At 37.7% G+C, this 71558-nt stretch overlaps 5 protein-coding genes, 3 long non-coding RNA genes and 1 pseudogene across 9 annotated transcripts; 4 read left to right on the forward strand and 5 right to left on the reverse strand.

The window, feature by feature from the left end:
• Positions 1 to 13029: 13029 nt before the first annotated feature.
• On the forward strand, positions 13030 to 14705 carry LOC145220587 (uncharacterized). Of its 2 annotated transcripts, none has more exons than XM_080087795.1 (7): positions 13030 to 13224; positions 13297 to 13359; positions 13617 to 13686; positions 13753 to 13934; positions 13977 to 14136; positions 14233 to 14339; positions 14560 to 14705. In XM_080087795.1, exons 1-7 carry the CDS (start codon positions 13201 to 13203, stop codon positions 14665 to 14667), a joined length of 714 nt encoding a protein of 237 aa, XP_079943921.1. In that variant the 5' UTR covers positions 13030 to 13200; the 3' UTR covers positions 14668 to 14705. The 2 variants fall into 2 exon arrangements, with proteins under 2 accessions (XP_079943921.1, XP_079943922.1); XM_080087796.1 differs by having other exon boundaries at positions 13774 to 13934.
• Positions 14706 to 15448: 743 nt separating this feature from the next.
• LOC145220592 (uncharacterized) lies at positions 15449 to 16181 on the reverse strand. The gene is made up of 2 exons (XR_013858223.1): positions 15878 to 16181; positions 15449 to 15604 (listed from the first exon to the last, which is right to left on the reverse strand). It is a non-coding gene; the product is annotated as an uncharacterized LOC145220592 (long non-coding RNA).
• Positions 16182 to 21542: 5361 nt separating this feature from the next.
• Positions 21543 to 28524, reverse strand: LOC145220607 (uncharacterized). The gene is made up of 2 exons (XR_013858236.1): positions 21868 to 28524; positions 21543 to 21784 (listed from the first exon to the last, which is right to left on the reverse strand). It is a non-coding gene; the product is annotated as an uncharacterized LOC145220607 (long non-coding RNA).
• Positions 28525 to 36096: 7572 nt separating this feature from the next.
• Positions 36097 to 38342, reverse strand: LOC145220603 (uncharacterized). Its single transcript, XR_013858232.1, has 2 exons — positions 37265 to 38342; positions 36097 to 37196 (listed from the first exon to the last, which is right to left on the reverse strand). It is a non-coding gene; the product is annotated as an uncharacterized LOC145220603 (long non-coding RNA).
• A 93-nt stretch (positions 38343 to 38435) lies between these two features.
• On the forward strand, positions 38436 to 45445 carry LOC145219747 (uncharacterized). The gene has a single exon (XM_080087066.1). The coding sequence runs from the start codon at positions 44465 to 44467 to the stop codon at positions 45443 to 45445; it is 981 nt and encodes a 326-aa protein (XP_079943192.1). The 5' UTR covers positions 38436 to 44464.
• Positions 45446 to 49429: 3984 nt separating this feature from the next.
• LOC145220583 (uncharacterized) lies at positions 49430 to 52452 on the reverse strand. The gene has a single exon (XM_080087793.1). It carries the CDS (start codon positions 51737 to 51739, stop codon positions 50933 to 50935), a length of 807 nt encoding a protein of 268 aa, XP_079943919.1. The 5' UTR covers positions 51740 to 52452; the 3' UTR covers positions 49430 to 50932.
• A 115-nt stretch (positions 52453 to 52567) lies between these two features.
• On the reverse strand, positions 52568 to 62072 carry LOC145220579 (uncharacterized; annotated as a pseudogene).
• Positions 61526 to 63966, forward strand: LOC145219748 (uncharacterized). Its single transcript, XM_080087068.1, has 10 exons — positions 61526 to 61709; positions 61782 to 61860; positions 62067 to 62224; positions 62446 to 62546; positions 62624 to 62850; positions 62909 to 63021; positions 63084 to 63182; positions 63239 to 63537; positions 63609 to 63785; positions 63847 to 63966. Exons 1-10 carry the CDS (start codon positions 61526 to 61528, stop codon positions 63964 to 63966), a joined length of 1557 nt encoding a protein of 518 aa, XP_079943194.1.
• Positions 63967 to 64059: 93 nt separating this feature from the next.
• On the forward strand, positions 64060 to 64699 carry LOC145220596 (uncharacterized). The gene is made up of 3 exons (XM_080087803.1): positions 64060 to 64118; positions 64177 to 64350; positions 64408 to 64699. Exons 2-3 carry the CDS (start codon positions 64177 to 64179, stop codon positions 64594 to 64596), a joined length of 363 nt encoding a protein of 120 aa, XP_079943929.1. The 5' UTR covers positions 64060 to 64118; the 3' UTR covers positions 64597 to 64699.
• The last annotated feature ends 6859 nt before the right edge of the window (positions 64700 to 71558 follow it).

Here is a 71558-nt window from a genome sequence, read left to right on the forward strand (position 1 = left end):
AATCGAGAAAAAAAGAGTCCAACTTTCCACATTTTTAAAACATTTCTAAAAAACGTCAACCCAACATTTCAATGCCCAAAAAATTACGTTTTGTGAACGTAAAATTGTTAGCTGGGAAGACACAATCGACTCTTGTCAACAAAGTCCCTACGCTGTTGGTATTCCATTTCCCTAAACATTTTGTACTGATTCAGGTAATGATTTTGTTTACAAAGAAGACAAACAGACTGAGGTTTTTAAGGAAACTGATTTTGAACTTGTGTTGCAAATGTAACACCCTTTGGCTTGGTTTACTCATAGATAACTCAATTCACTAGATGCGCAACTCGTCTGCCGACTAAATATTTAAAAAATTCTCTCGGGTAAATTACTGCATCAAATAAGATGTAACTTTTAATGAGTATTTATGTGTTGTTGATGTATTTTTTAAACATTTTTATTTTATCAAATCTTTTTTAATTACCACGAACGCGAATATATTGGTTTTGCCTTCCCTCAGACGTTGCACGCTTGAATGAACCAGTACACATGTCGTGTGCATTGGTAACAACATACACATATTTTGTCGTCTTGTCGATAGTTTTTTTGAGCTGCGACGTTTAGTTTGATAAAATTGTTTTAGTTTTTATAATTTCCCGTATAATATCATAACAAAATGGCAATTAACTTCACTTATGTGGCAAGTTTGGACTTCGAGTTCGCTGAATTGGATAATATGCCAATGTACATTTGTGAGGAAGAATTGTGTGGCAAGGTGTTTGGCTCACTTCAAGATTTAAAGGTTCATTTTGATTCCCACCTTTCTTCTAAATTAGACGATGATGTTTTAAAAGATATCTTCACCACAGCTGTGTGTGAGTCGCAGAAGGTGAACAAAAAAATTGCGACCCCTTCCATATCCGCGAAAATCAAAAATTTCATCAAATACTTAGTCACATAATTTATCAAACAAAAAAAAGACCAGTTTTATATGCTTTATCCTCAATACGCACCTTCAGCAGCTAGTCATCTCGGCATTACAAACCAATTTGAAGCCGCTAAAATTCTCATCAAGATTTTTGATTGTATTGTAAAAAAAATTTCTGTTCTTCCACCGACAGAATCAAATCCAATTCAGGACATTAATGAAAGGGAAACAGGTTTGGCTAATAAAATTACGATTTTGTTTGAATTTTAAATTTATTGCATTTTTCAGAAATATTGAAATATATTGATGGGTACCTAATAAAAAAGGCTAAAACTTATTTTCAACTTGATGATTCCTTTATATCAGTGGTTCCCAAACTTTATCTACTCGCGTACCATTTTTTTGGTTGATGCAGCGTTCTCGTACCACCTACAATAATTGTTAGAATTTAATGAATAAACAGGTTACTAAACTTTACTAACTAACTTTACCTTAGTAACTTTAGCCTTTAGTAACCAAAGGCTCGTAAATATTAAACAAAAATTAGTCAAACTTTTACCGCCCTCGTTACAGTGCTACTGTAAACACAACTACAGTCAAACTTCGATACTATGCCACCCTTTGGGACCGAGAGAAAGTGGCATAGTAGCGAGGGTGGCATAATAGCGAGGGTTGATTGTAAAATAGCCTTGTGACGTGACAATGCACTGTAATGCCACGTTGTGTTGAACGATTGTAATTTATTACAGTATACAGTATAATTTATTACAAAAACGGATAGATCGTGCATAGAACAAACAAGATCTGTTAGTTTTGTCGTGACACAAGCACGGAACGGCGTTTACATAACTCGCTGCAAAGCCGTGAAACCTCTTAACATGACCACGTTTGTTTACTCAACGATTTGTTTTTCACGTTTTCTCTGTTTTATCATGAGCTCAAACCGAAATTTGTCAGAAGGTCCAATTTTCAATCCGGAACCAGACCGTTAATACAGTAATACTGTACTCTCATGTGTCATAGTATCAAGGGTAAGGGGTGACATAGTAAATATAGTTTCTATTGAATTTAGTTGGTGACGATCAAAAGTGGTATAGTAGCGAGGGTGGCATAGTATCGAAGTTTGACTGTAGCTTATTACAAAAACTGACTTTAAGGACTTGTTACGTCGTAATAATAGATTCATTACGTCCTAATAAACCTATTTCGTCACAAAGAAACACTGCTTTACAGTTCAATACGTCAATACATCAAAGAATTAGAATATAGTATGAAATTTCACGCTCTGCGTAACTTGTGTGAATTAAAATAATGCTTACGATAATCACTAGCTAGAAGATCATTTGCGATCGTTTGGTGTAAACTTAATAAGTTGCTCGCGTACCACCTTGGAGACCTTCGCGTACCATAGTTTGGGAATCACTGATTTATGTACATTTATTTACAGATAAATTTCATGACATTACAGTGGTTCTATAAAAACAAGTCATTTGGATGCAGACCTACAGGACTAGTTTTCAGTGCCGCCCAGGAAGAATTACTCTCAAAGTATATTCAAGATCAGGGTTGCCAGATAAAAAAAAACGTAGAATAGTGCCAAAAACTCTCAAAAAAGCGCCAAACACAACAAAAAAGTGCCAAACCAAAACTGTTTGATGCCAAAAATACCGCCAAACCAATTTTACAGAAATTGCAGGATAACGAGTATTATCATCTATAAATATTGCAAAATAGTTATTATAAAGTGATCCATACTTAAAATCTGGTCAGTAGAGAATTTACAATCATAATATCTACGCATAACCGTTTACCAGTGTACACCGTGCAGTTACAAAAAAAACAGCTTAAACGGCCAGAAAAAAAAGTAATTTTCCCATGACCACAAACAATATCCTATGTGTCTACTGCTTCTTTTTTTACTAGCGCGTTATGAACACGCCGCTGAATCAACTCATCACAATAAACGCGACTGTTTCCCATTTTCTCCGAATACAAAACTTTACGCACAACAAAGGTTTTGTTCTGGTTTAATCCTCTTCCTGAAATCTTAAAATGTCTTCGCCAACTTTACTTTTTGCATCTAACAATCGGAGTAAAAACCCGTTCGTGATTTCAAGTCAAACTGAGCCATGCGTTGCAGCAAAACGAAAGTGTGCACTGGACCGTAACCAAAAGAAAAAAAGCAACATGCGCGCCGCGCACACATTATTTCGATTTAACCGTAAAATAAAAAATAATATGTACATGAAGTGTTACCTGTGTCCATGTGACTTTTGAGTCTGTGATTTCTTTAGCTACAGTTTAACAACAAAGTAAGTTGTAAACTTCAAAATGATTAGTCTTGTGATTGGCAACATTCAAAAATGGTGTATTTTTATCCACCGGTCATTTGCGAAAAAAAGAAAAAGGGTAATTTGTTGACTAACAGTATGATATTTTGCCCCTTGTCATTTTTTGCGCTGATCTTGGCTTACCTTTTAACTTTGCAATGCTTTTAAGGGAAGAAACAAGGAAGCATTGGAATGTTGCTGTGAAACGTTTTGTGCGCTCACCGTAGTAGATTTTTTCATCACTGGCATTTGTTTCGATAAAATTAGGGTTTAAATCGGTTTTCTTGTTTAACACGAACCACGAATGTTTTTGTGGTACTTGTTTTGTGACTCATTATCCAGAGATTGTAAACACGCAAATCACGGTCGGTAACATTTATCAAAAAACTCTATTGACCCACTGTTTTTACGAAACTATCGTTTTTCACAAAATGGTTTGAATTTGTAAATACATTTTTTTTACCCAGACTCCTTGCCCGTATTTTGATGAAGTGCCAATTAAATTTGACTGTAATTATTGTACATTGCTACATGTATTTTTAAAATTCAACATGCTTTTTTTAGGAGACATTTTCGTTTGTTATTTATTCATCGTTGAAATACAACTGAACCCCAACTTTAATAGAGTTGTCCATTTAATTCAGTTTTATGCAAATAACATTGCGAACATTCCAACAAATATCCGTAAAGCCGTTGCCAGAGTGAAACTAAATGCCTTTTACAAATCCAAACCTTGTATATTTATTTAGTGTGAATCAACTTGTGTCTTTTCAAACTTCCAATAAGACCAAATCTGTTTCCACACACATCGCATTGATGGTTTTTATCTTTGGTGTGAGTCAACAGGTGTTTTGTCATATAACTTCCGTGCCTAAACCTTTTCTTTTCTCGTTGGTGTGAGTCAACATGTGTGTCTTTAACGTTCCTCTCAGCCCAAATGTTTTCTCACAAACATCACATCGATGTGGTTTTGCTTTGGTGTGAGTTATGATGTGCGTTTTCAAGTTTTCACTGCGACTGACATGGCATCGGTGGCGTTTCTCCTTCGTGTATCAAATAAGGCTGTATTTTCTCTCCAGCCCAAATTAAATTGATCACAGTTTGGTCAAGTACGCTGTCTGAGTGCACATATAACTGCCACTTAAACCTTGCCATTCATGCTGCTGTTAGCTCGAAGATGAAATAACATGTCCCTTTACGAATTTGGACGTTGTTTCTTCTTCGCATAACACAGTTTTCCATATCCAAGCTCTATCTATCTTGGCTGCCCTCTTAAACAAAACATTCAGTGTTGTGACCAGGGTTGCCAATTTGGCGGTTTTGCCGCCAAATACCTCAAAATTGGCGTTTTTTAAAAGTAGTAGGCACCAAAAATAGCAACTGGCGGTTTGGCGGATATTTTTGTAAAATTTGGTGGTTTGTGGAAATTGTTGGCACCTAATTGTTTTATTTGGCGTTTTTGCTTTTTGCAAAGGTTTGCGCTTCTGATACAACAAATTACGGCTTAAATCCGCTAGCTGCGCCATTACGATGGGTAGGTTCTGTTTCATTGAATTCCCGTATACGTCACACAAGCCCTTTTTGACAAATCAATGCAACAATTAAGAAAAAAATATTAATTGTGGGCTAAAGGCAGAGCTTGTTTGACATCATAAAGTTTGTGTTCCAGAAAACGTGTCAGCGCCGGCAAGTAGCATCGAGTTTATTTAAAAGTTCAACAATGTCGCCAGTCAGTAACGCCGTGGTTGGGAGGATTTTTTCCCTTGTAACATCTATCAAAACCAAAACTAGGAATCGAATGCAGTTGTACCTTCTTGATGCCATTGTAAGAATCAGAGCGGAGTTGATACTGTCTGGTAAATGTTGTAAAGACTTTGTTGCATCGCCAAAAATGTTACATGACTTTACTTCAGATAAAATATATTCTACTGAATATGGCAGTAATGATGTTACTGGTCTTGAAACTTTAATGTGAAAATATCACCAAACTTGTTGTTGTGTCGTTAAACGTCGTTAATAGATCATGTTATAAAAGTGAGTGATTGTTTGTGGCAAAACTGGCCATGTTAGGGAAAAAGTATCATCGCCAAGTAAAATGCTTAATTGTGAGTAAACAAAATCCTTAAGGCGGCATTTTGTGCGTATGCAGGGTTCAGGGCAAAAACGATGTTTCAGAGTGATTTTTAAAGAATTGTTGGTAAAACTAATTTAAAATGTACATCGCCAGGTGGTGCTCTTAGAACTTTCTGGTTCTGGCCGTGCTGGAGAATAAAGTTGCTATTTTTGTAACTGCACGGTGTACACTGGTAAACGGTTATGCGTAGATATAATTATAAATTCTCTACTGACCAGATTTTAAGTATGGACCAGTTTATAATACCTATTTAGCAATATATCTATGATAATACTCGTTATATTGCTATTTCTGTAAAATTGGTTTGGCGGTATTTTTGGCATCAAACATTTTTGGTTTGGCACTTTTTTGTTGTGTTTGGCGCTTTTTTGAGAGTTTTTGGCAGTATTCTGCGTTTTTTATCTGGCAACCCTGGTTGTGACTGTCGAACCAACACATCAAACACTTTATATGCCTACAGCCTTGTAAAACAAAAAAAGGGTTTATGACGTTGTTTAGAAGATTGGCTACCCAGCAGAGTTAGTGTGTCTAGGTGAAAGCTCAAACTGACCAGTTGAGTGCAAGATACCTGATAACAAAAGATTAATTTGGACAGCTCGTATCTCGATCGTGCTCAGTCCAGACAAGCAACACGCAAGTGTTAAAACAAATTCAAGCCAAATCGCCCCAATCCATCCTACTGTTATTGTGAAGTTAAAAGAAAAAAGTTACGCAATCTGATGCCCAATTAACAACCACATTCTGGTGGATCTCACACTTTTTAAGCATGCGGCGCATCAAATAACCAAAATTTGTTTTCGTGGCACACTTTGCCGGTAAACGTAACAAATATGTTCAAAGAATGTTAATTTTCAACTTCATGGCTATGAGTAAGGATGCTTTTTTTGCCAATAACAAAAACGAGCTCTGAAATGTTGTCATGCACACCAGTATTTGGTGATTATCCTAAAACACCATTGAATTGTTTGCATTTTAGAACAGGGAATATTTTGGGGTACACAGTTTGAGTATCACTGGTCAGAGCAATAGTTGACAAAAAACAACCAGAACGTTGAAGGTTTATTAAAGGATAGACAAACACGACAACAAATGAAGTATGACGTGGGTATAAACGTTTCTGGTCTTAGTGTCGGTGAAACTGACCGACCCTTAGTGCTTAAGCGTCTCGGTTGCGTTAGCAAACACGAATCACGAATACACAGTCAAGTAAATATCGTGCGTCGACATGCGTCTTTAACTGTGTATCAACGTATGTCTTTTCAGAACTCCACTTCGGGCAAAGCTTTTTGCACAAACATCGCATCGATGAAGTTTCTCTCTGGTGGGTGCGTGTGTCAACATGTGTGTTTTCAAATTTCCACTTCGTGCAAATCTTTTTTCACAAACTTCACATTGATAAGGTTTCTCATTGGTGTGTATCAACATGTGTGTTTTTAAATGTACATCTTGTGCAAAGCTTTTTTCACAAACTTCACATCGATGAGGTTTCTCATTAGTGTGTACTGACATGTGTCTTTTCAAAGTTTCTCCATGGCGAAATCTTTTCTCACAAATATCACAACGATAAGGTTTTTCGTTGGTATGTGTCATCATGTGTCTTTTCAAATGTGAACCCAAAGCAAATTTTTTCTCACAAATATGACATTGATGGGGTTTCTCCTTAGTATGCGTCAACATGTGTCTTTTCAAATGTCCACTTCGGCTAAAACTTTTTTCACAAACATCGCATCGATAAGTTTTCTTTCCAACATTATAAGTTGACTTCTGTGTTTCCAAATGTCCATCTTTATTAAACCTTCTGCTAGTTTGTTGGATTTTCATCTTATTAGTCAAACAACTAAATATTGAAATCTAATGTTTAAAACAAGGTAACAGTTTACTCTTTCGTCAAAATAATTTACCCAGTGTTTCGACGGCCCACAACACAATCGTTCTTTTAGCACCAAACATGGTGATAAAAAGTGTAGTTTAGAAGTATATGGGGAAAAAATATAACCATTAGAACGCTTTTTGTACCAAAAAAATGATGAAACCAGTGAAATCTTCATCCAACCACCAAGATACTGGCGACAATGTGTGGACGGCACGCTGTCTACATACTGTTTTTGCCTCACTAAAACAGCAAGAACCGTATTAACGGTTGAGTTGCAAAGCAAAACCCGGCCTTACTTTAATGGGTGGACGTTCTACGTGCGTGTATCACAAACCGACGAGCATTACGCATGATTTACTAAAAACTGTATCTAAACAGATCAAGGCGGTAGGACTTAGATGCTGTCGCACAGAAAAAAAGTGCGACAAGGGGCGTAGTATATGTTATACCGTTCGGTAAGTGCGACGAATTCACACTGCCGGAACGGCTAAAAATAGGCCGAGCAGAGAGCACGAAAGGAATTAATTCTCAGAAGTAATTTGAATTTCTCCTATTTGGCAATCAACCGTCCCGTTACATCGTCGCACTCACCGACAGCATCGTAGGTTTTTAAAATAGTACATAAAAAATAGACGTGTAGCGATAAAAAATCCGTTTAACATTTTGTTGTTGTTCTGCAAGTGGAAATTTCTTGCTTGTTTCGCCAACACTGTAGCAGTAGAAAACCCTATCGTGCTACTGTATCAACTGCTGGTTTTAGTTCCCTCGATGTTTCAACACCATTGCTGATGTCGTGAAAATGTTGCTAATACTTCTGACCGCTAAGGCATCAGTCACATTCTTTAAATGACCAATGTTAACTTGAAATAAAAAGTCCGGTGCAGAAACAGGTGGTGCTAAAACAAAAAAGATCCCTTTTGCTTCAGATTTTTTTCCTGGACAGAGGTGCAAAAAAAACTGATAAGATGATAGAAACGTTATATTATTTGTTTCGTCGCAGAGCAAAGAGATTTAGAATGGGTATCAACTAATTAGTAAAAAGGTAGATCAAACACATAACGATGCAAAGCAACATCCCCTGTAGGTTGCAACTCTTCACATGCCTGCCGCATTTTTTTAACACCTGATCTGTTTTCTTTCACTTCTGTCTTCAAACACAGAAGATAACAACAGAAAAAAGGAACTCGGAGGCTAAAAAGGCATGTATTGTTTTCGCATCACATGTTTCTGCACCTGGCGTTTTATGAATTTAAAATAATCACCAGCAGCATTTTAACGTATACAGCAGTGGTGGCGTTTAACAAACCAATAGAAGGGAATGTGGCAAGCAGTGAATTGCGGTAACAAACACACAAAACACTTGTTGCGCATCAGAAGTACTGAATGTTAGCAAAGATGCAGAGCTCAAAACTATTATTTAGGTTGTGAGCAATGGGACGGTAGGTAAATTTAGCTGAGATAATAGATGTTTAGATACGGAGAAACGCGATTGACATTTTTTTATTTGAGCACCACCTGTTTTTGCAAGTTAAAAATGCTCAATTGAATTAATAATGCGACTGATGCGGTCAGAAGTAGGTTGTTTGCAACATTTTTAATGCCATTTTAGCAAAGAACTACAAGCGAAAAAAACTCAATAACAGCAGTAGATATGAAGAGGCTGGTGGGCAACAGACAAGAAAGACCATCAGTCATGTGGTTGTTATTTTTTTAAATGTAAATTTGCAAAAAGTCGTGTTATTTGCTGGATTAAATAGCGAGCCAAAACAGACACTTATTAAATGTAGTTCCAACATTTCTTTCGCGTCGTTATAATCATAGCGAGTGTCCTAACCTTGGGGGTTTGTGACAAACGCCCGATACAATTTTAGCACTATTGTGTTTGAGATAAAAACCCGCAAGACTAAAAAGTGCGTAGCGCTGATACTTTTTATTTCCAGTTTTTTATTGTTGCGTTTTAGATGTAGCAAAGAGTATTAAAAACATGAGTGGAACCTCTGACGTAACAATGGACTTTTAGGGCTTTTCCTTCGTCCTGCGTCACGGTTCAGTGCATAGAAGTTTGATCAGCATTTTGTTGTAGTTCGCTTGTGTTCTATGCGTTATTTTTGCTTAAAAATGTAAACGGTTAAGCGTATAGCGCGCAAAACGATACGAAATTGTCATCGCATGTTTCCATCTCTGATGCAAAAGAAACAAACTTTAAAAAGATTGTTCACGATGGTATAATTATACCTCGTACTGAAACAGGTTTTGTCCAACAAGGAAGAGAAATTGTTTGTAAATATAAAGCAAGTTGGGTCAGAGCCTATTTGTCAGGTGCATAAAGTTTTCACCGATGAATTTTAGAATTCCGACCAAAAACAAGCATTTTTTTTATTTTCAATGGAAACCTGAACTATGGTTTAGCTACAAATCACTGAAAGCAGCAAAGGTAAGTGTATTTTTGACCATTTCATTTGAACTTTCATTGCCTGCCAGGCAATCTGATGAGCTCTAACAGAGCGAAAAAGTTCTACAACTTTCTATTTTTAGGTAATAATTTAATCATAAAATATGTCTAAGCTCTGCCACAATGCGACAACCGGACACCACAATTCACTTTATTTCATTATCCTGATGAAGGCGTCTTGTATAGGACGTCGAAACGTCGATTGTTTACAATAAAAACTGCTGGATGAGCAATACTTGGTCTCACTTTATTTCATGTTCCAAAAAAAAATATACAAATTCATCACAGTTCCAATGGGCTGATAGCCTTGAAAAAATTATTCTTGCAAAAAAGACAGCGTTAGAATTTGTGAAAACCACTTTAAACCAGCGGACATTGTTACAAGTTGGTATTTGCTTTTTTACCCAGTTTCAACTTATTGGTAATTTTAGTGCCAAATGGAGTTTAAATTTTTTTTTTCTTTATTTAATAGAAGCCAGGCGTAAACAGCTGAAGATTGGAAGTCTTCCAACACAAAATATGCCCCACAAAAGTATTAAAAATGAAAGTGTCAGGCAACCACCATCAGAAAGAAAAGTGACTCCTCAGTTGTGTTATAAAAACTTTTCAGCTTTTAAAAAGGCAAAAATCCCAAATGGTTGGGAAAAAAAAGTTTTTGAAGACAAAGTTTGTTTAGTCTTCAAAGATGACCATGATCAGCCCAAATATTTAGTTGCTGTGAATTCAGAATTTGCAGTAAATGCCAGTTATTATGGATGGGGAGGTAAAGCCAGTCACATAGAAAAGTTGTGTGTCAGGAGTGTAACCATGAGCCAACTTCTTGAAAGTATATCAGCATCAAATATTTGTCAAGGAAGCACAGGATTAGGTTCCGTCCCACATTACACCACCAAACAGGGAGACCCACTGAGTACGAACTTGATGCCCTGTGTGAAAATTATAGCAAACCGGTGAGGTTTAATATTCCCTTTTGTGTAAAACATTAAAACTTGCATTGTTTAAAATGTATTTTCCTGCAGTTCATCAGCTTGCTCCATTTTTATTACCGGTTCAACGCAGTGTTCCAACTGTTCATCCTTAGATATGAATAATAACCGTAACAATAACAGAAGACAGAAGTATCTGAAAAACACAACATTACAAAAAGTGCAATTAGGACATTGTTTGAAAGAAAGAGTGCAGAGCACATTAAGAGTAAAAACCAAGAGGTAACACTTTTTAAAAACAAGTTGATAGTTTACCACAGGTAGTTAACTATTTTATAGAATTTCTGAACTAGAAGAAGAGGTAAAGGCTTTTTTGCAACAAGACAAGGATTGTGTTGGTGTAGACCAGTGGTTCTCAAAGTATGGGTCGCGCAGGGTCAAAAAATGGGTCGCGCTATGGTGATTCAATTATGCCCAAACGAACTATTACTGCATTAAGTACCCAGCTAACAAGAAACGTTATTACAACATTCACAACGTTTTTTAAAAGTTGTCAAATGGTTATTAACCTATTTTTTTCCAAAGTAAATGTTGCACTAAGGTTCGATAGTATTACGTTACCCCTGAACGTATCTAAACATTATTAAAACGGTCAATAAAAATCGTCTTTAAAATAACGTTTGCTTGCGGTTGTAATGCGGCGTGTGAATAACGTTATTTGATATACGTAACGGTGTGAACGTTTTCATTACATTATTTTGCGACGTAATTAAAACGTTTTGATGTGACGTTTCCATGTCGTTACATTGATTGGTTTAGGAAACGTTTTCGAATTACCTCCCAAACCTTACGTTTTTGCAACTTCAAAAAGTGACGAAACAGAAACGTTTTTAATTAACGTTTTTACACGGTTTCGGATATTCGTTCTTATTACGCTGTTTGAGATACGATTCAAATCAAACGTTTTTATAACCTTAACACACAACAAAGTAAACACGTTCCAAGTAAACGTTTTTATATGGTTACAATAATTTGTTTTGGAAACGATATCAAAGTTACGAATGAAAGCCGACGTTTTTGTCACCTTACCACACAACGAAGTAAACACGTTCCGAATAAACGTTTTTATATGGTTACAATAATTTGTTTTGGAAACGATATCAAAGTTAGGAATGGATGTCAACGTTTTTGTCACCTTACCACACAACGAAGTAAACACGTTCCAAATAAACGTTTTTATATGGTTACAATAATTCGTTTTAGAAACGATATCAAAGTTAGGAATGAAAGCCAACGTTTTTGTCACCTTACCACACAACGAAGTAAACACGTTCCAAGTAAACGTTTTTATATGGTTACAATAATTTGTTTTGAAAACGATTTTAAAGTTACGAATGGATGTCAACGTTTTTGTCACCTTACCACACAACGAAGTAAACACGTTCCAAATAAACGTTTTATATGGTTACAATAATTTGTTTCGATGTGCGAATCGAAAGCGAGAAGCGTGCATCGTCATTTTTCGCAGGCATGACCGCCCACAACATAAAGCGCGTGGTCGCACCGGGGAACTACTGTTCGCTATAAAACAAAAACGGCTTACAATATTTTCAAACGGTCTTCACTGGCCAACTTCAAATTGCAGTCAGTAACAACGTGCAAAGTTTCAGTTCGTTTCAATTTACGAATCGAAAATGAGAAGCGTGCATCGTCATTTTTGCAGGCATTACCGCCCACACCATAAAGCGCGTGGTCGCACCGGGGAACTACTGTTCGCTATAAAACAAAAACGGCTTACAATATTTTCAAACGGTCTTCACTGGCCAACTTCAAATTGCAGTAATTAACAACGTGCAAAGTTTCAGTTCGTTTCAATTTACGAATCGAAAATGAGAAGCGTGCATCGTCATTTTTTGCAGGCATGACCGCCCACACCATAAAGCGCGTGGTCGCACCGGGGAACTACTGTTCGCTATAAAACAAAAACGGCTTACAATATTTTCAAACGGTCTTCACTGGCCAACTTCAAATTGCAGTCATTAACAACGTGCAAAGTTTCAGTTCGTTTCAATTTACGAATCGAAAATGAGAAGCGTGCATCGTCATTTTTTGCAGGCATGACCGCCCACACCATAAAGCGCGTGGTCGCACCGGGAAACTACTGTTCGCAATAAAACAAAAACGGCTTACAATATTTTCAAACGGTCTGCACTGGCCAACTTCAAATTGCAGTCATTAACAACGTGCAAAGTTTCAGTTCGTTTCAATTTACGAATCGAAAATGAGAAGCGTGCATCGTCATTTTTTGTCAAATCAAAAATGTAAAGCAAAAAAAAAGAGAAATGCCGGACCAAAGTTTATGGTCAAACTTTAAAGTTAGAATTCTTGCTTATGCAGGTAGGAAAAAGCTTTGGTAACAATGTGTTGTTAGTGTATAAATATAGAAATTTAGTGCTTCGTTGTGTTTATTTAGATGAGTTTGATACTGCCAAACACAAATGTGACAAAGCCGAAGTTACATCCCATCTTGAAAGTGGTGATGAACCAGCAATAAGACAGAAACAGAAACCAATACGCTATGTTTCTGCAAATTCAGAAGATGGTAATCCATTGTGAATAAGCAATTTATTACAATGTTTTAATGTTGTATTTCAACATTACTTATGTATTGCAGATGAACCAACACCAAAAAAGCACCGCAGAGATATTGCTCATATCGATGCTGCTCACTTTAGTGGTAAACTGATTTTTTTAAAAAGGCTTCTTTGTGTTTTTTTAGTAAAAGACTAGTTCTAAAAAGGATGGGATAACAAAAAAAAATCAATTCTTATATATGTCATTGCCAACCAAACAACTGCCTCTTGAAGTTACTTTGGTAAAACATAACTTATGGTTTGGTTTAGCTTAGCTTAAATCCAAATATTGTTCTTTCAAAAAGTTTGGTTTCAAATGCGATGTTTGTTATATGCCACAATATTCATTTATATTTTTCAGGACTTGGTATTAATGACCATGGTAATAAGTGGAATTGATGACTTGAAGGGTGGTGTAAAATCACTGTTAGGTATGTTTTCACAGTTTTGTACATTACATTTTGTCCTATTTTTAAAAGGTGGCATGTTTTATTTAGTTCAAATTGCCTCTTTAAAAGATTGCCAAACTGAGCTAACAAAAATGATGGCAAAAGCATTGATGCAAGTGCCAAAAGACGAGGATGACAACTTGTCTATCATTGAAAAACCAATGGAATCAATTGAGGAGCTTAATTCACTGGAAAATAGCCTCGGTGATAAGGAGTTTAGGAAATCATTGGTTGGTTTAATTTATTAGTGTGTTTTGATCTTTCATATTCAGTCAAGATTTTTGCGAACAATTGGAGGGTCCACAACTGGTGATGCAGTGAGGATAATATTGAAACGAATAGGCACATTGTGGTTGTGGTCCAAGTACAGCTACAAGGGCCGAATGGGGAAAATTGCAATTTGCAGATTAAGATTGTGCACCATGATACATGGTAATTGGGATTGGACAATTTAAAATCATATCTGCTTGTTTATATTGTGTACACTAGACATTTTTTTTAAATCGAGTTTTTGCAACTATAAATTAGGTGCAGTGCTAAAGACTGTGAAAGGGTCTACAACGAAGATAATTGAAAAAGAAATCAGTGAGTTTCTGAAACACGCTCCATATCAAAGAGGCGGGCCAAAATCTAAGGTACGGAAAAAGTTGTTTGTATTACACTATTTACTGTGTGGAGTCAAATCTGGTTAATTATAAAAAGATTAGCAAATTAGTAACTCGGAGGCAAGAATGTGTGGAGTAGTTCATGTGTGTATTTGTTTATTATTATGTGTCAAATCTACATTTCAGTTTTATTTTGTTTTTCAATTTAAACTAACATTTGATCACTGACTTAATTTATGATTTTTAACAGGTCCTAAGTGACACATCGACAGATAGTGGGACAATGCCCCTCTTCAGTGATGACTCTCAGATCCTGAGGATGAGCTTTAAGGGGTCACCAGTCGGTTTTACCATTTGAATTCGTTTTTGCTTGTAATAAAATAATTTAAAAAATAACACATGGTCCTATCTTTTAACCCCTAAAAAGGTTAGCAATAACGTTCTACTTGACGTAAACATCAAGAAAAAAGACCCCAGAAGTTTATGTCAAGATTACGTTATAAAACACGTTTACAGACGTCCGATCTCAAACTTAAAAAAAACGGTTGCTTTTTTGGTTATTGTTACGTTGACATCAACATTGTTTTGGACGTTAATAACGAGTAAAAAGGAGTCCACAAATTAACGTACACCCCAGCAGGCACCGCGACGTCGAAATGAAGTTAATATATGGTTCGGACCAGACGTCGTTTGCACCAAGATTTTTTGGTCGAAAATGCAACAACTTTTAGGAATTTCGACGTCTAACAACGACGTTGATTTGACGACTTTTACTAACGTTAAAATCCCGTTGATTCCTGACGTCTTTTTATTTTACATATTTAGGTCGAATATGCAACAAATTTTAGGAATTTTGACGTCTAACAATGACGCTGATTTGACGACTTTTACTAACGTTAAAAACCCGTTGATTCCTGACGTCTTTTCATTTTGATTCCTGACGGCAACAAATTTTAGGAATTTTGACGTCTAACAATGACGTTGGTTTGACGAGTTTTGTTGACGTAATATTCGCGCCTATTACTGACGTCTTTTTTGTTGTATATTTACGTCGAAACTGCAACAAATTTCCTTCCACTTTGACGTCTAACAACGACCCTAACGTTTTATCCTCCAATTACCTGCACAATACACAAAAGTTAAACCGAATAAAGAATTTATTACAAGAAAAACTACCAAAAATCACAACAAGAAATTGTAGTTGTCCGGGGACGTTCGGGATTTTCCATGTTTGAGATAATTCCCAACTGTATGAATCAGCGTTGCTTGTTGCTTCTCGTACGAACTCTTTCTCTCTGTGTACAAAAAATCATTAATTAAAAATATGTTGCATTGGAAAAAGTACATTTCTCTTGTAGGCTACTCGTACAAACTCCATTTGCCATACATTTAGAAATACAATTTCAACATAATTAATTACTTCTACAAGAAGAATCGTATCAGACCATGTACATGTGTATTCTACTTGCAACATTTAAACCAACTTTCTCGAATCACATGAGGAAAACACGGTTAGACTTTAAAACAATAGACCACTTTTGGTAAGGACTAAGGATCCTCTTTTTTACCTTGCACAACTTGGAAGAGATGAGTTGAGCCAATGCGAGCTTGTAATAAATCCCTTTCAATAGTCCCACGTTCATTGTTGACATGAAACATTACATGTTTACTTTGATTCTTCTTTGTCGTCAGATACTGAAAAACTCGAAGAATCCTATAAAGCCTGACAGCCTGCAATATGCAGCTCATGCTTGTCTTTTCGTCTCACTGCTAAACTTGCGTAGATTCGACCAAAATGACGAACATGCCCTTTGCGCTTATTGGATCCCGTGGTCACATGACCCTTGCGCGGGAGAACAAAACTAAAAAGGCGCGTAAGCATTAGCGCAAAATCGAATTTATTAAAACTGACATCAAAGTGACTAACAGCGGGAGTTCGAACGCCCAGTCCGATAACGTGCCATTGTTTGGATCCCATGGGAGAGCGATATCACGAGACTTATGAAACTGCAGGCATATGAGCCTGATCGACGAAAGAAGCGCCGGTATTGTTTTGGGTACCATTACAATCTTCTTCAAGAATTAATTTGACTAAAATAAAACGTCAATGACTATGTTTTTCAATCACGCTTTAATATTATACATCGATATTTTTTTGTCAAATCAACGTATGAAAACTGGTAACATGTAGTAAGAGTTATTTAAAAATTGTGTGCTTTCTTCTTTTCTTCATATGTGGATATAATTGAAACTTTTTAGTTGAAACGTAGTTATACATGCTTTAAATGACGATGACAAGTACACACGAAAAGTTCAACATAAAATCTTTTAAAATATGCTATTAGATTGATGTTCAAAATGGTTTAAATTTCGACGTTAAAATGTGGTTACGGGTTTTGTTGAGTAACTGCCATTTCGTTCGCGACATTTAATCTACTTTGTTTTAACGTGCCCTGACACATATAATTTCAACGTGAAAAGAAAGGCGTTGAAATTGAATCCAAATTACGACAAAGTTGCGAAGATACTAAATTACGACGTCGAATTTTTACGACAAAATCAACGTTTCTTTAACGTGTCTAATTTTTCAAAAAATCGACGTTTATTAATGGTTTTGACGATTTAGTTTTACTTTGGTTTGGTTTTTGGTCAGATTTCAACGTTGAAATGTGGTCGATTAATAAACCAACAAAAGTAGTTTCATCAACGACGTGTAGGCGACTTTATTTCAACGTCGACAAATGCACATAATTTCAACGTGAAAAGAAAGACGTTGAAATTGAATCCAAATTACGACAAAGTTGCGAAGATACTAAATTACGACGTCGAATAAACGTGAAAAATTCAACGTTATTTAAACGTGCCTAATATGCCACTAAATTGACGTCGAATACCGGTTGTTTTGGGACCTTTAAAATTTTCACCAATTTTCGACCTTAATTTGACGTCATTTTGATGTCCTATTTTTTCACAATGGTCGATTTTTGTCAGAAAGACGTCGATATGGAATTTCGACGTGAAAATGACGTTTATACTACGCCCGGTGCCCGGTGGGACATAACATTTCAAAATAACGTTTTGAAAACGGCTTATCAAAAACGTAAAAAGGAGGTTGCTTTTTTTGGTTGTTGTAACGTTGACATCAACGTTGTTTTGGACGTTAATAACGAGAAAAAAGGAGTCCACAAATTCACGTACACATAACATTTCATGAATACGTAAATGTAACTTTACGGAACCCCAAAAATAACGTTATATGACCGTCTAATTGTTAGCTGGGTAAACACAAACGAATTAACTTAATGTAATAGTAAAGTCACCACACTCGACCACGTTGTACAGTAAAATGAACCAACCATTACCACATACAGACCACATAGGACAGGGGTGGCCAACCGGTCAAAGACAAAGAGCCACTTTATTCACTATGTTACCACAAAGAGCCACATTTTTTAATTGGGTTACCACAAAGAGCCATATTATACTCACACACACAATTTCGCTCGTACAGACCACGATCCTGTCATTTTCAACAATAAATGGTTTGCACTGTCTTGCACATCTCTCTCAATTCAACGAATTGCATAAACAAAGACGTGCGATGAGATTCATGTCTGGTTTGGTACTAAAATATATTTTTTCTGCCATTTTGAAGGTTAAGTAACTTTTGAAGGTAAAATAAAAATTGTTTGCTCGAAAGGTCGTCCCTGATGAGAAACTTTGCGGTATTTTCATGTAACGCGCATGCGTCCCAAGCTCAGGCGTCGAGTTTTACAAAAATGCAAGGTGCGGAAACTAAGTTCAATGCGACGTCACTAATGCATTCAACACCAACAATCGCTCCATTCAGACCCAAGACCAGGAGACAAACTGCCCATAAAATTTAACGTTGGTCAAGCCGAAACACCACGGAATAAAACATTATTTATTTTGGAACACGGTGTTATAAATATTGCTGCTTCTTTGAGTCTCATTCGCACTGTACGCAATAATGAGCAATCATTCATTGTTTAACAATTGAATATTTGTCGTCATAATCAGGCCATTTGCCAGGTTCAAGGCAAGGTTTGTGGCCATACCGATAGTAAGTTTGTTCAAAAGCAAAATTGTAATAGGTTTACTAGTTTGTACCAGATCGCCACAAACAAACCAAAATTAACGGTGGTTCCAAACTTCGACAACGACGTAAGAGCCGCATAAAACCAGGCAAAGAGCCGCATGCGGCTCGCGGGCCTCGGGTTGGCCACCCCTGACATAGGACAATAGCCTTCCAACTTTACTGTTACGCACATGGCGATTGTAACGTCATAGCACTGGAAATAATAGGACAAGTTAATCATGCGAAACTAAACTTGGAGATATAACAGTAAGCGTTTAAGCATGAGTAATAGGAAACGTATTTAGATTTGGGATTCACTTCTATCAATGATCATGGTGCTGCAAAGCCACAATGTGTGTTGTGTTATGTAGTGTTGGCGAATCGAACTCGTTAAACCTGCAGCCATTTTGATATGGGCAGACTCCTATGAAGCGATGGCGTGGCCTCGAAATTGCGTCTCGTTAATACATTTTTTGTGTTTAAGGCTTGGGTCGTGAGATGTTCATAAAACTCCGATTTGGGTCGCGGTCAAAAAAGTTTAAGAACCACTGGTGTAGACAATGACATGTCTAATGATTTTCAAATGATAGTAGAAAGTGGTATGACATTTTTTAATCGTGTCACAGCTGACCAAACATTTTAGGCATTTTATACACATTTTGTAGCAACTCAAGCAGGTGAGGTTGATGATTTCCACAAAATCTTTTGGGAGGAACAAATCAAACTGAACAAGAAAAATGCAAGTGGTGAACGATATCACCCAGAAATTATAAAGTGAGAATATTTGTAACATATGGGCAAAGCTTTGTAATCAGGTTTTGTTTGAGTTTGGCAAGTAAAAGCAAAGCTGCATACAATGAACTTCGCAGCAGTGGTATTCTTCGTTTACCAAGTGCCAGGACTTTGAATGACTACAGGTTAATAGGCAACATGACATAAGCACATAGAAAATATAATTTGCTATCCAATATTGCTACAGACATGTTTATCCAACTTCACCCGGAATACAACAACATGTTATTAATGATCTTAAAGAAAAATGTCAGTTACTTCAACCACACCAACGCTTTTTAACAGTTTCTGTAGATGAAATGAAAGGTATTTATTCTGAAATCTCTAAATTTTTATTTTTTTTTAACTATTGTTTATCTTTGTATGTTAGTGAAAGAATCAATTGTGTACGATGCAAATTCAGATTCCATGATTGGATTTGTAGATTTAGGTTCTTGTCGCGGTCAAAACGAAGTTGCTGCAACCCATGCATTGCAGTTTTATGCCCGATCAATCCTATTCAATTTTTCCAGGCCTGTTACTTTTTTTGCCACAAACAAACTTCAGGCATGGCAGCTTACCAGTATTGTTTGGGAGGTAATTGAATGTTTAGTTAGCTGTGGATTTGAGGTACTTGCGTTGATTGCTGATGGTGCATCGTGCAACAGAAAAATGTTTGCCAACTTAAATAATCTAAATCTGGAAATTCCTTACAAATGTTGCAATTTGTACAGCCAAGATGTTCCACTTTTTCTTATTTGTGATCCACCACATCTTTTGAAAACAACATGTAATAATATCAGGTCCAGCTCTGCAACTGGAACCAAAATGTTAAAGTTTAAAGACCACTTCATTCTGTGGGAGCACTTTCAAAAAGTGCCATATCTATTCAAGTCCAATGAATTGCGCTCATGCAAGTTAGGAGAGGCACACTTTTCTTTCAAAAGTTTTGCTAAATTGGGGTGTGTTATGCAGCACAGTTGCTTTCCAATTCTGTTTCCCAACTAATGAAGAGTCGTGGTGGTTCTGAGATGTCAGCAAGTGCTTGGTTTGCTGCATTGATGAACAGGTGGTTCGATTTGATGAACACAAGATTAAATTATGGATACAATTAAGATCTAAAACCTTTCAACAAAAATAATGACCCCCGCCTAGATTGGCTGATGAACACTTTCTTGTCAAGTTTAGATGAGTGGAAGACCAATGCCGAGAGCAATAATTTAAGGGAGCAAGCCATGAAATTTTTGTCATGGCAAACATACACAGGGTTGGTTGCTACAACAAAAGGAATGGTGGAAATGGTGCGGTATCTTTTGCAGGTGAGTCCAGAAGGAAGCTATGTCAAAAAGAATCAACAAGGATCCACTTGAAGCTTACTTTGGTGCAATGAGGCAAATTGGGCGACGTTCAGAAATGCCAGATTTAAATGAATACTCTCAGTTTGAAAACATTATTGTAGGACAAGAGTATTTGAAATCAGTTAAAGGATCTAATGTGAAGCGATGCATTCACTGGAAGGATGGTCCTGTTTCACACAGTCCTTCGCAAAAAAGAAAAAAAATCCAAGCTCCTCAGCAGATCACCTTTGGTAAACCTCAACAATAGTCAGTTGTTTACCATGTCAGAACCGTTACACATTAAAAAAATATCTAACCTGTATTAAAAAATACAAATTATGCAGGTAACATGGATGGTAAAATTATTCAGGTGACTACATTGCTGCTTGTTTGGAAACATTGTAAATATCAAAAAAGATCATATTATCAATAGTGCTCTAGAAAAAATGTCACAGCTTTTGTACAAAAATGAGCAACATATTTTTCATAAACATACATACAATGGAAATGTAAAAGATAAAATCTTTAAAAAAATTATTTCATTTTGTTTCGCAAACTAACATTTTGATCAAAATTTAAATGTAGTGTGAAATTTAACTTTTTGATAACAACGGATTTTTATGTATTGTTGACAAATTTTCACAATAATCTCATAAAGACCAGAATTGTCAAGTAAAGTGGGAAACAGTTGTTTTAAAATATCCACATCAATTGATTTAAAAACATTCAACAAGACATCTTCAAAACCACTATGTTTGCGAAAGTTACATTCCAAATACAACAACATGTCTGTTAATTTTTTATTTGGAACAACTAGTTGACCATACTTTTCATTATTTTTTGCCAAAATTAGAGAATCTTCATCTAATGAAGAAAAATCCCCTTTCAAACTTTGCAAAATAAACTGTTTGCTAGTGGAAAGTGTTTTTTTAGAAAGTCTTTGCAAAATATAACCACCTATATATTCAACAATATGCTTATCATCTTTAGACAAGTCAACTGAGGATGACAAATCATCATTTTGGGGGGTTGATGACATATAACAATCAAACATTTTTTTACAGTATGAAAGTGCACAATTTTTGTCAATTTTAAACAGGGATGGTATCAAATGTAGACCATCTTTTGAAACAGACAATCTCCTGAAGGGTGTAAATTAAATACTTTTAGAAAATATAACATAGCACTGCCAGATAACTCTTCCTCTTTTCCTCCAATTTGAGACCACCAAGATTGTATTTTTGCCTCATTCACATCACTTTTTGAATCTGGGTGTAAACAAATTTACATAAAATATCTACCATGGTCTATTATTACACCTATAAATGTATAACAAGCCTGTCAAACCTACCATGAACTGCTTTCTTGTGAAAAATCAAACCACTAATTGTCCTGTACGTTCGATTGAACGCATCACATCTAAAAAAGGATTTTTTCATTGTTTTCGTCAAGGTTAAGCAGTTGCAAAACAAACTTACTGATAACTTTTTTGTTCTTTGTCTTCTTCGTCTAATAAAATTTCGACCCATGTTTCAGTCATTTTATAGCGATATTTTTCTAGTTCTTACTGATTTTCAGAAAAACAAGAAAAGCATGTCAACGCATTGTGTTTAAAAACTATATCTACCCCGAGAAGATCAATTATCGCGCTTATTATTAACTTGTAGTCTGCTATCTTACTAATACAAAATCAGCGAAAAACGTGCAAACCTTCTATGCACTGAAGCGGAACGTCGTACGAAATTAAAATCAGCTTAACAATGCAAATAGTCACGTGACTCGCCCGAGTTTCATCTCATGGTTTATAATCTCTTTGGATGTAGTGATTGTTTGCAGAAGTGAAGAGCTAAAAACTGTCATTATTTACATATCGTTATGTTGTAAACTTGACGCTTAACGGTTTGTGTTTTTTGTTTAGGTGTTTAATATTTTTATTTCAAAGGAAAAATCGTGATTCGCCTGATAATTCTATTGGGTGATATTTGATAAGTGACATATGCAGAAACGAATATTAAAATACAAACCAACTGTATACAAGTGCTGCCAAGGAATTTTGTTTACCTGTAAACATGCAACAACATCCTTGCAAAGAGCCGAAGCAACGATCTTACAGATGTAACTGGTGTGCTAAAAGTTTCAGACGTAAATTTAACCTCAAATGTCACATGATAATTCACACTAGAGAAAAACCACACTGATGTAATGTTTGTGAAAAAGAGTATCTTGGGAATCTGAAATTACACATGCTTACACACACAAAAGAAAAGCCCCATCGATGTGATGTTTGTGAGAAAATATTTAGCTTTCATGGAAATTTGAAAACACACATGCTTACACACACAAGAGAAAAGCCCCATCGATGTAATGTTTGTGAGAAAGGACTTAGTCTTAAAGGAAATCTAAAAACACATATGCTTACACACACTAAAGAAAAGTCTCATCGATGTGATGTTTGCGAGAAAAGATTTGGCCAATGTTCAAACCTAAAAACACACATGCTTACGCATGCTAGCGTAAAGTCCCATCGATGTGATGTTTGTGAGAAAACGTTTAGTCAGAGTGGAAGTTTGAAGAGGCCCAAGTTGACTCACACTAAAGCATCATCGTTGTGAAGTATGTGAAACAAATGTTTGGTCTTCACGAATATTTGAAAAGACACATGCTACCTCACACAAAAGGAAAACCACATCAGTGTTGTGAGAAAAGATTTGGGACAAGAAAAGATCTAAAAGGCACATGACGAAACTGAAAAACCTCATCGATGTCACATTTGTGAGAATCAATTTAGCTAGCGTGGACATTTAAAAAAATACATACTGACTCACACGAGAAGTAGAAACTTTTTAAACATACGTCATTCGGACTAAAGCTGCAGTATTATTTACTTTTCTGTTGTAGTTTGTCTGCGTGCTTTTGCACGATTTTAAGACTTACACCAGAAATTTGTGTCGTCATTGTTCCGGCAGAGCACACGATATAAAATAAATGTCTGGGTTGCCATACCGCCCTTATTTTGAAGGGCAATAAAAACGTATTGTTCTTGTTTTTGACTTTCGTCTTTGTTTTGTCTTATTTTCAACAATTACCAACTTCATAATTTTTAAAGCTGGAAATAAAGGCCCATATTAGACGAAAAAAGCGACATGTTTATTTTTGAAATGATTCGGCAAGTGCTCATGCCATCATCAGTGATATGATTTTTTCATTGATCATTTTTCTCTGATATCCAGTGTGGCGTGTGGCGTGTGCCGAGATTTTGTGATTTTATAAAAACAACTATGGAATAAAATGTGTGATATGTCATGGCACGTATAAATGCAAAAAAAATTTCAAAACGTCTCTTTCTTTAGCGATTGTTGTGATAATGCTGAATGGCTGAAAGTGGTATAGCAAAATAAACGTCGTTTTGGGCAAGGTGCCAAAGCTTGTAGGCATTTTTCTGCGCATTAAAAATCAGTTCAACAATTTTGTATGCACAACCAAACTTGTTTCCACTGTTCTACAGCGTCAAACCCTTGATGGCTTCGTTTAAGACCAGCTGAGCCCTATGTTCCGTTTCCTATGTTTTATATGTAAAATTTGCGTTGTGACAAAAAAAATGCAGCATGAAAGAAACGAATAAAGGTTTGGCTGTAAAGTGTACGAATGCGTTAACTTACTGTGGCTATTTAAGTCACACTTCGGACTCGAGAACTCATTTATCTGCTTTTAGATTAGACCTTCACTAAGTCAAAAAGTGTTTTGGCTGTTTGTGACGCCCTACTTAATTGGTTCGGTTCCAACTCCAACTGTTTGTTTGTGAGACAGTGCGGTTATATATCGCTAATAAGTTTCGTAGCGATATACACGTTATGCTAGACTACAAACACATTTAAATCAGTTCGTTTACGAAAGGGCAAAAATTGGCTTTATGGGAAAGCAAATCCTAATTCATAAACGCCTATGCTTCGTTGCGCCACCTATCGAACAATTTTGAACCAGGGGCCAACCAGATTCCAGTGTTAGTAGCTCTACCAAAGCTGAAGGGCAAATTAGCGAAAAAAGACCAGCAGCGCACTATTCCTTATTACACAATGCGTCACCGCCTTTTTGCATCTGTTAGTTTTTTTGCATTTAACCGGCGCTTATATTGCCACCTCTCTTGCAGTTAGTTAGCTTTGGTCGCTGTTACAGACTTTCTCTGTTGTTTTTTCTCTCCATTGTATGGTTTTGCGGCTGTCACTTGTGTATTATTTTACCGTTTTAACTTTTATGTTTTATCGTTTCATTTTTAGAGCGAAAGTGACGGTGCCTAAATAGACGTAATTAATATTTCTGTTTCATGAATAACGAAACACACTGACGCTGATCGTCTGCCACTCTTGTTGAGTACATTTCGTAAGTTTGTGTTTTTTGAACCATGTTTTGAAAACCATGCGGACTTCTTGAAATTGGTCTGCAGGTGACACAGCACGACCAATTAGGTTGCCATGTTTAATCACATTACTACCTTGAGACAAGCTGTTTCTGAGTGCGAGAGTGTGGTTCAGAAAATATGTACATTAAAATTCCAATTTACACGATTGTACAATAGTTATATTCAGAATCAGTCAAACCTATATTTCAATGGAATTTTTTAAGTGCAATTCTAATTCACTCCGAAATGTTTAAAGACTAATTGTTGTTTTAGCCGCGCCAGGCGATAGATGCATACCGCAACTCGGATCGCCACGTTTGATCACGTGACGTTATTTAACAAACGCACTAAATTTATTTGAAGACAAAATGTGAAGTTTTATTAAATGTTCAGCTGGCAATGTTTTGTGGCTTGTGTGCAATAAATGACGAATGTACTTAATGTTACCAACGCTTAGTTATAATGAGTTCGTTTAGGTTAGAAGGCGCAATTGTGTCACCAGGGTTTATTTAACCGTGCAAAATCAACTTAACTCATCTATAACAGCTAAATAGCGCTATAATTGACTGCACAAAATGGTTAGGAAATGATTATTAAGCATAGTAAGTCGTGAATTATAACGACCATCAGAGGCGGTAGAGACGCGGTAATAGGATGGTGCTTTTTTCTGTAGCGCCTGAGAGATATGGAAATATTTTTGTTAACGAATAATCTGTATAGTGGTAAAATGCCACCACTTAGCTGTAATAACACAACATGGTATATCCCAAACACTGGTAGTTTTCACTTATGCGGTCAAACTATAGGTATTTAACTGTCCTGATCATGGTTTTAGAGCAGCGGTTCCCAACCTGTGGGTCGCGGCGATGCTCGGTACCGAGTATTTGGGTGCTGGTTCGGCTCGGCCCACCCCTAGTTCCCAACTCTTTTTAGGCCATGGACCCCTAGCCCCAACAAAATAAACTCATTGACCACTTTATTGTTGAGAAAAATACAGTCATTGTTAATTTAGAGCCTTCTAGTTTTATCCTTGGGGTCACGCAACTTGGCTAATATTATCAAGGGGTCACGGCACAAGAAAGGTTAGGAACCGCTGTTGTAGAGCATTGTTTATCACATAAGGTGAGCATCAAACGTAGACCGGATTAAATTTAACGTGGCTACTGTTTCAAAGAGACGAGATTGGTTAATTTTTGATGTTTTGATAAATTAATTTGATCGGTTGCAAAAATGATTTCATTTATTTAACGACAAGTTTCGCATTTTGAAAAGGTTTGCCAAAACGGCATATCCGACCAGAAATGTCGGGTTTTGGTGTGTAATAAATACCTTTAAGCGCCGTAATTCTTAGGGTTGCAGTTTACCTTGTATCTAATGTGTCACTGGTGTTTTGTACACGCAAATAACTCGTCATTAAGCTAATATGGGAAGCCCTGTCAAGCATGATGGAATAAAGTGACGCGTTGCTATGAACGTTAGTGATGTCAAATTGCCTGTTGACGTAGATCTGTCATCCATAATGTTTGCAACTAACTCTACGCCTCATGTTTATACTTGGCCCATGTCTGTATCTTTTAACACTTTATATGATGTTTTACTGCATTAATTGTCACATTTATGTGAAAGGGTAAAATATCCAAAGTTTACCAAAACCTCAAACTGCTCGGTTCAATGCAGGGTTTAGATGTATCACAGGCAACCGCCGTGTGCCATTTTTGTCGAGACAATATTTTGCACACAACACGCAATTTTCGTAACATTCATCAGTAACGCAGTTCAATTAGTAGCAATAAATCTCCGACAAGGAGTCGTTAAATCAAGTTGTGGTTTGAAATTAAACCTTTTTTTAGGAGCGCCACACGACTGTTATGTACCTTAGCTCAGCCAATCAGGTTGTCACGTTTGATCACGTGACTTAATTCGACACGCTTGATTTGACGTTTTGCTTCATATTTACTTATTTCTGTGAAGATAATGTCGCTGAATTAATTATCACCCACGTCCCAAAAAAGGTGAAGTGCGACAAGCACAATGGTTTACAGCCAATTCATTCACCAGTGCAATATATTAAGTCTTCCACCAAGTATGAACAAGCAGCACAATAAAAGTGGAGACTTTCTCCGAGGCTACAAAAGTGAAGTTTACTTATATCATGTGTAAGTCGTAGCCATTAGTTGGCTCTCTATCATAACTTCTGTAAGTTTACATTATTATTTTTCTGTGGAAATTGTCTTAAGGTCCAGTCACACAGCCATCCCCAGGCCATATTACTGCACACTGTACAGGGTTCACACGTGTGTGCTTGCTGTGTATTTTCCAACGCTTGCGGATGAACAGTTAGTTGTTCGCATGCCAGCGGAGAAGACCTTGTACTCATTTCAACCCAAAAGGTTTATACGAGTACACAGATGCCGAGACGTTTTGTCCGTACATTTTCGGCGTATCACTGTACCGGGTTCACATGTGTGCGCTTCCTGTGTATTTTCCAGCGCTTGCGGATGAATAGTTGTTCGCATCCCAGCGGGAGAACGACGGGCGGAAGAAGGTCTTGTTCTCATAACAAACAATGAACTACTCGGTTCAATAGAGGGTAAAGACGTATTACGACCGTTTCTTTGTGGCAAACCTTAAAATGCTGACGCCTTTCAACTGAGACGAAGTGAAAACCTGAAACTATAAGCTTTGTATGTGATTCCATTTCAGTTATTGATTTCTGATCAAACCATATCTTTTATAACAACGCACCACGTGCGAACTACTGATACACAGCGCCACCACGTAACCACTCTTCATGGCGCAGTAGGTGAATGTTATATTACCACAGCTTGACCAACCAGATCGCCACGTTTGATCACGTGAAGTGACTTGACAAATGCGCCATGTATGACTGAATACGAATTGTTAAGTTTTATTAAATGTTTAGTTTGCAAAAGCTTTACCAACACTTCAAACTGCTCGGTTCAATACAGGATTAAGGTTTGTTACGACCGTTTCTTTGTAGAAAACATTAATCTGTTGACGACTTATTACAAGCACGACTTTATGAGCATAAAGTAAGCTTTATAAGCAATTCTATCGTATCTCCGAACCTGCAATAATCGTCAAATTCTAAGCGCTAATTTACAAAACATAAAGAACCTTTGGTTGTTTTTCAATTAATACAAACGTACAGTTTGTGACGCAAATGGGCGTCCGTCAATCGATTTCGGGAAACAACCTGGATGACACCGGTGTGTAAGATTAGAAGATGAAAGGCAGTGCTACGTATCACCTGTCGTTTCTGTTTTAGTGGCTATAAATATTTTGCGAAATTTCGGTTTATTCAGATTGCAAGTGGGTTTAGTTAAGTTCGCAGTGTAGCTTAGTAGATTTTTAGTCCAACTGAATTGTGTCCAACATAAACATATTCATACTGAGATCATCCCGAGCGTCGATGCAGACCAGCAATCACGACATACACATCGATAAATCATACTACGCCACGGCTGATCGCAGTATGAATATGTTTCCCACGAAAGAAGTCTTTCCGGGACTCGCGCTCTACCAACTGAGCTGAGCTGAGCTGAGCTACACAGGCTCAGTGCAGAAACTGGCACATCGCCTTTAATAGGCCTGGCGCACTATGACAATTGTGTATAGTTTTATTAATATCAGATTTCTAAATAGGTTTCGTTTTCTGATCGCTTGATATATTTAGTTGATCGCAACATCGAGTGGATAAATCAGGCATAATCAGACGTTTCAGACGTTTCGGTCGTTTTGCATTGTTTAATATAAAAACACCGCTTTACTTTTAAATAACAGAAAACAAAACGCAACTTAAAAGATTTTTTTTTCCTTTCTCCCAACGTAAAGCTCCCTCCCCGCCCCAACAAGTGGCGACCGACTTAAAAAAAAACGTTTATGGTTAAATCGGTAAATTGAAATTTTGTTAAACATAAGGGATTTAAATAAGTTGAAAAGTTACGCGGGCTGTGTTACATTTGTATTAATGCCAAATTTAATTTCAACATAGTTATCAACAATTTTTTTTAATCGCAGTATGTATATGTCTACATTTCAAGCAACAAATGTTTCCGCGGTAATATGCTTCGAAAAGAGGTTTTATTGTAGACGAATTTATTTAAGGAGTCCAATTTTTGGTGCCAGATTGTGTAAGCTTGCACGTTGTTACACGTTACGAGCCCAAACAGTGCGGTTTATATTTAAAGATTATTACTGTCAAAGAGATAAAAAGCGCAGTTTTCTTGAAAATATCATTACAGACAACAGATATAATGTTAACCTTTAGTCCCCACACTAGTCTCGAACATGTCCGAAAATTTCCGGACGTTTGGTAACCCTAGTGTACAATCAATTTCTATCTTTATAGTTCGTCATGTTAGAAATGTCTTTATTTGTTTTTTGTTTTGCCAATTGAAATAGTTGTTAATTTTAATTAAATAATAAATTTAGAGTCAGTTTCAATTGAGTTTCCATGCATTGGGTTTAGTGTTATCGAACAGGTTGGATGGATTTTAATTTAGTTTCGAGATTGTACGCATTCCAGCGTTGTCAGATCTCTGTTTATTTTTTTAAAGTAATTAGATCTCGTAGATTTTCAATGTAAACCTTTATTTTGGTTTCGAAATCGAGAAGTTTTTTTTAAAGAAATTTATCAACTACCTTACATTTTTTCAATTTTTTGAAAGTCCAAATGGTATAATTTGTTTATTTAATATGCGTGGGCATAGGCGCCGAGTAGGCAGTGGCGGGGTGGCGCCGCCACCTTGCGTTTTCGAAGCACAGTGGCGGCCACCGTGGAAATTTTGGTTAGTTTGATAGCAGTATCGTACAAAACATCGTAAAATGTGCAGAAAATCAGGCACGATTTTGCATTTAAACAAGTGTGCTGGCGTAAAGCAATAAAACGTGCCTTAAAACTGCAACCCGTTTGGAATAGCGCCTTGTTTATGACATCAAACACACAATTGTTTGGCAGTGAATGGTTGGTCATTATTGTGTACAATGCGAATGTGTTGTAATGAATAGTTATCTCAGTTGGTACAAAGCAGCAAGACGTGACAAAACGTTTTTTAAAACGCTGCCAAACCAATGATAAACTCTACAGTCAGCAACGTGTTTCAAAATAATATTATTTTAAACATTCCCTTATTAATGATTTTGACGAACGTTGCATTTTATTGAAACTTTGTTAGGCTTTAAGTTTGAGCTGTTGTGGTTGCACGCATTAGTGACGTCACATGGAGTGACGTCATATTTTACGTCCGCTACCTTGCATTTTTGTAAAACTCGGCGCATATGTGCGTGGGAGTCGGTTTACTGTTCTAGCGATAAATATTTTTTTTGTAAAAATAATATTGACAATTGGAATTTTGTCGATAAATGGGAGTTTTCTAGGTGCGAAAGTATAGCAAAGTGTTTTGCATGTCTTTAAAATGGAGACCAGTTTTCACGTGTATCGATGGATCTTGAGTTAAAGTTTAGTTCGTCGTGTAAAGTTTTGAAAATGGGAAATAATTTGATTTTGTTCTGATTTATTTCCGGTCCTATTGCATGACAATACAAATCGATTAGTTTAAAGGTTTCCAGTATTGACTGTTTGTTTAAAATTGAAAACGTTGAATCGTCGGCATATTGTTGGATTTTGGTTTAAATTTTTCCAATTTTAAATCCATTTATATTATTATTATTTACCACACTAATTAGGGCTTGGCACACGGCCACTGGTCTTTTGATATCTATTTTTTCAGTTGTGGTACCATTTACGTTGATTTTACTGGTAATATTTTTGTACTTTACCCATGATCTAGTACAGTGCTCTTCAACCTTTTTTCCCGTAGTGTACCTTTTACAATTTTTAAGCAACTTTGTATACCCTACGGATAGCTATGTTTAATTGTGCACAGAAAGTAACAGTCAACCAATAGCTACTTCTGGTCGCGTGAATTATTGTTCTACAAGGCCAGGAGTAGACAACCTGTGGCCGTGAACGTGTAAACTGAAATATTTGGATTTGCAAAACTTGTTTAAAGGGGCTGGAAAAAATATTAACAGCCCAGAAGCCGCATGTTTAAGACTTTTTGTAAGTCTATTATAGATAAACAATGCGAAAACAGGCATCATTAGCGTCACAATTTAGATGGTGACGCCATAAACATTAAAGTCTGATCCCTAGACTGCGCAGCTCAATCTACGTAACAAGCTAGAAATTAAATTGTCTATCAGGCACTATTAATAAGTATATTTACGATGCGGCCGTCACAGCGGAAAGGTTGTGCACCCCCCGTGCTACGTTCAGGAAATTTAACATACAAAAGTGTGTAAACCTAACAAGTTGATTTAATGATTAGCTTGTTGCTGCATTCTTTCAGCAATTTGGACATGTGCTGTGGTGTTGACCTCAATAGCCCCAAATCATTATAAAATCAATTTATTTTGTTGATTTTGACGTGATCTCAAAAAGATAAAAATTCCTTTTTTGTATTCGCAATCGTTTACTCCAGGAATATTAAAAGTAAAATTTCAGAAAGTACGTTGTTCAACCTTAACAGATACTTCAGGTATGTGCTTATTTGCTTCACAATTCACATTATTGACGCAACAATCCCAACCTGACGCAATTATATTTACAACAAGCAGGTCAGTCTTCCTGCATTTCGTAAAAAATAACGACGTTTCGTAACACCCTCAGCTGTATTCCCTTCGTATACCTTTCCTCAGTCGTATACCCTAATTTTGGTGCGGTATACACTTGGTTATACAGTATACCCGGTTGAAGAGCACTGATCTAGTACATTCATTTATGTTTAGGGTCTTTAAAATTTGGAGAACGAATTTATGATCGACGGTATCAAATGCTTTCACGATGTCTATCGTCGTAAATGCGAAAGGTGTTTGATTTTGTGGTTATATTCCAATGCAGGGTGTAATGGATATGTTGTATGTATCTATTATTCCAGACCGCATTTTTGCACATTAAATTGTTTTACTTAATTGTTTTAAGTCGCACTGAGGCGGTTTTGCTGATAATTTTGTAATCTGCTTTTGTAAAAAGTAAATCGGGTGCTAGTTAAAAAATACATTACAGGTGCGTCTTGTTTCCTCCCTCCGGCCGCGCACCTGTAATGTATTTTTTCTTGTCTGTTCGCTTGTTTGATGCGGTAGTGGTTCACTCGGTGCGTTGGTTGCCGCTGCAGCTTGAGTAACGTTTTTTACACTTTTATTAGTAGGTCTTTTATGCATACTGTTTTCATTAATTTTTTATGAATCTTTCTGCTTGTTCGTAGATACTGACGATGCTGTAATAGCGAAATATATATATCTTTAAAACCAAAAGGTGAACGACTAAGTGATTTGTCGGAACTTACATCTACATACAGTGAAATGCAAATACAAACAGATATAACGTTAAATAAAAGTGTGAGTGGTAAACATTATCAAAAGTGTGCGTGGTAAATATTATCAAAATATAAACAAATATTAACAACATTGTGAAAACAAGGTACATTAAAACAAAAGTGTGAAAAATTATTAAGAAAACAACTGCAAAAATAAAGTAACAAACTTATGAAACATTAATTATTACCGGTGCAGAAATAAAACAAAGAAAATAACAATGTGCGTACGCGCTCGTTACATTTGGATACCGCCACCTTCCAGTCCAACCTCCCCAGTTTAACCAACATGTTTGCACAAGGGAACGTAACTAAGATGTATTGGGAATGTTTTCCTGCATGCATGAAAGGAACTTCTAATGATCTTGCTGCATTAGCTGGTACTAATCCGCAATTATGGGTTAGGTTCTGCGAATCACGTCAATCACCTGCATCTGTTTTTTTTACTATTGGTGAAGATTCTGCCAGCACTGAAGATGACATGTACTTCAATGCTAGTTGGACTGAAGTTAACGCTGGAAGAGACAAATTTGTATTACCTTTTGAACCTATCATACGAAGGGATGTACCTAGTGCAACTGACGTTCTTAAAGTACACCAAACAGAAAGTCTATTAGGGCAACATTTTGACATCAACGACATAAATAACATTGGTGTTAGTAGAAAGTTGTGCCGTATGTACGTTAATAGTCATAATTATGGTTTTGAACCAACTGCTGTACCTGATGCTTTTACTGTTATGTTGAATTATGTAATGCATGTTGAAGTTGTACTTTCGCATACGCAAATATCTGATCAAATTTTTGTTTTTCAGAAATGTTTATAAGTAAGGGAAATTTAGCTGATATTTATAGATTCCTGAACACTGTGGTGCACTCAGATGAACATGAATCCGAACCTCTCTCATCGCACAGCGAATCAAAGACAAGTGCGACCGAGAAGTCCGAAAGCGAATAAGAAGGCACTCTTGGCAGTTCTTTCTTACTAATAATTTGCTGTAGAAGGGTGAGCAAGCACTCTGCAGCCACTGGATTGGAAACATCTTCTAAAAAATACTTTTGTGCATCATTGCACAGCAACGGAAATTTGGCAACGATTTCTTCTTCCTTTTTCTTCTTTGTAAACGTTTCCAACAAATCTATTGCAAGATTAGATCCACAATGATTCAAACTTAATGATAGGGCTTCCGAGATTGCAGTTAATTTTTCGTGGCGGCTTGTGGGAAACGAATGTGCTTCTACCCACGTGCCCTGGAATCTGCTTTACTAGTACATGTATTTAAAGCTGGTGTTCCTTTACTTCATCCAGAACCACTTGCATCGTTAGCCTCCTTTCCGCTAGGGTTGCCGAGTTATTAATCATTTACCGAATAAATTAACCCTGCGTTTATTATGCAAAACAATCTCTAAGTTTCTGGAATGAAACACCTTCTGGGTCTAAGATGTCGCGTGTCAAATCCCACATATAGGCGTCCGAATGGATTATTCCCGAAACCGAGCAAGCAACGTAAGGAATTTAGTTAGCTCTTTGGCTACGATCCAACGGTTTTTATGTGCTGCAAGCAACACACATTCAGACAGTAAGAATCAAAGCAATTAATTTATTGGTCCAAACTATTAGCAACAAAATCTTCCGAAAATTGCTCTTTGGTCAGGATTGATGATGACCCCACGGGGATACCTTGAAAATTATTCCAACATTCACAAGGTGGAGCAAAATGTTTCGAAAGACAAGTGAACAGTAGTGTCAGGGTAATTCTGGGAAAACAAACAACCACTCTTTATTAAAAAGGAAAAGGTATCACCACATTAGGCGGCTACTGAGTAACTCCAGTCTTTAACAAAAATGCTGCAAATCATAAGAAATGCAATGGATTCGGAGATTGTTCTGACTCGAGTGATGATGTCTGTCACTGTCGACCAGAAAAACGCTTCTCTCATTGTTACGAGCTGTGGTGTGGATCAGGGCTACCACTGAAATTTTGAAGATATCCTAAGGTTCGACCCAAACACCCAAACTCCCCAGATAATAAAATCTCGTTAAATAAGCATACTTTTAGTAACAAATACATTACAATTGTGTCTAATGAACGTTTGGTATTACAACAAAACTTAATTTGATTTGAACTGCGGGGGCGCTCGATCGGCTCCCGCAATGATGCCTTGGAATGACTATTGGTTTGACTGAGCTTCTTGGACTATGCTATTCTTTACTTAGAAGATTGGTTCTTGTGCTTCTCGTGGTTTGCGTCGGTCGCCTGCAGTGGCTAGTAATTAATTATTACGATTCTTAATGCTTGCTGCATAGAGCCGATATGATCATCAGATCATCTTTTATTGTGGTTACGCAACACACGTCTCGTTTATCTCAAGGAAAGGATGGAAAAGAAAGATCAACGATAAAACATTGGCTTTTAATCTTATGCTCCTTTTTCTTGCGATCATTGCAAAACATTACCCAATTACGCACACACCTTAGTTAATTTAGGGCGCCCTATGAATTCGTTTATAACTCGCTGAAACGCTGCAACTCCGTTAGTTACGCCAAAGGGCAGTCAACGATACTGATAAAGCCTTCCATTTGCTTCAAACGCTGTAATTGGTCCCTCTTCAGGAAATAGTGGAATTTGATGGAAAGCGGACTTAATATCCGATGAACTGTATACATCGTCAGGTGCGATCTCGTTTACTAATTCTTCGATTCGAGGCAAAGGATACGCATCTAGGTAAGTGAATTTGTTGATGACTTCTGAATAGTCGATGCAAAGACGTTTCTTCCCTGTATTGTTCCACTACCAACACTTGGGCTCACCAAGGTGGTTTTGCTGGTTCCACGATTCCTGCCACCTGCAGACGTTTAATTTCCGATTCGATGAAATTGCGATCACCACCAGTGACTTTGTGGCAATAGGCTTGCAGCTCGGATCTAAGAACTGAAATATTCTCGAAGGTTACAGTTTGGCAGCTGAAACATTAAGCCAGTGGTTCCCAAACTTTTTTCTTTTAAGGCGCATTTTAGAAAAAACAAAATTATTTGGCGCACTTCGAACATTTGAATAATTTTTTTAGCTGACAAAGGCACTAACTATGAGGTCATAAAGCCGTTATACAGGTCACTCTCATAGTTAAATAGCCTAGTTGAACATCTCAGAGACGTGGAGCATGTTGGCCTAGTGGTCCAAGCACCTGGTACTACTACTCTACTTGATTGATTTTAATTTCAATATTTTTTGCGGCACACCTAAAACATCTGGCGGCACAGGCGCATAGTTTGGGAACCACTGCATTAAGCACTGGGCGAGTCTTAACAGAAGGTATTTTTAATGGTCGTTTAGGTCCGCTGTAGTGGAAAATAACTTCAGACTGAAGTATCAGAAAATTCTGTCCCAATATTACAGGGGTGGGCAACATACTTGCCGTGGCCCTTTTCCGGCCCGCGACGGAATTTTGAGCGGCCCGCAGACAGTTTCTGGTCTTACATGATAATGTGGCCGCGGCCACAGTCTGCCGCAATCCCCCACTACTTGCTTACTACGTCAAGTTGTTTTTGTAACAAACAGTAACGCTACCCAATAGCAAAAAAAATCCCGCCGTTGTTACCTTTGCACCATACGTCCATTGTTACGACATAACTGCCAACCTTATATGTGGCCTGCTTTCACGGTTTCCTTTGTTTCCACACGTGTAGCCTAGTTAGTGTTTCAGCAGTATCTAAGTCTGTGGTGTATGCATTAAATTTGTTGCGGTGAATAATTTTATGTTATATCGGTTAGATTGTTTGGACTGTATTGTAATTGTGACGTTCTTGATTGTATTTGGTTTATGACTTTAGGTCAGTGGTTCTCAAACTTTTTCAGCATGCGGCGCATTAAAGAACTAACATTTTCTTCCGCGGCACACTTCGCAGGTAAACATAACAAAAGCTTTTTTGAAAATGTTAATTTTCAACCTAATTGTGGTGGGTAAGGATGCTTTTCATTGCCAATAGCAAAAACATGAGGTTTGAAACATTGTCATGCACACCAGTATTTTGTCATGAAGTCCTAAATCACCAGGAAATGATTGCACTTCAAAATAGGAAAATTTCACGGCACACTTGGAAATCTCTCACGGCACACAGTTTGAGAATCACTGCTTTAGGTGGTCAAAAATCCGTTTTAAATCACTGGATAAATACGCGATTAATGTATCGATTTGGGAATCCCGCCCGCCAAGTACTTCATTTTCCCATATCAGGCCCGCCGACTGGAGAAGTTGTCTCCCTGCAATATTACATCTTGGCCTCCATTTTGCACATTGTCAACAAAATTTGTTCCGAGTCCCCGCGTATTGTAAGTTGCAATCGCCAGGCAGCATTATTATTAATAAAGCTTTCTGATGCACCCGTGTCAATCAACACGTCAACAATCTGGCCGTTTCCTTTTGCAACTGCGGGGCCGAGCCCGCTTGGGGTGGATGCACTGTGCGCGTTAGGCAAACAAGCCCAAAGAAGCAAGAGCGCCTGAATCGGAGGCTACTTATACTGCAGCGTTCTCGGCCTCAGGTGGTTTCGTTATGGAAAATGGCCACGTTGATTGCAATAATGGCATATTATATGTGCAATCTTTAGCCAAAGATTTTAAACTTCGTGCGAACTCTGTTACGGCCTTATCCATTTGTTGATGGCGGCTAAGAAGAAGATGACGGGCACACACATTGTTCTTTTTCTTGCGGTTTGCAGAGTCGCCACAATATCGTCAAAAGATGGGTATACAGAAGGTGAAAGACAACTTATAAGTACTCGAGTTTTGTTAACGGCTGGAGAAGACCTTCCATTTTTAAATCTGTAATCGGTAGATGTCAACACATTCTCCATCATCCAAGAACACTACTCGAATAAACTTGACCTCTACAAAACAAACAGCCACCAACGTTAAACACTTTAACAATATTTTAGTATTTTTTCAGATTAATTACTTTGCAAATCATCTTGTTGTTGTGATGGCACTGGTTGAACATCTGTTAAACACAATAAAATGTTAACCATATTTTATTTTGTCTTCAAACATTTAACTGTACAGAGATAATCAATAGAACAAACCTATCAAATATTTTTTGTTGTGGTGATGCCACTGAGCAAACATCTGTCAAACACAATTAAAAATTTAACCATACACTGAAAAGGTATATTTAATATAAGTACAAACACACACACACAACATATTCCAGATGTAAAGACCCGAGCCTCCAACAACAGTCGAGCTTTTTCAACTCTTTGATGTGGGTGTTGTACATTATATACTTGGTCAGCAACAGCAAGTGAATCGGCAACATAGGTTTTTGCAACAGCAATTTGAACCTCTTTTGGCTCATCTGCCATCCATGTTTCAGTCGCCGTTAGAGTTCAAACATTTTGGAAAATTCAGCATTTGCCATTTTGAATGAAGCTTTTGCTGCTAAATTTTTTGACGACAGTTTTATCTTGTGATACATCCAAGCCAATTTACTGATGCTTTCAATGTCCTGTAATACAAGTGCATTTAAAACAATGCACGCCGGTTGCTTGTCCTTCTGGTCCACCACTAGAATTGAGTAATTGCCCTAATCAGTTTTTTCATAGTCCTGGAGCTCTCCAATGAGGAGACCAATCATCACAGATGGTCTACAGCCCAGTTTACATATGACCCTGCAGAAAATATCCCTATACAATAGTTGCAGGTTTTCTTTTTTAATTTGGGATTCAGACATGGCTCTAATTCTTTCAACTCTCTTAAATTCTTCCTTTTTTTTCATATTGTAGTATGGCATTGTAGGCATTCGATGTTATGGTGGACAGCTTTTTTCTGGATTTTTCTTTGGTGCAAAACTATCTTTTTTTCTTTCTTTATGCGTGCGCGAGGTTTGAATAGACAACTACTTTATCCAACTCTTTTGCGCTTTCCTACTCCAAACTTTGCAAGTGCTCCTCATATTTAGTTGTTACAAATTGCAAAGAACCAATTCGGGTCTCTCTAACGAGAGTTTGAACTGCTTTGGTGTTGATTGATTTATGATGATGAAGATGATAAACTTGAAAAAAAATACATGTTTATTAACAGTTTTCAGAAGTTTACTAAAACTAAATCACTAGTAATCATAAATTTACCAATATAAGCTATCCTCATCACTGCTGCTATCCGAAAACTGTATAGATCTATACAAAAAAAAAAAAATTTAAAGTACACAACCAAATATTTTTTTTTTCTGCAACCATTCCAGTAAATGATGTGTACCTTTTAAGCTTTCTTTGAAACTTTTTCATTCTTCTTATCGTCTCCAAAAATGATGGAAAAACCTTTTTGCACAGCAAGAGTAAAAAAATGCTATAAAATAAAAGGTGCCCAAAACGTAAAATGTTGTTAAAATATGAAAGAACACGCGACTTCAAGCAACTTGTATATTCAAAATGCACATTAAAATCATTATCTAAACCAGAGGCTCTTAAACTAGGGGACATAGGGATGCGCAAACGGTTCCAAAGAAGTTTGCAGAGCGACCAATCAGCGATCTATTTCCCGTGCAAACCTTTGTTTAAAAGTTTGAACAAAGTTATGTTGTTTGTCTTTCGATTACGATATAGCCTTCACATCAATTTTGTTACAGTGGTAACTTTGAATCCCTCCTATTGACACATGTTACAAAAATAACCTTTTTTTGAATTTTTAAGTTGTCGGAATCAGGGGGGCGCAAAAAACAGACCACTTAAAAAAGCTTTTGTTTGAAGTTTTTTAGGTGTTGATAGTACTGATTATGTACCTGGTGCCGAATGATAATAATCAAATGAACATTACTGACTTGTAAATGTTATACGTTTATACGTTATGGTTGATGTAATGTTTCAAATAAATTCGAAAATTTGGTACATCACTACCAAAAACCCCATTTAAACTTAACATCAGCTTTACTAAAAAATAGATAAGGATCTTTGACACAACTCCCTCCTGATGCACCCATACTTTTAGTCAGCTTGAAGCGTCCGTTTATTTTAATCACAATTAATAGAATGTGGCCTCAAACCAACCGCCTCGAAAACACGTGCAACAAAAGAAAAAGGCACAAACACGCGCACAATAGGAAAAAAAGGCATACGCCACGCTCCGTGAGAAATAGATAAGCGACAGGAGTCGCTATAGAACCCCCTCCAGGAGCGAGTAGTTTTTACAAGAAAAAAAAAAAAAAATGTATTTTGTCCGAAAAAAGTGGTTGTTCTTGTTGCACGCTATGATTTTGTTAGGTGGCCTGCCGCGTCGAGAGGTTGATCAACAAGAAGTGGCTGAGTCAGGTCAAGCTTTGCAGGTTTAATGCGGTCAATCGATACCACCTTCTCAATGTAAAAGTCTTGTCATATGGCTTTGTCAGTGCTGGACGGTGTGTATCTCTCCGAACTAACACATAGTCACCAGCGGCCAGACTTGGTGGTGGTATTGCTGCTTTCACATTGCCGTGTCTAGGAGTTGGTAGAAGTTTGTCGACTGCATCCAGTAGAGCAGTGCTCCGCAACGGCTGTGCCGCGGCACTCTGGAGTGCCGCAAGACGATGCTGGGTGTGCCGCTCCAAAACCGTAGCTCTTTAGATTTTTGTTTTTGTGTGTTTCAACATTATAGCAAATGATACAGTTTACAACACCAAGCTAAACTACATACTACACGTTTTATTACGTCATAATATACTTTATATTGGCTAAATGCAGGGGCCTCGAGGGTTTTTATGCTGCCCGCGAACTAACTTTTAAATTTTAGGTATTTACCTGTGGTTAAATACCCTGTCACACCACCCATCGATTACAAGAAACAAGTATTCTTTATTAGGAATGGCTAGAAATAAATGCGACGTTTTAATCGTATGATGGAAATAGTCCCTCATTTTAAGAATCGGCAATTCCAATTGTTGCGTCAAATGTTTCAATTGTTTCGTCTGTATGCCATTGTTTTCACACGTACTAGTATATTGCACTAGTTTTTACCTCTGCTACACTGTATATTTTGCATTACACATCTTTTATGTACATTTAAATTGCATATTTGCACAACATTTTTAGGCACATAATATTTTTGTTCATGTTACGTTTACAAACAATTCCAATAGTGTGGCCCTTGACTAACTTACAAAAATGTTTTTGGCCCTCAAAGAAGTTTGAGACTCCTGGCTTAATGCTTTTTTAGTCGTTCGAAAAATTTCGAACGCAGCTACGGAAATTTTGCTCCATTTCTGCACAACTTACTTGTGCGAACAAAGCTTTTCTTCTTTGTTGTTGATAAAACATGACAAACGATCTTGCTTCAAAAACCTTGACGAGGAACTTCGAGTCACTCTGTTAAATATTAAACCTAACATACCGCGATTGTGCTCATGTAAACAATGCTACATATCTCACTAAATCCATATTGTGTTTGGTGCTGTCTCGTACACCTTTTTTAGGTCGAGCGTGCCGCCGAAAAAAAGTTGCGGAGCACTGCAGTAGAGCAGGTAAAACTTGAGAGGGAGCCGATTCTTCATGACAGGTATAATCTCCTGGCACTGCGATTGGGGAGCCATATACAAGCTCTGCTAAAGATAACCCACGGTAATTCGTCAAACCAGTTTGCTCCGGAAAGGCGAGCCATCAAAACACTTTTTGAATGCCGGTGTCCGGAAAGGCAAACCATCAAAGCAGTTTCAATTCAATTAATACGTTTGCTTGGGGATAAAGTTGTTTTCCAAGCAGTTGGCTTATCGCCGACTACAACTGAGAGGTGAACTGCAGACCACGATCATAAGATAGGTGCGCTGGAATTCCAAAATGTGAAATCCAGACCGAATAAAAAGCTCTGTCACAAGTTAGGGTTAAGGATGGGAACTGCTTCTGGCCACCTAGTAAATCTATCTACTATTGTCAACAGGTATGCTTTGCCATGTGACGGCGGTAAAGGGCCAACAATGTTAATATATTCAAAACAAGAACGAGGTAATGGGTAATTCACCAGAGTTAAGTGTGAATCTTAGATTTTTGGCAAGCTGCACACTGTTTAACCAATAATCCTACTTGCTTTTTAAGCCCGTGCCACACAAATTTTGAAGTTATCAGGTTGCGCGTCGTGCGTATTGGCGGATGTGACAGAGAGTAACATTGAATACTTTCTTTTGCCACAAAAGCGGTATGGTTGATCGCGGAGCCCAAGTGGAAGTGTCACACAACAGTGTTAAATCAGAGTTGCCAATATTTATGTCCTCGAGCTTTAGGTTTGTAACTGCTGTACGGTATGACTGCAGTTCTCATCAAGTTGCGCATTCGCTATAGCTTTGTATTTGAAATCCAACATCACCTTACGAAAGTATCGAAAATGGCGGATTACTAAATGCCAATAACTCTCTATCGAAGTCGCTGTACTTCTGTTTCTGGTGGTCTAAGATGCCTGCTGAAAAATGCGAATGGCCACCAGCAACCTCCAATATAAGCACAGCACCCACAGCTCACTGTGAGGCGTTGTCAAAAAGAGGTTGGTGCCGGAGATATAGAGTGGTGAAGCAGTGTTTTAGTGTTAGCCATTTTAGTGTTAGAAAAAGCTGCAAACATTGTGCTGTGTTTAGATTCCCTAGAAAGTGCTTCATACAATGGCATCACGATTTGCGCTGCACCAGGAATAAATCTGTGGTAGGTTTAAGAATGCTTTAAATTGACTTGACTTAGCACACGGTGGCTAAAAAACTCGATTTCCGTTTGTCCAAACTTACATTTGGCTACATTAATGTCAAGTTCATGTTAGCTAATTCTTTGAAAAGCTGCTGAAGATGGTTGCGATGTTCGTTAGTAACTTCCGATCATAATATACCATAGGTAAACAAAAATTTTAATTTGAAACGCTTGAGCTGCATTTTCAAGTCTCAACGACCGTCGCAGAAACACAAAAAGTCCCATCTTTATTATGTGGTTTGTACAAAATACGTTTGTCAGATGAGAAAAAAAATGTCCTAAAGCACTTTGCCAACCCAATATTTTTTTGGATTTGGTTAACAAACCAGGAAGAAGAAGAAGGATGTCCCTTAAAAACTCTCGGTGATGTGGAAATATACTTTTAAAATAAAAAATAGGGATTATAATTATTGAGTCACCCAAAAAGTGTCGTATGACACAACCTGTTTGAGGTGTGAATGTTTTGCCAAAAGTTGCACCACATCCTTGTTTGTAGACCACATACTGTCAGCTTCCAGGATAAACTGCAAACTATCGTAAAAAAGGTTTGAATCGCATATTCCAACGTACTAAAGTACGTATTATTTGAGAATTTTCGCTTTTGCGATTGTGCAAATTGAACATTTTCATATTGCATTCTATCTCTCGGTCCGTCCACGGAATTTGAGAATGATTTTACTGCTTTCCTATCTGTCTGAATATCTTCATAGGTTGTTTTTGTTGATTTTGTTTCTATTTTATGTTTTATTTCGTCTATTACTGTTTTGATTGTCGGCAAATATGCTGCTGTTTTTTTGCGCGTTTCCGTTAACCCAATCAACATGGGCAGTTTCATGTCCAAAATAATGCATAGACAAACTGGGGTAAGAAAACCTTACTGCTATTTTTGAACAAGCCGCTAAAAATCAGGTGAAGAAACTGGACCCGTCTGGTTTGCAGCTTTTGAATACGCCCATTTTAGTGTGCTGACTATCTAAACTAAATAGAACCGGTATTGATCGCAAGAAAAAAGTAGCCAAGTTTTGGCTTAACTACTGGATTGTTGGAAAAATCTTTTAGATTTTGTAATACTTCCTTGGCCTCGATCGATAAAGTGACATTGCCCAACTCCGGTAATTTAACGTTTTCTGACATTTGCATCGATGTTGTAAAAGTATTTTTGATAGTTTTATTTACCATATAAATGAGCACGATTGTTAGCTTTTTGTTAATTATTGCGTCATGGCCGCGGTGTCTTTAATCTAAACTCTTGTAAAAAAAACCTAAAGCTACAGGAGTGGAACTCCACCTTTCCCTCATTCTGGTTGGGGTTTATTCAGTAAACGAAAAGTAAGTTAAAATCCTGGCATCTCTAAAGGCAGTTGTTAAGGCCGAGTTGTTTGCAGTATTTGGGAGATTTGATTTTAAGACATGGATATGTTGTTATCCTTAACAAACAAGACAAGCAAGTTGGTACGTAGCTAAACAAATCAAAGTCAAATTTTCGGTTGACACCGGGTATTGTGTGTCTTTGATCAATTGCTGTGTTTCAAAAAATGGGGACAAGCTTACGATACGTCTTCTCTTAGCCCATTCGAGTTTAATTTGATGTCTGTAGGAAATATTCCGATACCTTGCTGCCGTTTTAAAAGTTGGCACAGATCAATATCAATGTTCCCTGATTGTCGCAGATCTAGGATGGATTAAAGGTATATTGGGGCTAAAATCTGTTCGATTAATTTTAGTAATAACACATTTTTTATCTGACAAATCCAAACATGTCCGACACTACAACCTGGAACAAATTCGTTTCGTGAACATATGCTTTGTCTTGTCGACAATGTCAAAGAAACTCCCGAGATGTATTTTCAAAGGTAAGCAATGATCTCAGTGAGAATGACATCGCACAACCTATACGTGAAACGCCACGTCGTGTTTCTTGGGCCAAAAATAGGGATTGAAGCAGAGTGGCAGAAAATGATATTCATCTCCCGCGGTGCTTGAGTATTGGCAAAGTTAAAATGGAAGGTTTTGCAAGGTTTCCTGTGGGATTCGTGTTTAGTATATGGTAGTTGTTGAAAGTGAAGCCATGGGTCTGCAAATAAACAAAAATAAATCTTGTGCGATGACTTTTTCGAAAAAGACACCAATTCGAGAACTACACATTTCAGTACACGATCAAATACTCCCAAATGTAGACCACTTTACGTATCTCGGAAGCATCGCAAAAACAATCTTCAAAAATATGCAGAAACTTTTCTTCTCGAGGAGCATTTCAATAGCAACCAGGCTGACTATGCTGTTTGGTCAACTTTGCTGTGTTATAGCTGGACGATCAACGTGGAGAGTGGAAACAAGCTTAGAGCGAGATACGGTTGTGCGCGTGCGCGTAACGTTTTCTCGTGTCGCCATCCGGGTGATACGTACAAAGCGCCAGCCGTTAATAAATACGTCGGCAAAACTTTTACGAGAACTTGTTTAGTGCTAAAATGCCAAGTTTGTTATTGGTTTATCGTACTGTTGCAGTGTTAAAAATGGCTAAGCGAAAGTGTAAATTTACGGATGACATGAGAGCAAAATACACCTGTTTCAAAAAAGGTAGAAATGAATGGGAAGCAGAGTGTTTAGTTTGCAGGCCTGGAACATTTATCTCAGTTTCACACAAAGGTGGTGCAGATTTAAAATCACATCTCAGTTCTTTTAAACATAGCACAGCAGTAAGAGGAGCTTCTGCATCAACTAAAGTAACAAGCTATTTTGCCACAACAGGGAGTAAAACGGAAGATCAAGTTAGTGCTGCCGAAGGTACATATGCTTTCCACACAGTTAAACACCACAACAGTTTTTTGTCAATGAATTGTACGTCGTCTTTGCTAAAACAAACGTTCCCTGATTCTGAACTGGCAAAGAAGTTTTCCTGTGCCCGCACAAAGACGGAAGCCATTGTTTCATCTGTGCTTGCTCCGTATTCGGTCGATTCTGCCTTGAAAAGTTTTGAAGAAAATGATATTGCTTATTGTTCTATTACAACAGACGGCAGCAATCATGATGGATTAAAGTTGTTTCCAGTACTTGTGCAGTATTTTGACTGGAAGAATGGTAGTATGCAGTCTAAACTGATCGAATTTACGAACAAGCCTAATGAGACCGCTGATACAATTGCTGGATACGTAAAAGAAACATTGGAAAAAACTGGTCTCTCTGAAAAGTGTGTAGCGTTCACAGGGAACAATTGCAATACAATGTTTGGAGGATTGAGGCGTAATGAACTTGGTAACAATGTGTTTGCAAAGTTAAAGAAAATGTTACGCACATCGTTGGTTGGGGTAGGCTGTCCAGCGCATATTTTAAACAACTGTATCCATTATGGAGCTGAAAGAATGAGCATCGACATTGAAAATATGATGAACAAAATATATCAATATTTTTCCATCTACACAGTTCGAACAGAACAACTGAAAGAATTGTGAATTTGCAGAAGTTGAAGACAAAAAACTTCTTTCTCATAGCAAGACTCGCTGGCTCTCTTTATTTCCTGGAATCACAAGATTGATAGATAAGTTTATACCATTGAAATCCTTCTTTTTGTCCCAAGAACGTCCACCTACAATCATCAAACAATTCTTTGAGAATGAAATGAGTGAGATATACATATGACTTCTGCAGTCACTAATGTCTGTCTTTCACACACATATTCAATCAGTGGAAAGAGCAAGCAACTCAGTTGTAGAGTGCTGTCAAGTTTGGATTCGATTCAAAAAATTCTTGAAGAAAGAAAGAATCAAAGCTTTATGTCCCTTAAAGTTAAAGGGCTTCTTTCTCAAAAACGCACTGATGGATACGAAACTGAAGGTAAACACTTCCTTTTCGAAGTTGCTAATCTTTATGAAAATTGTTTGGAGTATTTGAACAAGTGGATGAAGCCATTAGAAGAGTTTAACAGTTTCATGTGGATGTCCTTAAATGAGATACCAAATTGGAACACTGTTGAAATTTGTGTAGAATACCTGACAGGGAAAGGAATACAGGTAGACGATGCGAAATGTTTTCACCAAGTTTGCAATTTAAAGTCGTTTGTTCAAAGTTGCAGCAGCGATGACGAATTTACTGCACTGCCAGCACATGAGAAATGGTGCAAGTACTTTCAACTGTCCAAAAACCCTGCATGCTACTCAGAACTGCTAAGGATTGCACAGTTTTTCTTTGCAGTGGCGCCACACAACGCAAATGTTGAGCGAATTTTTTCACTAATGCAGAGTCAGTGGACAAAAGAAAGAAATAAGATGACTGTTGACACTTCAATTAGGGTGCCATACGTCAGGATTTTCCCTTACATGTCAGGGAATTCAGTGTTTAAATCGGCGTCAGGGAGAAATGGTAAAATGTACTTAAAAGTCAGGAATTTAAGAAAAAAATATATGCTATGAAATTAAGTACCAACGGAGAAACGTAAAGAGGTAAACTGGTGGCGCGCAGGTTAACGCACAAGGTTACTGTTTCGTTTGCAGTGTGTGTGCGCACTTAACAATACCTGTTTGTTGCTAGACATCTAACAATACGCGTTAAAAAAGTCAAATGTCGTGAGACATAAAAACGTTTTTACAGTGGCATTTTATTTCATGATTCAAAAAGGCCTTTGTGGCCCCCAGTGTTTGTTTTTTTTCTGTGTGAAATTGATCCGAATGGATTTTAGAGGGGTAAAGGTTGACAACCCTTGATATATGTGCTTAGTGTTTTACGGATAGTGAAAGTAGTGAGCTTAGCCCAGGGGCGGGCAACATACGGCCCGCGGGCCGGATCCGGCCCGCAGACAGTATCCGGTCTTACATGATAATGTGGCCCACGGCCACAGTCTGCCGCAATCCCCCGCTACTTGCTTACTTAATACGTCAAATTATAGTTGGAACGGACAGTAACGCTCCCCAATAGCAAAAAACTTTCCCACCGTTGTTACCATTGCACCTTACGTCCATTGTTACGACATAACTGCCAACCTTGTGCGTGGCCTGCTTTCACGGTTTCCTTTGTTTCCACACGTGTAGCCTAATTAGTGTTTCAGCAGTATCTAAATCTGTGGTGAATAATTTTATGTTATATCAGTTAGATTGTTTGGAATGTATTGTAATTGTGACGTTCTTGAATGTATTTGGTTTAGGTGGTCACAAATCCGTTTTAAATCACTGGATAAATACGCGATTAATGTATCGATTCTAGAATCCGGCCCGCCAAGTACTTCATTTTCCCATACCAGGCCCGCCGACTGGAGAAGTTGCCCGCCCCTGGCTTAGCCTATATACATAACTAATGAGAAGCCTACGCAGAAAGGTAATTGACAAGGATCAGAGTATCGTATCTAACGTTTTCTCGTGTCCGTGTGACTTTCGAATATTCTAAATTTATTCCGCAATAGAAGCGTTTGGATCGCAAAAAAGGTTAACGCAGCGGTTCTCAAACTGGGGCCACGGTCCTTTAAATGTCCGTGAGGCAATTTTCGGTGGAAGTACTTCTATATTTTTATTTTGGGTCAGGTTGTGCAACTGAATAAGTTTAAATCAAGATGAAGTGAGAATCGATCGTCTCCATTGCTAAACAATAGTCTTTATTGCATGACAACTAACAAAAATGCAATTGTTCGCGCACAATTGTAATGTTTTTGTCTTGTCTGTGATGTCAGATTTCGTTTTTCTGAACAACACATTCAGGCTTAAGGACCGCAAGGCCCCGAAATAATGGCAACTGGGTTAACGCAACTGCGATAAAATTAGTCCGGGATTGCGTATCATAAAATATGGCAACCCTACTTAAATACAACTTCAGAACCATGTGATGCGGGGAGTTTTATGTGTTTTTGAAGTCCAACAAGAGCTTGTTGAAGAAGATCAGATCTTCGGACAAATATGATTAAGAGAGTTTTGTTTAAAAAGTGATTTATATGTAGGCTACATTAGTCCTCTTTTAATTTCCGTTGAAAATATGTTGTAGTAGTTCTCTGATACTTTTCGTTTTAATAAAAATGTTTAACAATGTACTTCCGAATATTCTAAATTTATTCCTTAATAAAAGTGTTTGGATTATAGGCGGTGGCGGGGAGGCTTTGGCGGTTGGGTTTGTCAAGCACGGTGGCGGCCACCGTGGATATTTAGGTTTGTTTGTTGCGGTATGGGTAAGAAGAAAATCAGTAACGATTTTGCTTTCAAACAAGCGTGATGCGTAAAAACAACAAGCCTGTTTTGGTTATTACCTTGTTTATGACGCCAAACACATAATTGTTGCCAGTCAATGTTTAGCCATTATTGTGTAAATGCGATTGTATTGTAACAAACGGTTATTTTAGGTGATACAAAGAAACAACAACGTGACAGCAAAGTGTTTTGAATAAATATTATTTCAAAAATTCTCTTTTCTAAGGTTTTGACAAACGTTGCATTCTATTGGAAGTTAATTGGGTTCTGAGTTTGTCTTGTGGTTGCATACGCGTGCGTGACGTCATATTTTACGTTCGCAGCCTATGGTTTGGATCGCAAAAAAGGTCAACGCAACTGAGATAAGTTTGTCAGGGATTGTGTATCATAAAATATGGCAACCCTAACCTAACTAGAGCGAAAGAATGTGCAAAAGTCTAACAGAAGGGCAAAAATCTGAACATAGACCTAACTGCCAAAAAAATGTAGCTAAATCACAACGAAAATTATTCAATACATTTGTATAAACGAAAGATACATGAAGTATCTAAAACAAAACCGAAGCAAGAGCTGCACCTAACCTGCAGCTGCCGTAAAATGACTTGGGACCTACCAAATTTTGCACGTTTTGAAGTGTGTCGCCATATCAACCTAATTGTTTCACTCAGTTGATGGTTTATGATTCGCAATAATTGGGGCAATGGGGCAATGGGCCAATTACAACAGTATAAAGTAGACTACAAGGTGTAAAACGCATAGTTTGCTGGCAGTGCAACCTCTACAACACCACGACAATACAGTTCGTAAACAATTTTAACTATGTAAAAAAATTCCCTAACCTATTTTTAAAAAAATGACTTTTGGCAGTCACCTTTTAATGCTTGCATTGTTTCAATTGGAGGACGTCGTCAAACATACAAAACCATATGTGGTTTACAAGTCTGGCGCATTTTAGTGCCTTTTCATGCCAATTCGCTGAGGCAAAAAAAGAAGCAAAACATGTAGGTATTATAATACTGTAGTGAACAAGCAGTGGTATAACTTGCTGTCTTTGAATGCTTTTTTGTTGTGTTGGCGCTTATGACCTAGGCCTGACCACCAATTCCTTTCTCATGAAAAGGCGCAGAAATGCACGGATTGTGGCACGCAATTATTTTCGTTCAACCCGTGTTGCTATGACTTTAATGGTCCTAAAATTAGTTCAATTTATGTTTTGGAACTAGCAGAAAACTTTGAAAACCTTAAAACTGCTCATAGTTTCATTTAGCCCATTATAGCCGCTGGTTCAACCATTCAAAAACATCTCAATTTTTCCAACTAACACATCTCTTGTAAATGAGAGGTCAGAGCGTGAGACAGCTAGCTGTGTGTCACATCTTCTTACTTCTGTCTGTAGCAAATTAAACGCTGTTAAACCTATATGGCGCCTACAGTTCAGGTTTCCAAGTCTATATTTAGACAGAACATGTCGCACAGCGCAACAAACGATTGAACACGCAACACCAATGTCACAACGCCAACGCATCAACTGTGAGCTAAAACTCTGTTACGCACGGACTTTAAGTTTAATTGACGCTCAACTTATATAGCGTCCAGTTAACAATAATTATGGAAATTTAGTTGCAAACGCCGTGAACGAAAAGGTCAGCGAAGTCCTAAACCGTAATTATTCTTCAATGGATTGTAGAAACATTAATTTGACTGGAGGCCGTTTTAAACGTTGCTTCTCGTTAACTCGCAAAGGAACGTTAAAATTATATAGCCTTGAGCCAGTATATGACCGGTGCAGTAATTAGAAAAACTGGTTTTGTTATCGTTCAAGCTTTTGTGTACAAAAATGCAAGGTTATTTGACCGGGTAAAATAAAAATACTTCACGATAATTGCATGTAAGTAATATATTTGAATTTTAAAGTCCAAAGTCCGATACAAAACAAAGATTGCACCCAATTACAACCTGTTGAAAATGACAAAATATATGTATGGACCACAATTTTATGTTTGACATAAAAAATGAACTTGACTGTTTTAAGGTAATTTTACTGGACGATGGATGATATTATTGCGTGGTTGGTGTTAAGATGACAATGAAATGGCAGGTTTTAGAATGTTTGGTAGCCGGTTTCAGCATGTGCTTTTTTTGAACAGCGATCAAATTGTTCTGAAAAAGGGCTTTTGTAACCATTTATTTTGTTTTAAATGAAGCTTGGTTTTCCGATTTTCTTCTGGATTACGTTTTTCTTTTGCTTGTTGTATGTTTGCATTAGCACTTAGCAGGCCACTTGCATTTCGAGTCAAAATCAGAAACCATCCAACTTTTATGAACCAAATCCGACAAGCCAGAACTTAAAAACTTTACAAACTAATTCCTTCACATTCGCTACATGATAACAAAATAGAGCATTTAATTTTTAAATTAATTCAATGGCAACAAACTGTTGTTTGTATGGCAACACTAGACATTCAAAAACTTACATCTAGTGGGCCTAGACTAAAAACTCCCAACAGACTTTGAAGAAACAGGCTGTTTAAAAAGTGGTTTGATACGAAGAAAATTTTGCACAATGAAATAAGTCGATCCGCTATAACATGCAATAGCACACTTTTGCAATTTTATTACCCCCATATTTAATAATAATATCTCCTTGGGACTTATTGGCTGTACAATTTTTGTCCCTTTCACGCGCCCGCTATTCCAGTCACCAACTTTTGGAAGGAGAAATGCGCTAAATGAATTTTTGATGTTGAGTCGTCGTATGGCATTTCGTTATTCCAACTAGCTATCAATGAAGTATTTGCCATAAAGCGTAATGCCTTTTTCACAAACGTCACATCGATGGGGTTTTTCATTTGTGTGTGTCAACATGTGTCTTTTCAAACTTCCAATAAGACCAAATCTGTTTCCACACACATTGCATTGATGGCGTTTCTCTTTGGTGTGAGTCAACATGTGTTTTGTCAAATCACTTCCGCGTCTAAATCGTTTGTTACAAATGTCACATTGATGTTTTTTCTCGTTGGTGTGAGTCAACATGTGTGTTTTCAACGTTCCTCTCAGCCCAAATGTTTTCTCACAAACATCACATCGATGCGGTCGCGCTTTGGAGTGAGTTATCATGTGCGTTTTCAAACTTTCACTGCGACTAAACCATTTGTCACAAACATGGCATCGGTGGCGTTTCTCCTTGGTGTGAGTCAACATGTGTATTTTCAAAAGTCCCCTCCGGCTAAATCGTTTCTCACATACACCACAGGGATGTGGTTTCTCATCAGTGTGAATCAACAGGTGCCGTTTCCAATTTCCTCGGCGACTGAATATTTTCTCACAAACTCCACACCGATGAGATTTGTAATTGGTGCCAGTAAGCCTGAATCCTTTTAAGGCGTCAGGTTTTCCGGTACAATTACGAATTTCTTCCTCTGAAGTCCATTCGTATTTAAAACCTTTTTCATACAATCCACCTTTCGTTGAACGTTGGTTAGGTACTTTAAAAGAACGCTGCGGAAAGATCACAAAGGATTGCTTTGTAGAATCTGGAAGTTGCAGATCTGTAAGCTCGAAGATCGAATTTTGCAATCTCATCGTAAATTTATTTATTTTACCTACAAAAAAATATATCTTTATTTAGTGACTGATTAAGCAAGATTGGCAAGCTTTTTCTTGAGCCTGGAGCGTCGCATAGATAGCTGTGTCTTGACAGGAGGAAGGTCAGATTTTAAATATATCGCACCGCTATGAATTCACGCGCAATTACAGCTTTGTAACTTTCTAGTAATTCCACCTGTTGTAGGCAGTTTAATGTGCACTAGGGCTAAATCTTTTCACACACACATATCTCTGAAGTTTGTCATTAGTGTGACTTGACATGCAGCCTAGCTTTATAAAATAAGGCGGTAGTTTCTCGCCAACCTAAATTAAATTGATCAGAGTTTTGTCAAGTACGCTGTCTGACTGTACATATAACTGCCACTTAAGCCTTGACATTCATGCTGCTGTTAACTCGACAATGAAATAATATGTGCCTTGACGAATTTGGACGTTGTTGCTTCTTTGCACTCTACAGTCTTCCATATCCAGGATCTATCTTAGCTGTCCGCTTAAACAGTGCTCCGCAACCTTTTTTCACGCACGTCACACCATACAAGCTTTAAATGTTCGGCGGCACACCCGAACCAAAAAATGCGATAATTTTTCGAAAGACTAAAAAGAGCATTAAGCAAGGGGTCTTAAACTTCTTTGAGGGCCCAAAACATATTTTGCGTTGGTAAAGGGCCGTACTCGTACTATTGGAACTTCTTCTGTAAAAGTAATTTGAACAAAAATATTATGTGCTTATGTTGTGCGTTCATGCCATTTAATGCACAAAAAACATTTGTAATACAATAAACAGATATACATGCAATTACGACACAATTGAAAAATTTGACGCAACAATTGGAATTGCTGATTTTCAACAGGAGGAACTATTTCCATCATACGATTAAATAGTCGCATTGGGATAAAATTTAGTTGGATGTTGTAGACTACTGTATCATTTGCTATAATGTTAAAATACACAAAAAGAAATTTAAACAAAAAGTTACGGTTTTGCGGCGGCACAGCGGTTGCGGAGCACTGCTCTTAAACAAAACATCCAGTGTTATGACTGTCGAACCAGCATATCAAACACTATATGCACTGACCCGTTGCCTACAGCCTTGTAAAACAAAAAAGAGTTTATAACGTTGTTTAGAAAATTGGCTCTCCAGCAGAGTTAGTGTGTAGTCTAGGTGAAAGCTCGAACTGATCAGTTGAGTGCAAGATACCTGATAATAAAAGATTGCTTTGGACAGCTGGTATCTCGATCGTGCTCAGTCAGACAAGCAGCGCGCAAGTGTTAAAACAAATTCATTAAGCATGCGGCGCATCAAATAATCAAAATTTGTTTTTGGTGGCACATTTTGCTGGTAAAAGTAACAAAAGTTGTTTGAAGAATGTTAATTTTTAACTACATGGCGGTAAGTAAGGATGCTTTTCTTTGCCAATAGCAAAAACGAGCTTTGAAATGTTGTCATGGACACCAGTATTTTTTGATGATCCTAAAACACCATGGGAATTGTTTGCACTTTAAAACACCATGGAATTGTTTGACTGTGTTGTAAGCGTCTCGGTTACGTTACTAAACACGAATGTACAGTCAAGTGACCATGTGTTATTTTAAATTTGGGCAAAAATCAAAACAGATCATTATGTGCATGAACAGTTTAAAAAGTCATAACAACACATATTTTATTTCATGGGATGTATAAGAAAATACGTAGCTGGCAGTATTTCTGGCCAAAATATTTTACCCAAGGAATAGTGATAAGGCTCTCGCTGTCAAACATGTTTGCCAGAGAACATTCATTGTATGTATTTTTAATGTTTTACCAATTATTTACAAATATGTCATTAATGAGAATTCAGAAGTAATATTGACACAGTTTTCTTTAGTGTGATGAGATTTCGGAATAATGTGCGACGACATCAGGCTTTTTAAAACTCCTCTTCAACTGCGTGGATCAACAACGTGTGTCTTTTCAGAACTCCACTACGAGCAAAGCTTTTTGCACAAACATCGCATCGATGAGGTTTCTCTCTGGTGGATGCATGTGTCAACATGTGCGTTTTCAAATTTCCACTTTGTGCAAATCTTTTTTCACAAACTTCACATTGATGAGGTTTCTCATTGGTATGTATCAACATGTGTATTTTCAAATGTACACCTTGTGCAAAGCTTTTTTCACAAACTTCACATCTATGAGGTTTCTCATTGATGTGTACCATCAACATGTGTCTTTTCAAAACTCCACCTTGGGCAAATCTTTTTTGGCAAATAAGACATTGATGACGTTTCTCTTCAGTATGTGTCAACATATGTCTTTTCAAATTTCCACTTTGGGTAAATCTTTTTTCACAAACAGCGCATCGATGAGGTTTTTCTCTGGTGTGTACCGACATGTGTTTTTTCAAAGTTTCTCGATGGCGAAATCTTTTTTCACAAACATCACAACGATGAGCTTTTTCGTTGCCGTGTGTCATCATGTGCCTTTTTAAAATCCTTTCTTCGCGAAATGCTTTTTCACAAACAGTACAACAATGAGATTTTTCGTTGGTGTGAGTCAACAAATGTATCTTTAAATGACTACCTTGACCAAATCTTTTTTCACAAACATCACATCGATAAGGTTTTTCGTTGGTATGTGTCATCATGTGTCTTTTTAAATGTGAACCCAATGCAAATCTTTTTTCACAAATATGACATTGATGGGGTTTCTCCTTAGTATATGTCAACATGTGTCTTTTTAAATGTCCACTTTGGCCAAATGTTTTCTCACAAACACCACATCGATGAGTTTTCTTTCCAATATTAAGATTAGACTTCTGTGTTTCCAAATGTTTATCATTATTATTATTCTTTTCACAAACATCCCAAGTGTGGCGCAAAGGTGATTTTTGATAGCATTTTTGGATGCAAAGCATCTTTTGCAAAATTCGCATTGGTGATCACTTTCTTTTTTGCTAGTTTGTTGTTGGTTGGAAGAGACTTGAAACGCGTTTTCCTTTTGCGAAGACGGTAGCTCAGATTCCGAATCCAGGGTTTTGATTTTTTCATATTAGTTAAACATCTAATGTTTGAAACAAGACGACAGTTGACTCTTTTGGCAATTAAAACAACTTAGTCAACGTTTCGTCGTCCCACTCATTAGAGCAGGGGTGGGGAACCCTCGGGCCGCATGTGGCCCGCTTGCCTTTTTAATGTGGCCCCCGTCACAATTTTAGTATACAACATAATTTTAGTATAGGTACAGTATACAACATAGTACAGACGAATCCGGTTAATCGCATAATCCGTTTAATTGCATCACAATTAAAAATCCCAAACCGTCGCCCATCGTTTGTTAAGAAAATCGTCCGGTTAATCGCATAAACCGGATATTCGCATCGATTTTCCACGAAATATGCGATTAACCGGATTGATGATCTCTCTGTGAAAGTCGAACAGCCCGAGTATTTGGAATAAAAAACGACGATATGATAGTAAAATCCTCCGGAGGTAATGTACGCGAAAAAGACGTAGATGCATTTTTGCATTCCACACCAAATAACGCGTCTAACGTTGAAAATGGCACGTCTCGACCATAAAATATTTTGGAAAAGTTATTAGAAGATTAAATCGGCGTTCAGTGTACCGCTGTGCGATAACAAGGAATCGTTATCTCACAGCCGTGCACATTGATCCCTTTTTTGGAGGGCTTATCTAATCGCCAATAGTTTAAATCAAGCGTTTAAATAAAGAGTTCAACGTGTTAAAATTACGAAACTGGTGTTCCGGCAAAGACGCTGATTGTAATTTCTTACTAAGTGCGAACTGCACCAAATTCGAAGTGTTAAACTGTATTGAAATTTAAACAATGTTAAATGTAAAACAAATGTTTAAAAATGTTTTCTGTTATATTGTTCATGACCCGCCAAACACGTAATGGTTGTAAAAAATGTTAGATCGCAAGTAATCACACCATGTTGTTTAGATTCACGTAGTTGGTAACGTGCCAATGATTGCCATATTTTGTCTTCTGTTCGTGACCTTGCGCAACTTATCAGGTAAAACACCGATTAAGAAAGGCATTTATTCCTGTAGTATTTGTTGCTGCTTTAAATTTTTGAAGCAACGATCACACGTTGATCACGTGACAGTCACGCTAATCTTGCAGCCGCAGTTTTGCTGAGTAAGCTAGAAAGTAGCGCCACAATCTGAGTCGTTAAAGTTTTGCTACAATCAAATATTCTTTTTGTCAATTGGATAACGGGTTATAATAGAAACTGATGCAGCTCGCCTTAGTGCCCTTGCGCTGTAGAATGTGCCAAAGTTTAAGTTTGACTAGGTTTCGGTCGTGTACTTGCGGGTTTGGGCTTGCTTACAAATATGCACCTATCACTTTGCCGCTTAACGCGTTGGTTTGAACTAGAAAACGAAATAGGTTAGAAACAACAGGCCATTTTACGTGTGTATTAGGAGAGAGGCCTGGCACATTTATAAGGAAAACTACCCAAAACAAGACTACAACGTCATAAACCGCCTTCATAGGGAAGTTCCCAAATTTAAACGTTGGGCCGCTTAGCTACGATGCGATGTAACATCCTTTCAAATAAACCTGACCGCAAGAGAAAGCACAAATGAAGCGAACTGTGGCGTGTGCGCCAATTAAGAGAGTGTGTGTGCGTTTCTACTGTTTCTTTAACACACTTAGGCGATTGCACCATAGCCACGACAGTTAGGAAGCATGACGTCATGTATTGCGCTGGGAGCAGCATTTTTTTCAATTCTCGGCAACAAAAGAGAGAAAATACTGCTCCGTTGCCATAGTTGAGCGTCACTGCAACTTTGTTTCAGCTGGGGAAGTGAAAATGAGCACTTTTGTTAACGGCGTGTACTGTTTACATAGCAACCGGATTATCGCATAATCCGGTTAATCGCATCAAATACCCTTGGCAAATCGATGATGCGATTAACCGGATTCGTCTGTATAAAAAAACAATAAATTTTTTATGTACAAATATGTCCTTGAAATGACTTCGACACTTCTGGTAATCTCCCCATCCACATTATGACGCCAAACTTCTAAAAATTGCTACACATTCAACCACTTGCTTTATTTGTGACGTAACAGTCACCCGATTGCCTCTCCTTGCAGTAACAAATCATTTGTCCTGTGGTGTATTTTTTTGAATTGCGTTTAGAGCTGTTAGCGTGGATCCTTATAATGGTATTTTAAATATGTTCTTGGAAAAAAATACAGATCGATATAATGGAGCTAGGGTATTCCAGAAAGAATGGACAAACTCTTATTTTTAGTCGAAATAAGTGATAAACCTGTATTATAATATTATAACACGGAATTTAACAAAATGTTTGGCAGATCCAGATGGAAAGATTTTAACAACTTACGTGAGATGCTGTCGCACAGAAAATATCAACTACATACTACACTTTTCGGTGATTGTGACGAATTCACACTAGAGTAACGGTTCGATCTGCAGGGGCAACCAGCCAAATACACGCAATATTTTATGGCCTTTCTATAACAAAGGCACAGCCGCTTTCAGCAGGCTAGAAAACTAGCTTCCGATAATACATACTACTTTGACAGTTTTTTTGAAACATTACCTATATCTTTAAATATTCAAATGAAGTTTTAGATTCTTAGGTACTTTTGCGTTAATATCTAATTACCGTTTGCCCCTACATTCTTTTTGGAAAAAAAAACTTTAATTATTATTCTTCGTATTTCTTTTCTAATAATTCTTTTGCTAACAACGAAATAAAATGTAATCAACCGTCCCGCTAGTGCAGGGGTGGGCCAACCCGCGGCTCGCGAGCCGCATGCGGCTCTTACGTCGTTGTCGAAGTTTTGGGGCACTGTGTATATTTTGGTTAGTATGTCGCGATCTGGTACACAAATCGTGAAATGTAAAGTAAAGCTTTAACAATTTTGCTTTTGAACAAACTTATTATCGGTATGGCCACAAACCATGCCTTAAAACTGGAACCTTATACGGCAATCATGGCTTGATTATGATAGCATATATTCAATTGTTGAACAATGAATGGTTGCTCATTGTTGCGTACAATGCGAATGAGACGCAAAGCAACAGCAATATTTACAACAAATGTGTTCCAAAATAAATACTGCTTCAATCCGTTGTTTTTCGGGTTATGACGAACGTTCTATTTTATGGGCAGTTTCTCTTGGGTTTGAATTGAGCGATTGTTGGTGGTGAATGCATTAGTGACGTCGCTATGAATTTAGTTTCGCCACTTGGCATTTTTGTAAAACTCGGCGCCTAAGTTTGGGGCGCATGCGCGTTAGATGAAAATACACAAATTTTCTCAGCAGGGAAGATCTTTTGAGTAAACAATTTTTGTCAAGCTGGCCTTTACAATGGGAGAGAAATGAGGTCTTTAGTAATTCATCAGACATGAATCTCACCGCACGTTATTGATAGAATGAGAAAAAAGCGCATATTTTAATTCATATGTTTTTGCTTGTAGGATTCGTTGAAATGGGAGTTTTGTGTGAAAGGCAGTGTAAACCATTTATTGTTAAAAATTACTGGCACGTGGTCTGTACAAGTCTAATTGTGTTGTTAACATGTTGATGTTCGACATTTAGAATAAACCTGGTTAAGCGCAGGTCTCTGTGTGTGAGGAAGGGACGAGGCAACCGGTGTGCATAATGTGGCGCTTTGTGGAAACACAGTAAAAAATGTGGCTCTTAGGCTTTGACCGGTTGGCCACCCCTGCGCTAGTGTATACATCGTCGCACTCACCGAAGCTTTTAAGTCCTGGAATTATCAAACGTCTGTTCTAACGTTCATGTTGATGCCCTGCGAGTGGAAATGCCTGGACTTCATGAAACCTCGCTTGTGATAATAAGCTAGAGTTGCCATATTTTATGATACACAATCCCTGACAAAATTTATCTCGGTTGCGTTAACCCAGTTTCAAACTTTAAGTCTGAACGTGTATTTCAGAAAAACGAAAATTGATTGCAGGATTTTAGCTAGTTATGCAAAATTACGCATAACAATGATCCGAATCTTACATCACAGACAAAAAAAAACATTAAAATTGTGCGCGAACTGGGAGTCACAAAGACCTTTTTAAATTTGAAATAAAATGACACTGTAAAAATGTTTTTATGTCTCTCGAGATTTGACTTGTTGTTAGTTAGTTCCTAGCACATTAGATACACAGTTGAAGCAAATGAAATTTCCCATCTAGCATCGAATGCTGTGTTTTCATGAGACGCGTTTTTTATTTGTGTATTTAACGCGTATTGTTAGACAACTAGCAACAAACAAACAGGTATTGTTACGCGCGCACAAACACTGCAAAACCAAACAGTAACCTTGTACGTTAACCTGCGCGCCGCCAATTTACCTCTTTACGTTTCATGGTATAGACGCGGTTGTAGCTAACTACTATAAACTTAAATTAATTTCATAGTATATATTTTTTTTTCCTGACGCAGATTTGAACACTAAACTCCCTGACATGTCAGGGAAAATCCTGACGTATGGCAACCCTATAATAAGCTTCTTTCGCCAACACTGTAACAGCAGAAATCCCTAGCGTTCTGTTATATTATGTTCACATCAGCCTATGTACTATGAACTTCATTTCCCGCGATGTTTAAATGCCATTAATGTCGAAAAATGTTGTTAATATTTACCACGGCTAAAGCATCAGTCACATTATTCTGTTGAGTAATTTTAGCTTGTAATATAAAGGCATTTGCAGAAACAGCTGGTGCCAAAACAAAAACATCACTTTAGATTTAGAGTTATTTTTTTTCGTTTTCTTTTAGATAAGGGTGTTAAAATGTTACATTATGTGTTTGTCGCAAAGCAAAAACATTTAGAATGCGTGTCAACTAATTAGTGATAAGGGAGATCAAACACATAACGATGCAAGCCAACATCCTCTCTACGTTCTAATTCTCCACACGATTGTCGCACCTTTTTTCGCGTTTGTTTGATTTTACCTTTGAGGTTTGCGTTGGTAAATTGTTTGTTACTTAATACTGATGTTTTAAAGCGTTCTGAAACAATAGATCTTACACAACTAATATACAATCTTGCTGACGGTAAGGTGTGAAGTACTCTGCGCTCTTACAGAAAGTTATAGTTAAATGTCAGGGTTCTCAGGCCATGAACCACAGCCCCAGCCATAATAATTTCGTGGACCATTTTTGTTTTCGCAAGATCGAAGTATGCATACAAAACTACTATTTGGACTTGAAACCTAATTGTTTAAAACCGATTTTCAAGAAGTGAACTTGTTTATCACCAAATTTAGTGGACGCCCTGTAGACCATCCAAAAATTCGGTTTGCATTAGGGGATTGTTAGAGAGTGTAGCCAGATTTTTCGCAGAAGTTACGGGCTATTGGTTAGACAAGACTTCAAAATTGTCTCCCGTGAGATTAGTAATAAGTTGTGATGACACACTTTTTCTATTAACCATCATCCTTGCACAGTTGTAAACCACATTATTTTTCTGCAGAAGCACAGCCCTCGCATACAAGTTTATCAGATCGGCCACATGACAACTGACAATGGCATGTCGCTTTCAGGTGTATCGCTCGCTTCAGAATATGATGTGTAGCTAGTAATGGCACAGTCAAAGTAGTTCCATTTAGTGGATGCCACTTTTCCTTGCGACAAAACAGACGCAAAACATTTTTAACGCCTTATCAGTTTTTTTTTTGCACCCTGTCTTTAAACACAGAAGATAGCAATAGAAAAAGAAACTCGGAGGCTGTTGTTTACGCACCACCTGTTTCTGCACCCGATTTTTTACGAATCACACTTAGTAGCATTTTTACAGATATAGCAGTGGAGTTCAAAGAAATAGAAGGGAACGAGGGCAGCAGTTGACTGTGGTAATCAAAGACACAAGATATTTGTTGCATATCAGATGTAGTGAATGTTAGCAAACATGCAGAGCCAAAAACTAGGCTGTGAACATTGGGACCGTAGCAGAATAATATTTACATGTTTTTTTTTAACTTTGTTGACACACACGAAAGAGAAACTTCACCATTGTGAGATTTGTGAGAATCGATTTTGTCGTAGAGATACATTAAAACAGCACATGTTGACTCATACCAAAGAAATCAACGGTAATGTGGTCAATGTTTAAAAAAGGTAAAAAATGACATACAGTGAGTTTATACGTAATTTACGCATATTTGTGAAAAATGCGTAACGATTTACGTTGTTATATGTCTTTGACTAATTGTTGGTGTGCTCTAAATATTGTTGATTTTACAAAATTGTTTGAATGCATACATTTAACCATAGATGCCAAACTGCCATTGTTTCCATTGTTACGTTTAGGTTGGACACGCATGAACGCTTCTAGTTTTTTTGGCCAAAACAAACCGCGTTAGATTGTAGTTTGCATCTTTTGAACCAGTTTACTTGCATTTTCAATCAAGCGATGGCGCCATGTAATTGTTCAGTTCCAGGATGCCTGTCGTCCTACCAAAGGGCAAAGTCCAACGGCCAACAAATCACTCTTTTTATAGTAAGAAGGCCCGAGTTAGCCAAGACTGCAGACGAAAAAAATCATCGTGAAAAGTTAACAAATTTTTTACTGGCAATGAGAGATGTAGCAGCTGGTGACATATTGCCGCAATTGTTGCATAAGGAAACGTAAGTACCTCTATAATCTACATACCTTAACTTAAGTTCTTAAAGTCGACAATATTTTGTTACTCATCAACGGTTAAATTCCAGGGCAGCAATATGTGAAAACCATTTTTCCTGCCATGATATCTTAATGAAAGGCAAACAAAAAGTTCTTAAAATAGGTGCAACACCTTGCAAAAATCTTCCCAAAAGGTCATCTTTTTCAAACCCATCAAGAAATTCGCCGACAAAACGTGAATGTAGTTTGAAAACGAGGCACTCAACCGTTAAAGACTTGTTAAAATCAGCAGAAAAACTACCAGAAAAAATGAAAGGCAAGAAAAATATACACTGGCAGTTGCTAATGTTTACTACGACAATGAATTATCAAAAAAATATCTTTTTAGATAACTGGATATTTTACAAATTTAAAAAAAGTCTTTTTGCCGAGTATAAAGAGGAAGATGTTTTGCTTCCACGATACAGGTAAGTTTAAATGGTGCGCACTGTCTGCAGCTTGCTTATCAGTAAAAAAGGGCTTTTTTACTGATATGTGGCTACACTAGCCAACATGGCCAAAGCCCTGTCACCAGCTGTACTGATGAGACCTCAAAGGTCGAAACAGTCTGCACTGTTTGTAGCTTACATTTAAAAAATTACGTCTAAGGAAAAATTAAGATTTGAAATTTTAGGATAGAATTTGGAACAGATGCCAGTTTACTATCTCTTTCATTGTCTGGCTGGAAGGTGCGAACACCAAACATTGGAGATCCTAAAACTTACACTCTGTACAGTTTACTTGGTAATCTGGAAAACAAAGACAAGCTTAAATTTGCTGATTTGTTCATGTAAATGTAAAACTGTTTCAGATGTGACACAAAAACTACACTTGTGCCAGGGCACAAAAACTGCAACAAGTAATAACAAATTACATTTCATCATGAAATGGAATGGAGCATTCATTGAAACAATTAGTTTAAATAGAAATGAAATGTGTAAAATTGCAGGTAGTAGCTTTTTAAAAGTGTTGTTTCTTATTCTTTTTAACTTATTTATTCACATTTCTTCCAGTTCATAAAAAAGATAAAAGTGTATTATGTGATGTTTGTGGAACCTTGTCTGAAGCAGAAGATATAGTTGAGGTGGATGACTGCATTCACAGCACTGTTCAGGTTTTAAAATCAGGCTCAACTAATTTTGCTTTTTTAAAGTAGTACTTATAAACCGGCTCAATGAGTACTTTTTCTAGAGTGTTTATGCAAGCAACAGCAACACCAGTAATTTGAACGATTGGCAGAAAATGTTTTTTAAAAATCAAATTGAAAATGCATCTACTTCAGTGAATGCAAGAAGATATCATCCGGATGTCATTCGGTGGGCTATTGAGTTTTACTCAATGTCACCTGCAGCATATAGGCATGTGAGAGGAAGTGAAGTTTTAAAGCTTCCTTCTCCAGAAACAATTAGACAGTACAGGTACATACTTTTTGGGTATTTCAGTGTGCCTTTGTAAATTACAAAACTGTCATTATAGAAACTGTATTTCACCTAAACCTGGTTTGAATACATTGGCACTAGAAGAGATCACTCGAGTGATGGAAAACCATGATCATTTGCCAGCTTTTATCACAATGGATGAAATGAAAAGTAAGGCCAATAGAAACAGTGTCTTAATTTTCTAAAAGTAAAAAAAATGCTGTACAATGCAGTTCGTGAAAATGTGGTCATAAGAAATGGAAAGCTTGTTGGATTTGTTGAACTTCACTGTGAGAGTTCCATAGAAGCTAATCTTGCCTCTCATATTTTAGGTATATAGGTACCATTGAATTTGCTTTTTTTTATATAACTAGGTTTTATTATCCAGTGTTTTACATCCGGACAATAAAACGAGAGATTTCTTTGCCATTAGCATGGTTTCCAACAAAAAACACTCCTGCTTCTCAACTAGCATTCATATTTTGGGAATTATTGTATGAATGTGAGTCACGGGGTGTCCAGGTACATGCAGTTGTGGCAGATGGTATGCCAGTAAACAGAAAATTTTTCAAAATTGCCAGTGGTGTAACAACCATACCCTTGCATCAACAACCTCTTCTTGCACCAAACCCACATGCACAAGATCGCCCTGTTTTCTTGTGCTGTGATCCTTCCCATTTACTTAAGGTTAGTTTACCTAATAATGCTACTTTTGTTGACTTAAAAAAATTATGACATATTTTTTTACCAATTTGTAGACAGCTCGCAACTCACTTTATGCCTCTAAGCCAGGGGGGACAAAATATATGAACATGTTTGGTGAAGATGTGCTCTGGACACACATTAAACAGTTACACCAAATAGAAGCAACATCTGTAATGCTCTCGTCCACTCCTCTAACATCAGACCACATTGAGTTGACGCCCTACAGCAAGGTCACTTTAATTTTGATTTGAAACCTTGTTAAGAACAAAAATGAGAAACCTTACTTTTTAGATGAAAGTTAATTTAGCACGTGATGTTTTGAGTTGGAGGGTAGGAAAGTGTCTACAGGAAATTAAAGATGCAAGTGGAACTTCAAAATATGTGCTACTGTTTGCAAAGTTTGTATTGTAAAAAAACTTGTTTTTGATTCCAACTAACCAAGTACACTTTATAGATGGTTTGACATTGTGAACTGTTCCACAAAGTGCCCAGTTAAATCAGAAAATGATGAGAGACTGACATGGTTAGAAGAAACTTTCATTAAAACACTTTTATCATGGAAAGTAAGTTTTTAGAACTTCATATGGTGACTATTTTGTATTCTAACATTTTTATTTTTAGATGCAAACTAAGGATAATGAATTAAAAAAAATAATGGCAAAGCCAACATTGGAAGGATTGATTTTTACGACCAGAAATTTAATTTGTCTCTCAAAACGACTGCTAACGTCAATGGAGTATGTTTGTCTGCATTCTTTTACACAGGATGTTTTAGAAGCATTTTTCGGAAATCTTGTATGTTGTAAAATAGACAATCTGATTTAGGTTATTAATATGTTAATTACTTTTTAGCGTCAGTTAGGTCATCGATCTAAAAATCCTGACATTGATCAAGTGAGCTATGGCATCCATCACTTCACACAGCGGAAAAAAATTAAAAAGCTTAAAGGTACCAATACAACATGTTCTCATGGTTCAAACAACCCATGGACATCTGTCTGTGAAGAACCAATCAGTAAAAAGAAGAAAGTCGTTGTTTAATCTTGTTATTTTATTTCTATACATGTAAAACCTTGTTAATTTTTGTGTAATTCACATTTTTCCACATCTACCGTATTTTACGGACCATAAGGCGCACTGTCAATAAATTGCTTTGATTAGTTTTTCGTTCATACATAAGGCGCACCGGACTATAGAACGCAACGTATTTTAAGGAGTATGGGTTACCGTATAAAGCTCATTAAACATTAATGCTCAATATTTTTTTGTGGTTATTGTATTTTATTCAAAGAAACGATCTAACGAACAAAAATTAAAAACTCAAAACAAGTACAGTTTAATCCTCCTCCAGAAATCCATCAAATTCTTCATCTTCTGTGTCGGAATTCAGCATTTGTGCGATTTCGACATCAAGCATTCCTGGATCTGTCTCGTCACTGTCAGAGTCTGTCTCATCGCTATTATCAGTATTTAATTGTTCAGAGATTATCCCAGCTTTCCTAAATGATCGCATGATAGTGGATACTGATATTTTTGCCCACGCATCTACGATCCAATGGCATAGAGTTGCGTAATTTGCCCGTCGTTGTCTCCCTGTCTTAGTAAACGTGTGTTCGCCGTCTGTCATCCAATGCTCCCACGCAACTCGCAGTTTAGCCTTAAATGGTCTGTTGATACCAATATCTAGCGGCTGAAGTTCTTTGGTTAACCCACCCGGAATAACGGCAAGCGTTGAATTTGTTTTCTTAACTTTAGCTTTAACTGCATCGGTCAGATGAGCGCGCATGGAGTCATAAATCAACAGAGATGGCGATTTATGGAAAAATCCGTCTGGTCTCCTCACATAAACCTCTCGTAACCAATCACTCATCATCTCTTCGTCCATCCAGCCCTTTGGGTTGGCCTTGATGATGACACCAACCGGAAAATTTTCTTTTGGTAAAGTCTTTCTTTTAAAAATGACCATGGGCGGTAGCTTCTGGCCATTTGCCTGGCAACCAAGAACTACTGTTAAAGATGACTTCTCATTTCCTGTGGTCCGTATACTAACAGCACTGGCTCCTGTTCTTTCTACGGTGCGGTTTACGGGGATGTCAAAGGTCAGGGGAACCTCATCCATGTTTGTGATGTGATTTAGCTGGATGTTTTGTTCATTGATCTTGTTTGTGCAGTAGGTGCGAAACAACATCAGTTTTTCTCGGTAATCATCTGGTAGTTGTTGCGAAACGGTAGTTCTGGTGCGAATGGAAAGATTGTGCCGCTTCATAAAACGAAAGCACCAGGAAGGGGTACCTTGAAAGTCTTTAATGTCCAACTCGCATGTTAACGCTTTTGCCTTTAGCCGAATAGAGACTGTAGAGACACTTCTACTTGCACTTCTCTGCTCAATAACCCACTGCTCAATTCTTTCCTCCAAATGTGGCCACCTTGCCTTATGCCCTCGAAAACTCAGTTTGCTCGTTTTTACCTGGCGCAGGGCATCTTCTTGCTTTCTCCACTTTCGTACCATCGATTCGTTAACCTTAAATTCTCTTGCAGCTGCTCTATTTCCATGGGTCACTGCAAACTCGATTGCTTTAAGCTTTAAACTCGCTTCGTAAGCATGTCTCTTTGGCGACATTTTAAGGACAGCAGGTACTGTAAGAAAAATGGTGATATAAGCAGCATTCGCATTATACAATTATGAGGAGCAAGAGAAATAAAGTTTCTTTGTTACGTAATAAATATAAGCAAGATACAATAGTACAATGAGCAAAAGAAAAAATGAGCCTAGTGCAGTGCTTATCACACTTTTTTTGTTGCGCCGCCCCTGGACAAGTTTTTCTGGACTTGCGACGCACCAGCAATTAAAAGTTAATGAGGAAACATATTATTAAAGTTGTATTTAATGATACAACAACAAAAAGCCACGAAACGGAACTATTCTGCGTCGCCCTTGGAAAACTGAAACGACGTACCAAGGCGTCGCGACACACAGTTTGAGAACTACTGGTTTAGTGAATATCACAGTTGCTAGTTGCTATTACCGTAGTTTATTGTGTAAGATGATGGTTTATTTATACAATAATAATGAGTGTAGGCAATAAAGCACTACTTGGTCCATACATTTTTTTATTTTTAGCACATCCATGTGTTAAGGGATATACGCAACACAACAATAAACACATTTACAATTGGTACCGGTACCACTTCATCGGTACTTATTTTATGTGGTACTGGTACTACAAAAAGTCCAATCCTGCTTCTTCCATTGCCTGTAGTAACACGTCATCACTACAGTCTGTGGATAACGATTCTACTTCGCAAAAGCACTGAGCATCCATGCCCCTGTGCTCGCATCTTCTTCCGTCGTCAATCCACTCTGGTGGCATGATAATACTCTCCAAGACTCTTCGATCTTCGTCTTGTCTTTTCTCCCACTCGCAAGGGTCTTCGAGCTTCTTCTTTTCCTCTTCGTACTCTTTTCTTGTTTTCATGGGCACTGCTGGGTCTATTGTATGCCTCATCATATCATACGTTTCCCCGAACCGAGTTACCAGTTCCTCATCGCTTTTTTTCTGGCACTTCGTTCTCTGGCACCATCTTCCTTTTCTGTACCGGTGAAGAGGTACTGGTACTCGGCTCGTCATCACTTTCTTCTTCGCTACTGCACCCTTCAAATTCTTCTACAACGTTATTAATGTAGTCCGCCATCTTGACTATGTCCTCGTCTATTGGAGTTTCTTTGAGTAACTCCACCATCACCTCCTTTGCCAACTCTATTATAATTTCGTTCGTTCTACTCCCCTTGATTTCTTTCTGGGTCCCTGTCTCTGGGTTTTTCGCATCCTCTGGCCACATTGCCTGTACAAACCTCCTCTTCATTGGCTGGAGATCGCCAAGACTTGCCAACTTAATTATTGGATTGCGCGTGTTGGTGGTAATATATGCGCAAGTCGCCTTATTGTCCTGGCGATCTCCGTGGGTCTTCGCACTCCAATTACTATGGTACATGAATTTCACAGCTGAAATTAATGCATCATTGTTAAAGAATGACGGTCCTGCATCGTCTATCTTGAGGACTTTATGTTTGTGGCGCAGCGCCATCTGCCCCACTCCCTGCGAGTCGTTGGTTAAAGTACTCGCATACTCCATGGGGAACAAGAACTGACCTAATAAGGTCTTGCCCTTGCCTGCTGCCCCATGGAGACAGAAGTGGGGTGCGAAACGGATCCCATCCTGCTCCTCGTTTCTAGCCTCTAGCGCTGCGCACACCAGAGCGATCTTTAGCTCGAAGTTGTTGAGTTTGGACTCGTTCCATTCGATTTTCTTGGCTTGTCCTATGATGTCGTTTATTATGGCGCATCCTTCCTTTACTGACCATTCCTCGTACTTTTTCTTGTTCACTCTGCGGAACGCCTTCTTCATTTTCCGGTTCGCCTTCCCGAAGCTCACGGTGTTATATGCTCGCTTAGCAAGCGTTTCGGGGAAGGCGAAGTCCTTCTCGAATAGGCGTTCCTTGAATGAATTGCAGCTTGGTTTAGTATCAAAGCTGTTGGCAACCTCTTCGGCGATCTTCTGCCATCTGCTTTGGTTGCCATATTGATTTTTTTCTTTCTGTATTTTTTCGAGGAGCTCTGGTGGTATGATCTGCTCTTTTTTGTACATGTAGCGGATGTACGCGCTCATGTCTTTTACTGGGGCGATATATTTTACGGATATGCCCATTGACGTCAAGATTCTCGTCACGCTCTTCTTGGTTAGTGCCGTTGGCCTGCCACTCCCATCCTGATTCACGCTGGTGAATAACCCATGACGGTGGCCCTGGTTCGACTGCCCGCGTTCTGCATTCCCCAGATATATAACACCACTGGGGATCTGGTGTATTCCCTCCACCTCCGCGTCTGTGGTAAAAGCCCATTTTCGGGCGCGGTAGTTTGCGTTCTCCTCTACTGGTAAGTTCATCTTTGTACTGTCGAAATAGCTCTTGTCTCAGTTTGTACAACACAGCGTTGTTTTCGGCTACTGTCTTATTTAAATCAGCTTTGTAATAATTCTTAGCAATACTCTCTATAGTAGAAGAAGCAGGTAAGTGATACATTTTGTAATGAACGAATAACAAACGAAACACAACATATATACACTTTCGTTGGTACCGGTACCACTTCATCGGTACTGATTTTTAGTGGTACCGGTACTAACGTGGATTGCACAGTATGACTTTGGCTGTCATAGTATATGGTATTGTGATATAATTGTCGGTCTTTGTTGCGTATATTTCAGCTCCTGCCGCCTCCTTGTTGTACGCCACTGCACACAGATTCTTTTTGATTGATTCTTCATATACGTGCATCTGAGTATGCATTAGTTTCCCCGATGGTGGTTTTCCATTTGTGACATCATACCACGGTGTTTCATCCATTGTGGTTGCTGTATCGTTTGTTGATGTACTAGTTGCAATACATGTCGTATGCGAGTCCCTCTGGAGGAACTTGATTTTTATCACCGTGTGGTCATCCCCCAGCTGGTATCTTGTCATGTTCGGAAACGATTGAAGTGGAAACTCTGTACTGTCACTGTCGAACACGTGAGTTGCAACTTGTCCAAAGTCGAATTTGTTGTCGTACACCATGCTATCTGTGTCCCAGGCTACGTCCATGTATACCATTGGTAATGTCCTGCCACTATCTTCCTGCCTGTTGAGGCATGCTGCTGGCCACAGTACAATGTTCCAGTCGGCACACTTAAACATCTCGTACTGCGACCCCATTCCTGTTGATATGATTTCATTTAGACTGTTGTATGACGTCAGTCCTTGAGGCCCAAAGACTTTCCATCTTCTTGCTGCGGTTGTTCCTCTGTCTCTGCCTAGGCATAGTTGCCTGGATATCACATCACTGTGAACTATTGATTGGTTCGCGATCGACGGGTAAGATACGCCTTCACTCGACGTCGTAGACTGCCAGTTGTACCACGGTGCCCAGTTTGTCTCCGGTGTTCCCTTGTAAAACCAGACGAATCCCTTTGTGACGAGGGTGTACGTACATGTAGGACTAGTTGGGTGCATTCTGGGTATGGCCACTGTACGGGTTCCAGACCTTCCCCCGCCTGAGTTCCCCGCGACACTTTGTCCGAGCCTTGCTTGTTTGGCAGGAGGGCCTCCTCCTCCTCCTTCATCGTCGTACATGTCGTCCCCATCATTGAGTTCCATATCGTCTAATTGACTTGTCGGTGGTGACGTTGCTGAAAAACCTCTTTTCCTCATAGCTCCGTCTGCTGGTATGTTGGTGGAGGTGTTTGGTTCTCCTGCAGCAGCCTTCTTAAGTTGTCTGTTGCGATTGATCTTCTTAAGCCTTGCCCAATCCTTTTTTTGATTGGGCATCTGAGGTAATACCGCTTATAAGGCGCACGATCAATTTATGAGGAAAAAAAAGGATTTAAAGCGCGCCTTATGGTCCGTAAAATACGGTACACCCTTTTTTAAATGTTAAAATAAACCCAAGTATATCTACTCACTTGCACCATGTATTTGGTATGATAAAACAGCATATATAAAATGTGACAGCCAAGCAGTTGCTTTTGCCAATTTAATTTACTACAAAACTTATTAAAACAAAAAAGATTGTTTTAAAATGAATTTAAACATGCTTAAGCTTTTTCAGTTCACCACGTAAACCACTTGTTCGCTTGTTTACTTTTTCTTTATAAAGTTTTTGAAAAAGCTTTTTTCCGAAAGCATGAGACAAAACCTTAACCAACAAAATTATAACATATGAAACAAATTCATAAACGACTGCAAAATTTACACTAGTTTCAATTGCAAGCTGTTTTACAAAGTTGTTTACAAACTCATCACACAAAAAGCTATTCTTTACACGAGTAAAATCCACTTTATGTGGGCACTTCATACACTCTAAATAGATGGTTTTATACACATGCCCAATCACATCCATATACCTTTTAGAAGGATATTTTAATGCACCTGCTTTTTTTTCAATCAACAGAATAAAAGATCCATGGGGTTGGTCACATACTAAAAGCTTTAAAAGAATTGGCTCAACAGAAAACTTTTTTATTGCTTTACTTAATGTGTATCCACCAATATATTCCAAGATATCACTTTCCTTGGTCTGTAATGTGACATCTGATTTTAAGTGGTTGTTTTCACTCACACAAGGATCCTGTTTTGCGATGAATTTCATAATTTGCAAGATATACTTGGAAGCCAAACTTGAAGTGATAGAAGATGAAAAAAAAGATGCACTTTTCAGGCAAACATGTGGATATAATGATATAATTTCTTCTTCACTTTTATTGCTGTGAAACAGCTGTATCCATTTGGACACGTTTTTCAAACCATCCTTAGAAAACTTAACATCTGGGGTAATTTTATTCAGAATGCTTTCAGGGTAAAGGATAGAGTTATCTTCGCCTTCCTGTCTGCTACTTGCACAAATTTCAAAACTTTCTTGAATTTCATTTTCCAGCAATAACACCACCAAAAGTTCTTCGGGAATTTCACTAGTAAAGTCGTCGCTTGTGCTGCTACTGGCCATTACACTGTTTTATTAAGTTACAAAACTAGCCAAATCAAATATTTCTAAAAACAACAATGTCGCAAGGATTACTAGGTTCTTTTGTGACAAGATTACGACGAAGTCAAAGTATGCCAAGCAATTTTGCAACTGACAAATACGTCGTCTGGTAGCATTCACAGTGCACATTTCCAAAAACAACTAGAAGCGTTCATCCATGACCATAACAATGGGTTTGGCATCCATGGTAAGTTATCTATGATTTAACACATAAGGATTTTATTTACTCTTATTACCAATCTTATTTACTTCCGTCGACCATTGTAAACAGGGGGGTACAAGCGCTAAAAAGGTTAAGAAACACTGTGTTAGAACATGTCCGGGCACATTTGCTAACAATTCAATGCGGCAGAATTTATTGCTTGTGTTTTGTATTTTCCCTTGTTTACCGACTGTTGTTGCTGTTTTTTCGTTTCGATGTTGAAGTTA

This window comes from Phallusia mammillata, chromosome 3 (assembly GCF_965637545.1).
Source record: "Phallusia mammillata chromosome 3, kaPhaMamm4.hap1.1, whole genome shotgun sequence".
Classification (NCBI taxonomy): Eukaryota; Metazoa; Chordata; class Ascidiacea; order Phlebobranchia; family Ascidiidae; genus Phallusia; species Phallusia mammillata.

What these genes read in the sequence shown, in the direction of transcription:
- LOC145220587 (XM_080087795.1), top strand. Translation starts at nt 13,201, where the DNA reads ATGTTTCTGCAAATTCAGAAGATG. An exon ending in CGATGCTGCTCACTTTAGTG is followed by an intron (nt 13,360 to 13,616) that starts GTAAACTGATTT and finishes TATATTTTTCAG; the next exon opens with GACTTGGTATTAATGACCAT. An exon ending in TGGTGTAAAATCACTGTTAG is followed by an intron (nt 13,687 to 13,752) that starts GTATGTTTTCAC and finishes TGTTTTATTTAG; the next exon opens with TTCAAATTGCCTCTTTAAAA.
- LOC145219747 (XM_080087066.1), top strand. Translation starts at nt 44,465, where the DNA reads ATGCCAAGTTTGTTATTGGTTTATCGTACTGTTGCAGTGTTAAAAATG.
- LOC145220583 (XM_080087793.1), bottom strand. Translation starts at nt 51,739, where the DNA reads ATGAGATTGCAAAATTCGATCTTCGAGCTTACAGATCTGCAACTTCCA.
- LOC145219748 (XM_080087068.1), top strand. Translation starts at nt 61,526, where the DNA reads ATGAAAGGCAAACAAAAAGTTCTTAAAATAGGTGCAACACCTTGCAAA. An exon ending in GTTTTGCTTCCACGATACAG is followed by an intron (nt 61,861 to 62,066) that starts GTAAGTTTAAAT and finishes TTGAAATTTTAG; the next exon opens with GATAGAATTTGGAACAGATG. An exon ending in ATCCTTCCCATTTACTTAAG is followed by an intron (nt 63,538 to 63,608) that starts GTTAGTTTACCT and finishes ACCAATTTGTAG; the next exon opens with ACAGCTCGCAACTCACTTTA.
- LOC145220596 (XM_080087803.1), top strand. Translation starts at nt 64,177, where the DNA reads ATGCAAACTAAGGATAATGAATTAAAAAAAATAATGGCAAAGCCAACA. An exon ending in AAGCATTTTTCGGAAATCTT is followed by an intron (nt 64,351 to 64,407) that starts GTATGTTGTAAA and finishes ATTACTTTTTAG; the next exon opens with CGTCAGTTAGGTCATCGATC.